This window comes from Schistocerca cancellata, chromosome 10 (assembly GCF_023864275.1).
Source record: "Schistocerca cancellata isolate TAMUIC-IGC-003103 chromosome 10, iqSchCanc2.1, whole genome shotgun sequence".
Lineage (NCBI taxonomy): Eukaryota > Metazoa > Arthropoda > Insecta > Orthoptera > Acrididae > Schistocerca > Schistocerca cancellata.
The window spans coordinates 197030699-197102787 of record NC_064635.1 but is presented as its reverse complement, the minus strand read 5'-3'; the positions used below and the strand labels follow the sequence as shown (position 1 = coordinate 197102787).

Sequence of the window (72089 nt, the reverse complement as noted above, 5' to 3'; positions counted from 1 at the left end):
CGTCATTCACCAACAGCGGTAACGTAAACCAGTATAGTATGAAAATCCATGATGGCTGCGACAAGTGGAACATCAGTGACCTTGGCGGGTTAATGTATGGTGCGGCATTATGGGAAGGAGGATAATTGGCCCCCATTTTATCGATGGCAGTGTAAATGGTGCAGTGTATGCTGATTTCCTACGTAATGTTCTACCGATGTTACTACAAGATGTTTCACTGCATGACAGAATGGCGAGGTACTTCCAACATGATGGATGTCCGGCACATAGCTCGCGTGCGGTTGAACAGCATATTTCATGACAGGTGGATTGGTCGTCCAAGCACCATACCATGGCCCGCACGTTCACCGGCTCTGACGTCCCCGGATTTCTTTCTGTGGGGAAAGTTGAAAGATATTTGCTATCGTGATTCACCGACAACGCCTGACACCACGCGCCAGCGCACTGTCAGTGCATGTGCGAACATTACGGAAGGCGAACTACTCGCTGTTGAGAGGAATGTCGTTACACGTATTGCCAAGTGCATTGAGGTTGACGGACATCATTTGAGCATTTATTGCATTAATATGGCATTTACAGGTAATCAAGCTGTAACAGCATGCGTTCTCAGAAATGATAAGTTCACAAAGGTACATGTATCACACTAGAACAACCGAAATAAAATGTTCAAACGTACCTACGTTCTATGTTTTAATTTAAAAAACCTACCTGTTACCAACTGTTCGTCTAAAATTATGAGCCATGTGTTGGTGACTATTACAGCGCCATCTCTCACAAAACAAAAAAAGTTGTCAAATTAAAACATTCATATTTCTTTACGTACTACACGAATATGTAATAAGGGAGGGGGTTCCTATGTAAAAAAACGCAGTTGATATCCATTTCACCTATGGAAACGCCATCTAGTGGGCCAACCATTGCGCCATCTGGATTCCCCCTTCAAGGTAGACAAGTTTCGTTCTTTGTAGTTTTTTCGTTTCATGCTTATTTTGTGAGTTATTTGGCCCGGTCACTATCAATGGACCACCGTGTATATCATGAGTCTACTGAACTAAAAGACGAACATAATGTTATGTATAATTAAAATTATTTAACGTACAAAAAAGTACACAAAATTTTAACCACGTACTTAAAAAATTGTATATCCGAAAGCAGTGGCTGAAATGCAATTATTGTATTTCAGAAGACTCAGAACATACAGTTTAATGTCCTGTATAAGTTTCATGTCAATGGCTACAGTGGTTCCTGAAATACAGGGAAGCCAAGTCACTAAATTTAACATTGTCGGGATAGTGCATTCCAACTCGCCAAAACGCAGCTTCCAAGTAAGGAAGAAATACAGGTTTCGAGTCCGGCATTTATTTTCACTGTTCGCCGCTTATTCCGCACAAAGCTCCAATGCAGCTGATTTTCCTTTCTCTCCCCACCATCTTTAGTCACATAATATTCCATCATAATTTGAGATGCCCGTGCAAACACCACTATAACGAAAATATGTTCTCTATAACCAGTTATTAAAGCTGCCAGTGGCTCACAAAAGAAGCTTAGTAACCAGCAATAAACTTGATAAAAATACTAAATACCGATTAACCTCGCGGCTGCCTTGACGCCTGATGTTTAGGCAACCTACAAGTTTCCGACAAGGGCTCAACAAAGGTGTGTGGCTACCACTAGAGATGGGCAAAACTGTTCTTTTCAGAGATTGGATCAGAACTGTTCACTCCCTGAAATGAATTAGCTCTTTTTCATGACTCACCATTCATTTACAGTAGAAAATAAATGGAAGGCACATTGCCCTTTAAACTTGGTTTATTCCAGTACTATACCTGTATTTTGATCTTGAACACAGATAATGAGTAAGAATTTTGTATTGTTTATTGAAATTTCCACGATATGACAAAGTTTTTGATTATTGATTTATTTTGCACTATCGTGGTTTTTTGGGTGATCGGAGAATTTCGTAACTTGAGATTTACATTAACAATATATTTGGCTATAATGTATTAAAATTTCATTAACCTCATACAAATACATCGCAAGCCATATATTTTTAAAGTGAACGTTTCCTTCCGAAGACGCCTAAAATCGCAAAATATAAATTTGACTGTAAAACGAAAGTGCTGCATATAGCCTTACGCAGAATAAAACAAGGAAAATATTTGTGTATCACATTTTGCGATACGTTTATCGGTTCGCTCATAATTAAAGTGTAAATTCGAGTGTCCATAATAAAAATCCTATAGTAAGAGGAGTCATCAGGAACCTAATCTAATCAGTTTAAACAAATAAAAATAAAATAAAAAATAAAAATAAAATAAAAACAATTGATGTATACATAACATAATAATGTAATATACATAGCGGTATTACTACGAAGAACAATATCCAGTGGGGACGAACTCCGATGTAGAGGCGCTGAGTCGAGCAGGTCGAGCCGCGAGCTGTATTACTGCATGAGCTGAGACCGCAGAGACCAGAGTGACACCTTAGTCGCTTTGCTCAACGCTCTGGCTAGAGTTGAGATGGTGGGGTGAGCATTGAGCGGGCGAGTTCCGAGGGTGGGGGGGGAGCGGTGAACTCACCTGCTCCGAGACAAATCGTCCGTTCCGTTGCGAGCAGGTTGTTGCAAGTAGTTCCTATGTTATCCGCTAGGTGGCTCTCTGTCCTGTTGCTCGCATCAACTGCCCAGAGGGCAGGACGTGCGACTGAAACGATCGCCGACAGAGTGCGACACTGCACGCGGCAGACGACGCACAGATACGGCAAGGCATATGTGAAACACAAAATCCAATGGAGCACTGCAAAATGCAGGCAGCCAAGGTAGAAGCAGGGCAGAGGCTGGCGCTGGCTGTGTTGTGTGGCGTGCACTGTGCTCTGACCAGCAGGGGCGCTGCTGATATGCTCCGTCTCTCTCTCTGTCTCTCTCTCTCTCTCTCTCTCTCTCTCTCTCTCTCTCTCTGCCGTGGGAAACGTTTGGAGCTACCGTTCTTTTTTTCTGAATCACTGATTGTTCACTCCTTTGAAAGATTCAACTCTATGAATTAGTTCAAGAGCGGATCCCCCATCTCTAGCTACCACAGCGGGTGTTGTCGAATTGGGGGGAGGGGGAGTATCAGATGGAAACTTAGCCGTTTTATTCCCATGTCGGATAATGTACCACACACCACACCAGATCACACCTCAAGAGTGTGTGAAAGAGAAGCGATGAAAAAACCTAAATCTTCTTTGCAGCTTTTGGATCACGTTAAAATTTCATCAAACCTTTTTGAACGGTCGCTAGTGGTTCCACTCTGCATAGCAATGCAAAATTGCGGTCACACTACTCTTTGAAACGGTCAGATCATGCTCAATGAAGTTGCAGCCACGTAATATCCTTAAGTAAGGTTGAAACGCCCAGGGGGTGGCGTACCGAAGAACATCGTCCTGGTGCTGACCGCACTGTAAATTGTCGTTTTCGACTGCAAAATGTGTGTGGAAGGATCGTTTCATCGAAGCACATCATACCACCTCCTGATCGATTTCGCCCGCATCTCGTGGTCGTGCGGTAGCGTTCTCGCTTCCCACGCCCGGGTTCCCGGGTTCGATTCCCGGCGGGGTCAGGGATTTTCTCTGCCTCGTGATGGCTGGGCGTTGTGTGCTGTCCTTAGGTTAGTTAGGTTTAAGTAGTTTTAAGTTCTAGGGGACTTATGACCACAGCAGTTGAGTCCCATAGTGCTCAGAGCCATTGGAACCAACCTGATCGATTTTCGTGTCGACTGTGAGCAGCCGCTTCTCTGAAACGTTCCCTCGGCCAACCATACGACGAAAACTACGTGTCTTCAACATTGCGTTTCGCTGTCCTGACAATTGCAGGGGCGGAAAAAGAAGGGGTCACAGGGAGCCATGCTTTTACACCATTACAGAGGAAGTTGGTAGATAGCCCTCAGAGCTTTTGAGCCAAACTCATGTGTCGCGATGGAAGATAATTACGGGGATTCGAAAAAGGGATCCTTTAATTTTGTTGTGCGGTGTAAAATATCTGACAGATAACAAAATAAGATTTTAATCTAATTTAAAATCATCTTTCCCTGGCAACTTCTATTCCATTGACGAATTCCTGCTTAAACATTGATGACCAGTAAAAAATTTAAAAAAGTTAAAAAAAAGGAAATTGGTTTTAAGTGTGACTGTATTAGCAGAACTAAAGTAACAATGTATTCATTAATGTCAACACTAATCATGTCTACATATTCTGTAAACTGACTCGCTGCACATCATTTCGGTAAAACAATTGTTGAAATGACAGCCATTTATCATTCCGCAGATTGCGTTGGGTGGGTGGGATCTCATTTCTGTCGTGATAATGTGGAACCTAAGGTTCCAGGAGGGCCATACTTAATGCCATGCAGCATCTCAACGTGCCCACGTGACTAGCAAACAGGACATACAACGAAGAGAGGACAGACGTATCGTTGGCTCGGCTGTGTAGGACTGTACGATCACGTCACCTACTTTAAGTGAAATGAGCTTGTTTCTGGCAGTACGAGTATCCATTAGGGACAGCGTGGCGATGTCTGGATCACCACGGGCTGTCTGCATGGCAACCGTGATCACGGCTTCCCTTAAGCGGGGGTAGGACGTCAAACGGGCCGACTTCGAGAAGGAGACGCACCACAGGACATTTTAATTTGCACTGTCTATACTTCTACAAATAAATTCATAAAACTTTATCAGCATGACCAGAAAGGATTCAGGATTTACACTCACAGCAATGGAAGTTCAAAAACACGAAAAAATAATACTTTTTAAATGTGGAATTTCATGATTTTTTTCACTTACTGTTGGCTGCATTTGTTGTTATTGGTACACTTTTCTTCATAAGTAAGAGAGATTTTACGATGAATTTTGCACACTTTACAGACCAGTGCAGGGCAGGGCAATTGACTCTCAATGTAGACAAGTGTAATGTGCTGCGAATACACAGAAAGATAGATCCATTATCATTTAGCTACAAAATAGCAGGTCAGCAACTGGAAGCAGTTAATACCATAAATTATCTGGGAGTACGCATTAGGAGTGATTTAAAATGGAATGATCATATAATGTTGATCGTCGGTAAAGCAGATGCCAGACTGAGATTCATTGGAAGAATCCTAAGGAAATGCAATCCGAAAACAAAGGAAGTAGGTTACAGTACGCTTGTTCGCCCACTGCTTGAATACTGCTCAGCAGTGTGGGATCCGTACCAGATAGGGTTGATAGAAGATATAGAGAAGATCCAACGGAGAGCAGCGCGCTTCGTTACAGGATCATTTAGTAATCGCGAAAGCGTTACGGAGATGATAGATCAACTCCAGTGGAAGACTCTGCAGGAGAGACGCTCAGTAGCTCGGTACGGGCTTTTGTCAAAGTTTCGAGAATATACCTTCACCGAGGAGTCAAGCAGTATATTGCTCCCTCCTACGTATATCTCGCCAAGAGACCACGGGGATAAAATCAGAGAGATTAGAGCCCACACAGAGGCATACCGACAATCTTTCTTTCCACAAACAATACGAGACTGGAATAGAAGGGAGAACCGATAGAGGTACTCAAGGTACCCTCCGCCAAACACCGTCAGGTGGCTTGCGGAGTATGGATGTAGATGTAGATGTAGATGTAGTTACTTACAGGTGTATGAAACTCTAGAATTTATTCAATCTATGGAAAAATGAGTGGGTTGTTACGTTTTTACTTCGTGTTTAGAGAAAACTCGAATTTTATAGTTAATTATCTCAATTTTTACCACAGTTTTTAACAGGTTTGGGAAATTCTAAAGTTTAATACACCTGTAAGTATGGTCTGTATGCTGTGCAAAATTCATCGAAGAATCTCTCTTACTTATGAAGAAAAGTCTACCTACAGCAACAAATGCAGCCAATATCAAGTGAAAAAATGATGAAATTTCACATGTAAAAAAAATTTGTTTTGTTATGTTTTTGAACTTCCTCTGCTATGAGTGTGAATCCTGAATCCTTCTTGGTCATGCTAACAATGTTTTATGAATCTATTTGTAAAAGTATAGACAGTGTAAATTAAAATGTCCTGTGGTGCCTCTCCTGCTACAAAGTCGGCCCGTTTCACGTCCTACCCCCGTTAAAGTGACAGCAGAGAGAGTGGACCACACGACAGTACTGGACAGAGGGTTGTCAGGCCTCACTTCTATTCGGACGAGCATCCTACAGCATCACAATCCAGGTGCCCACATTTTAAAGGTCCGATTAGAATGAATGTTACCAGACTCAATTTGTCATCATCATACCAGTCATACCAGCCCAGCACCGTGTGATGCTATGGGGTACTACTGGCTACACTACACGATCACCTCTGGTTAATTCTGACTTGCTAAGTTCGGTGGCTGTGCCCTATTTTTGATACCTTCATGACATCATACTTCAATAATTTAACCATAGACTACAAGTTGCCGTGCTGTCCTGAACCTATCTAGACACAGAGGATGTTCGATTACTGTGCGGTTCTAGGCGCTTCAGTCTGGAACCGCGTGACCGCTACGGTCGCAGGTTCGAATCCTGCCTCGGGCATGGATGTGTGTGATGTTCTTAGGTTAGTTAGGTTTAAGTAGTTATAAGTTCTAGGGGACTGATGACCTCAGAAGTTAAGTCCCATAGTGCTCAGAGCCATTTGAACCAAGTCATTACTGTCCAGGTCAACACTTTCCCCGAGACTCAGATGGCCACAGACACGGGATCCCAGTTAGATGCCGTGTTTCGATACCGTTCCCCACAGCCGTTTAATGAACAAAGGAAGAGCATATGGACTATCAAACCACTTGTGTGACTGGATTGAAGAGTTCCTAGGTAACAGAACGCAGCATGTCATTCTCAATGGAGAGAAGTCTTCCGAAGTAAGAGTGATTTCAGGCGTGCCGCAGGGGAGTGTCGTAGGACTGTTGCTATTCACAATATACATAAATGACCTTGTGGATGACATCGGAAGTTCACTGAGGCTTTTTGCGGATGATGTTGTGGTGTATCGAGAGGTTGTAACAATGGAAAATTGTACTGAAATGCAGGAGGATCAGCAACGAATTGACGCATGGTGCAAGGAATGGCAATTAAATCTCAATGTAGACAAGTGTAATGTGCTGCCAATACATAGAAATAAAGATCCCTTATCATTTACCTACAATATAGCAGGACAGCAACTGGAAGCAGTTAATTCCATAAATTATCTGAGAGTACTCATTAGGAGTGATTTAAAATGGAATGATCATATAAAGTTGATCGTCGGTAAAGCAGATGCCAGACTGAGGTTCATTGAAAGAATCCTAAGGAAATGCAATCTCAAAACAAAGGAAGTAGGTTACAGTACACTTGTTCGCCCACTGCTTGAATACTGCTCACCGGTGTGGGATCCGTGCCGGATAGGGTTGATAGAAGAGACAGAGAAGATCCAACGGAGAGCAGCGCGCTTCGTTACAGGATCATTTAGTAATCACGAAAGCGTTACGGAGATGATAGATAGACTCCAGTGGAAGACTCTACAGGAGAGATGCTCAGTAGATCGGTACGGGCTTTCGTTGAAGTTTCGAGAACATACCTTCACCGAGGAGTCAAGGACTATATTGCTCCCTCCTACGTATATCTCGCGAAGAGACCATGAGGATAAAATCAGAGAGATTAGAGCCCACACAGAGGCCTACCGACAATCCTTCTTTCCACGAACAATACGAGACTGGAATAGAAGGGAGAACCCATAGAGGTACTCAAGGTACGCTCCGCCACACGCCGTCAGGTGGCTTGCGGAGTATGGATGCAGATGTAGATGTAGATCTCTCAGTTAGTTACAACTTGTTGTCATAGGCTGACAAGAGACTTCCAGGCAACCACAAGCCAGCACTTTGAATGACCAAGTTTGGCGTAGAACTGAAGCAACACGGAATGGCAAATTGATCTGTCATCCAAACTCAGTTCGACTCTATGTTCAGCCTGGTTAGTGGTATGGTTACTACCAGAGATAGCGGCTCTGTGTACTAAAATTAAAATACCGTGTGTCTTCAAACAAAGTACAACTTTAATAGTGTATGAGAGTTTTTTTTTCTTTTTTTTTTTTTTGTCACGAAATTAAAATCTCAGAGAAAAAACATGAAGCTTCATGCAAGTGTGTTGTGCAGAGTATCTAGTATGTCCATTGATTGTATCGTGTCATGCTGCACAGTTCTGAGTTCAATAGTGAGCTCGTAAAGATGCCTAGAACCAAGTCTAGAACAACAGTTTCTTCTACCAAGTGTGATGTGCGGTTCTATCATCCGATTTTTTTTTCATGCCGACTGGTTCCACCTCATTTCATGCAACCCACATAACGCAGCTGGTATGCGTGACGGCAAAGTGCGGCTGTGGTTCAAGAACTTTAAACCGGAATGTTCACAGTAAAAACACATCGACTGCCAAAGTTTACTCAGTAATCTGCCGAAGCTACTCCCTTACAGGAAAGTTATCGTTCTCAAAAGTGTTCTCGGGACCAAGGTCTGGCTGAGACCTGAAGGAGAAAGCCCTGAGATATTTACTGAGTTATGGAACGTGTATCACAAAGACAGGTTAGGCGTAGAAAGGGAGAGCGTTCATTGCAGGCAGCAGATACATTGTCTCTAATGAGGTCGATTTTCAGTTACTGTGTAGTTATCTGGCTGTATACGACAGGCTTAGGTGAAATCAAGGTAATTGTTGGATGTTTTCACCGGCCAACCGATTCCACCATGACAGTTTTAAAGTCATTGAAAGAAAGTCTACGCTCAGTAGCGCGTAAGTACGCTGATCACGCAATGTTAGATGGAGGCGACCGTAGCCTACAGACTACAGACTGGGATGTTTATGGGATCACCGCAGGACGTGCAGACAGACACACTTGCGAAGTACTTTTTAACATAAAATTGAAACAAATGAGTCGTCGGTCACAATTTTTTAATCTTATTAAACAGGTTTCAACACTTCTAAGAGCGCCTTCATCAAAAATTAATTTAAAGTGGTTTATAACGTAATTACAAATTTGCAGGAAGAAAAAAATTTTTTATATCAAAAAGTGTAGGTACTGACTAACAATACAAGACAGAGACATTACTTACATGTCACGTATAAAATAAATAACAGCCCAGAAGGGCTTTAGTCGCAAAATACTTAAAAGGAATGTGTGGAGGCTGTACAGGTATGATGAGCCCTTTGAGGCTCACATGACATCCTGTGAACTATGAATGAAAACAGACAGCATTTGAGACGGTGCCCCACTTCAGACTGTTAACGAAGACATGACCACGCGGAACAGTTTCCCACGTATGTGAGTGGTTCGAAAACTTGTTAAGTAATAGGACCCCATACCTTATTCCGGACGGCGAGTGGTCATAGAGACAAGGGTATCGTCAGCAGTTCCCCAGGGAAGAGTCTTAGGACCGCTATTATTTCCTGTATGCATAAATGATGTGGGAGATAGGGTGAGCAGCAATCTGTGTCTATTTGCTGCCGAAGTTGTGATATACGGGAAGATGTTGTAGAAGGACATAAGATGAATGAGGCAAAATTTCTAGTTGGTGTGATGAACGGGAGCTAGATGAGTAGGGAAAAGTATCCTCTAATGTTCGAATACAGAATAAGTATTGTTCTACTTCACACAGTCAGATTGATTAAATATTTGGGCTTAATGTTGCAAAGCGATATTAACTGGAACGAGCACTTAAGGATAGTGGTGGGGAAGGCGAATTGTCGACTTCGGCTTGTTGTGTGATTTTTAGGAGAGTGTGGTTTGTCTGTAAAGGAGAGCTCATACAGTACATCAGTGCGACCCATTCTTGAGCACCGCTCGAGTGTCTGGGATCCACACCAGGTCGGATTAAAAGAAGACATGGAAGCTATTCAGAGGCCGGCTGCTAGATTTGTTACCGGCAGGTTCGATCAACAAGGAAGTGTTACGGAGATGCTTCGTGAACTCAAATGGGAATCCTTGGAATGAAGGCGACGTTCAGGCCGAGGAACACAGTTGAGAAAGTTTAGAGAGACCGCATTTGAGGCTGACTGCAGAACGATTCTACTGCGGCCAATGTATATTTCGCGTAAGGACATAAAGATACCGGAAATGTGGGCTCGTATAAAGGCATACAGACATTCGTTTTTCTCTCACTGTATTTGCGAGTGAAACATGAAAGGAAAGGACCAGTAGTGATACAACGTATGCTCCGCCATCCACAGCACAGTGGTATGCGGAGTATGCATGTAGATGCATGTATAGATGTAGATGTAGACGTACAGAAGTTGATGATGCAGGCAGTCAGGGATGGAAGCGAGTGCTAACCGATGACATTCTTCAGCTAGTGGGTCAAGCGATACGAGAAAATGGTCTATGACGGATAATTCAGGACAAAGAAAGAGCTTTGTCATTAGGAACTGGTTACCTTCTTTACATTGCTCAGCCACACACTGCAGCAGCAACAAAGTCGCTCCTGCAAGTACGTTTCGGCAACAAGGACTACTTCCGGCATAATAGCACACTACAAGAACTTTTAATCATTAGTTCGTGTAACTTTGCCAAAAAAATTAGTCAAAGAATCTGAAATCCTTAAATTTTACAGCGCTCGGTGCAGAAGACAGTTTCAAGCTACAATTTAGTACCCAAAATCACGACAAGCTACTCATTTGTAATTGGCGAGTTAACGACTCAATTGTTATTTAATCGGTGGAAGGCTCCAATAAAAGATATGAAATGGCCACGCCACAAGGTGCCAAGTCTCGACAGTAATTCATACTGCGCCCAGAAGGCAACGAAACAGTTTGCTGATTCAGAGATTAAAATAGTGGATCAACAAATATATCTCTTGGCACACAGGCTAGAACGCAATGCAACTGTACGCTCTCTCAGATTCACGCAACTTAGGTAATCAAACATCAAACCCAAGGCAGTGGTCTATCTTAGTACATTTAAAATAGCTTGGCCATAACTCAAACATACAACACAGCAGTTATCGAACTCTCCAAAATACAAAGGTACACATTCGTAAGTTCATAAGGAATAATTTAGCACCAAATCGTCTAATACCTATTGCTGTGTTTCAAGTACAGGAACTTAACAAGTCTTTAACCTACTACCTTGTCTAATCATGATACGTACCTAAGCCTTTTAGTAACAGACACACTGCAGATAGTCACATTCAGTGGCGTGACCCACACGCCATTACAAAGTATAACATAAACTGAAGAGCCAAAGAAACTGGTTTACCTGCATAATATCATGTAGGGCCGTCGCGAGCACGCAGGAGTGCCGCAACACGACGTGGCATGGACTCGACTAATGTCTGGAGTAGTGCTAGAGGGAACTGACACCATAAATCCTGCACGGCTGTCCATAAATCCGTAAGAGTTCGAGGGGGTGGCAAGGCATCCCAGATCTGCTCAATAACGTTCATGTCTGGGGCGTTTGGTGGCCAGCGGAAGCGTTTAAACTCAGAAGAGTTTTCCTGGAGCCAGTCTGTGGCAATTCAGGACGGAGGGGGTGTCGCATTGTCCTGCTGAAATTGCCCACGTCTGTTGAAATGGACAAATGGACGTGAATGGGTGCAGGTGATCAGACACGATGCTTACGTACGTGTTACCCGTCAGAGTCGCATCTAGACGGATCAGGGATCCCATATCACTGCCCCATACCATTACAGAACCTCCATGTTCGAACAGGCCCCTGCTGACTTGCAGGGTCCATCGATTCATGAGGCTGTCTCCATATCCATACGAGTCCATCCAATCGATACAATTTGAAACGAGACTCGTCCGACCAGACAAAATGTATCCAGTCACTAGTAGTCCAATATCGGTGTCGACGGGCCCAGACGAGGAGCAAAGATTAGTGTCGTGCAGTAATCAAGGGTACACGAGTGGGTCTTGGGCTCCGAAAGGCCATATCGATGATGTTTCTTTGACTGGTTGGCACGTTGTACTTGTTGATGGCTCAGCATTGAAGTCTGGAGAAATTTGCGGAAGAGTTGAACTTTTGTCACGTTGAACGATTCTCTTCCGTCGTCGTTGGTGCCATACTTGCATGATATTTTTCAGACCGCAGTTATGTCAGAGACTTGACGTTTTACCAGATTCTTAATAGTCACGGAACACTCGTGAAAAGGTCGTGCGGGAAAATCCCCACTTCATGGCTACCTCGAAGATGTTGTGTCATATACATCGTACGCCGACTATAGCACCACGTTGAAACTCATTTAAGTCTTGATAACGTACCATGAACTGATGAACGTAACTGATGAAAGGAGAAAATATAAAAATGCAGTAAATGAAGCAGGCAAAAAGGTATACAAACATCTCAAAAATGAGATCGACAGGAAGTGCAAAATGGCTAAGCAGGGATGGCTAGAGGACAAATGTAAGGATGTAGCGGTTTATCTCACTAGGGGTAAGACAGATACAGCCTACAGGAAAATTAAAGAGACCTTTGGAGAAAAGAGAACAACTTGTATGAATTTCAAGAGCTCAGATGGAAACCCAGTTCTAAGCAAAGAAGGGAAAGCAGAAAGGTGGATGGAACATATAGAGGGTCTATACCAGGGCGATGTACTTGAGGACAAAATCATGAAAATAGGAGAGCATGTAGATGAAGATGAAATGGGAGATATGACACTGCGTGAAGAGTTTGACAGGGCACTGAGAGACCTGAGTCGAAAGAAGGCCCCGGGAGTAGACAACATTCCATTAGAACTACTGACAGCCTTGGGAGAGCCAGTCCTGACAAAACTCTACCATCTGATGAGGAAGATGTATGAGACAGGCGAAATATCCTCAGACTTCAAGAAGAATATAATAATTCCAATCCCAAAGAAAGCAGGTGTTGACAGATGCGAAAATTACCGAACAATCAGTTTAATAAGCCACAGTTACAAAATACCAACGCGAATTCTTTACAGGCGAATGGAAAAACTAGTAGAAGCCGACCTCGGGGAAGATCAGTTTGGTCTCCGTAGAAATATTGGAACACGTGAGGCTATACTGACCCTATGACTTATCTTAGAAGCTAGATTAAGGAAAGGCAAACCTACGTTTCTAGCATTTCTAGACTTGGAGAAAGCTTTTGACAATGTTGCCTGGAATACTCTCTCTCAAATTCTGAAGGTGGCAGGGGTAAAATACAGGGAGCGAAAGGATATTTACAATTTGTACAGAAACCAGATGGCAGTTATAAGAGTCGAGGGACATGGATGGGAAGCAGTGGTTCAAAATGGTTCAAATGGCTCTGAGCACTATGGGACTTAACATCTGTGGTCATCAGTCCCCTAGAACTTAGAACTACTTAAACCTAACTAACCGAAGAACATCACACACATCCATGCCCGAGGCAGGATTCGAACCTGCGACCGGAGAGGTCTCGCGGTTCCAGACTGAAGCGCCTAGACCGCACGGCCACACCGGCCGGCGGGAAGCAGTGGTTGGGAAGGGAGTAAGACAGGGTTGTAGCCTCTCCCCGATGTTATTCAATCTGTATATTGAGCAAGCAGTGAAGGAAACAAAAGAAAAATTCGTAGTAGGTATTAAAATCCATGGAGAAGAAATAAAAACTTTGAGGTTTGCCGATGAAATTGTAATTCTGTCAGAGACAGCAAAGGACTTGGGAGAGCAGTTGAACGGAATGGATAGTGTCTTGAAGGGAGGTTATAAGATGAACATCAACAAAAGCAAAACGAGGATAATGGAATGTAGTCGAATTAAGTCGGGTGATGCTGAGGGGACTAGATTAGGAAATGAGACACTTAAAGTAGTAAAGGAGTTTTGCTATTTGGGGAGCAAAATAACTGACGATGGTCGTAGTAGAGAGGATATAAAATGTAGACTGGCAATGGAAAGGAAAGCGTTTCTGAACAAGAGAAATTTGTTAACATCAAGTATAGATTTAAGAGTCAGGAAGTCGTTTCTGAAAGTATCTGTATGGAGTGTAGTCGTGTATGGATGTGAAACATGGACGATAAATAGTTTGGACAAGAAGAGAATAGAAGCTTTAGAAATGTGGTGATACAGAAGAATGCTGAAGTTTAGATGGGTAGATCACACAACTAATGAGGAGATACTGAACAGAATTGGGGATAAGAGAAGTTTGTGGCACAACTTGACTAGAAGAAGGGATCGGTTGGTAGGACATGTTCTGAGGCATCAAGGGATCACCCATTTAGTATTGGAGGGCATCGTGGAGGGTAAAAATCGTAGAGGGAGACCAAGAGATGAATACACTAAGCAGATTCAGAAGGATGTAGGCTGCGGTAGGTACTGGGAGATGAAGAAGCTTGCACAGGATAGAGTAGCATGGAGAGCTGCATCAAACCAGTCTCAGGACTGAAGACCACAACTACAACAACGTACCATAGTAGCGGCAGTAACTGATGTAACCACTACGTCGGACACTTGCTGTTTGCCGGCCGCAGCGCCATAATATGCCTGTTTACTTGTCTCTGTATTTGAATACACAAGTCTAGCCCAATTTTTTTGGCTCATCAGTGCATCTGAAGAAAAAAAAATATTTGTTTGGTTATTTGCTATCCGACATCAGACTTGAAATTAAAACATTCTCGCAAGTCTTGGAATACCTGGGACCAATATCTTGCCAATATCGGTGTCGATAACAGGAAGAAATCATCGAGATCCTGGATTTACAGAGTGGATGGACGCTCTACATACATAATTACGTTTGAACGGAACCCTCGGTGTGCGAGCCGTACTGGCACCTGCCTACTTTTTAATTTTTGAATCAACCGCAAACATCATCGTCATAACAGCGCGGACAAAATGCACACACCATTCATGGCTAACACGGCGCGAAAATTTCAATTGCGTCTGCTCAACGGTACTCCCTACTCGCCTATTTCTTGGCGCCAAACGTGTCACGCCTTAACAGGGTCAGTGCTCTTTTCATAATTTAGCTTGGTTCTCAACATAAATGATAGTCGCCTAAACGACACAAAAATATGCAATAACTTTAACAGCTCACCATATTTTTCCCAATTATCTCATGATAAAATTTTTTATTTACACTAATTTGGTATGAGTATTCCTTAAGTCATTTAAGTGGATATTATGATTTAATTTTGTTTCTACACTACTGGCCATTAAAATTGCAACATCACGAAGATCACGTGCTACAGATGCGAAATTTAACCGTCAGGAAGAAGATACTGTGATACGCAAATGATTAGCTTTTCACAACATTCACACAAGGTTGGCGACGGTGGCGACACCTACAACGTGCTGACATGAGGAAAGTTTCCAACCGATTTCTCATACACAAACAGCAGTTGACCGGCGTTGCCTGCTGAAACTTTGTTGTGATGCCTCGTGTAAGGAGGAGAAATGTGTACCATCACGTTTCCGACTTTCATAAGGGTCGAATTGTAGCCTATCGCGATTGCGGTTTATCGTAGCGCGACACTGCAGCTTGCGTTGGTCGAGATCCAATAACTGTTAGCAGCATATGGAATCGGAGGGTTCAGGAGGGTAATACGGAACGCCGTCCTGGATCTGAACGGCCTCGTATCACTAGCAGTCGAGATGACAGGCATCGTATCCGCATGGCTGTAACGGATCGTGCAGCCACGTCTCGATCCCTGAGTCAACAGATGGGGACGTTTGCAAGACAACAACCATCTGCACGAACAGTTCGACGACGTTTGCAGCAGCATGGACTATCAGCTCGGAGACCATGGCTGCGGTTACCCTTGACGCTGCGACACAGACAGGAGCGCCTGCGATGGTGTTCTCAACGACGAACCTGGGTGCACGAATAGCAAAACGTCATTTTTTCGGATGAATCCAGGTTCTGTTTACAGCATCATGATGGTCGCATCCGTGTCTGGCGACATCGCGGTGAACGCACGTTGGAAGCGTGTAATCATCATCGCCATACTGGCGTATCACCCGGCGTGATGCTATGGGGTGCCATCGGTTACACGTCTCGGTCACCTCTTGTTCGCTTTGACGGCACTTTGAACAGTGGACGTTACATTTCAGATGTGTTACGACCCGTCGCTCTACCCTTCATTCGATTCCCGCTAAACCCTATATTCAGCAGGATAATGCACGACCGCATGTTACAGCTCCTGTACGGGCCTTTCTGGATACAGAAAATGTTCGACTGCTGCCCTGGCCAGCACATTCTCCAGATGTCTCAACAACTGAAAATATCTGGTCAATGGTGGCCGAGCAACTGGCTCGTCACAATACGCGAATCACTACTCTTGATGAACTGTATTACCGTGTTGGAGTTGCATGGGCAGCTGTACCTGTACACGCCATCCGAGCTCTGTTTGACTCAATGCCCAGGCGTATCAAGGCCGTTTTTACGGCCAGAGGTGTTTGTTCTGGGTACTGATTTCTCAGGATCAATGCACCCAAATTGCGTGAAAATGTAATCACATGTCAATTATAGTATAATATATTGGTCCAATGAATACCCGTTTTTCATCTGCATTTCTTGTTGTGTAGCAATTTTAATGGCCAGTAGTGTATTTTAATAACGTGATATTTTGTTCAACATTTGTTTTGGTGTTACAAAAATTCAACGGTGAGGCCATACTGTCACCTGTGTGAAACGAGAGTGTTTCAGTGAAAAAGAAGATACGCAATTTGGTATTATGTCTTTCGCAAAATGTTGCTTGTATTTACAGGGTGATTCAAAAAGAATACCACAACTTTAAAAATGTGTATTTAATGAAAGAAACATAATATAACCTTCTGTCATACATCATTACAAAGAGTATTTAAAAAGGTTTTATTTCACTCAAAAACAAGTTCAGAGATGTTCAATATGGCCCCCTCCAGGCACTCGAGCAATATCAACCCGATACTCCAACTCGTTCCACACTCTCTGTAGCATATCAGGCGTAACAGTTTGGATAGCTGTAGTTATTTCTCGTTCCAAATCATCAATGGTGGCTGGGAGAGGTGGCCGAAACACCATATCCTCAACATACCCCCATAAGAAAAAATCGCAGGGGGTAAGATCAGGGCTTCTTGGAGGCCAGTGATGAAGTGCTCTGTCACGGGCTGCCTGGCGGCCGATCCATCGCCTCGGGTAGTTGACGTTCAGGTAGTTACGGACAGACAAGTGCCAATGTGGTGGCGCTCCATCCTGCTGAAATATGAATTGTTGTGCTTCTTGTTCGAGCTGAGGGAACAGCCAATTCTCTAACATCTCCAGATACTGTAGTCCAGTTACAGTAGCACCTTCGAAGAAAAAGGGACCAAAAACTTTATTGGCTGAAATGGCACAGAAAACGTTCACCTTAGGAGAGTCACGTTCATACTGAGTTGTTTCCCGCGGATTCTCAGTGCCCCATATACAGACATCGTGGCGGTTGACGTTCCCGTTAGTGTGGAAAGTTGCTTCATCACTAAACACAATCTTTGAAACGAAAGATTCATCTGTTTCCATTTGAGCAAGGATAAAATCACAGAAATCGATTCTTTTAATCTTATCAGCTGCAGACAGTGCTTGAACCAATTTCAGACGATAAGGTTTCATAACTAACCTTTTTCGTAGGACTCTCCATAGAGTTGATTGTAGAATTTGCAGCTTTCTGCTAGCTCTGCGAGTCGATTTTCCTGGGCTGCGAACAAATGCTTGCTGGATGCGTGCTACATTTTCATCACTCGTTCTCGGCCGTCCAGAACTTTTCCCTTTGCACAAACACCCATTCTCTGTAAACTGTTTATACCAACGTTTAATACACCACCTATCAGGAGGTTTAACACCATACTTCGTTCGAAATGCACGCTGAACAACTGTCGTCGATTCACTTCTGCCGCACTCAATAACACAAAAAGCTTTCTGTTGAGCGGTCGCCATCTTAGCATCAACTGACGCTGACGCCTAGTCAACAGCGCCTCAAGCGAACAAATGTACAACTAAATGATACTTTATAGCTCCCTTAATTCGGCGACAGATAGTGCTTAGCTCTGCCTTTTGTCGTTGCAGAGTTTTAAATTCCGTAAAGTTGTGGTATTCTTTTTGAATCACCCTGTACATTCCTTATGACCTTTTATTGGTGTTTCAACGTACGAGATATGGTAATCGTCTGAGTTTATAAGCCTTAGTCACAAATAAACACATTTTGAAGATCTGATATTTAATTAAATATGTGGTCGAAAACACGACTGTAATTCCCATGAGTATCATAGGTTTATTTCTTTGAAAAATGTGTTCAGGAGGTGAAAGGGAAATAAGGATGGAGACAGTGAGACATACAGGGGTTTAGCGCGGTACGGAGAACTTGGCCGAATAGTCGAAGTGGTTAACGCGTAAGCTCGCGACGACTTGGGAACCGGGTTTGCGTCCCAGTCTGGCTACGACTTCGATATGTCACTAATGGATAGTACATCTACACTAATACAGCTGATATATTCGCAATAAGCGAATAAATTTCGGAAAAAGCATAATGTACCGACAGGTATTTTTTCTTTGTCCACCTTCGTTTGGTGACATTTAAGCATAAAAGAACGTACTGGACCATACGATATGCGGCCTATTCCGCCACGAAAGTGCATCAAATTCGCAATGAGAAACTTGAAACTCTGAAATGTGAAGACACTTTTGTCACAAATGTAGTAAACACTGACGAGAATAATGTACAACGAAATAACAATAACTTTGAGACATACTTAGCTGAATGCCAGTTTGGACGTAGACAAAACAGTTGCAAAAGTGAAACTATCATCATGTTACGACAGGTTATGGTTAATGTATTGGACGTAAGAAAACAGTTATCTACTGGATCCGTAGATAACGAAGAAGCTTAGATAATGTGAACTGGAACGTATGGTAATGAAAATTATGTGTAGTACTGGTTTGGATTTCAGCGACAGACGAACACTATATGATTCATATAAAAATCATAAAGACAATATACACACAAATAGTGAAGTATTACTTATACACCAACCTTGGTGTATAAGTTCGCAGCGCTTTCCTGTAAGTTTAGTTAACCTAGAAGATACACATAACTCAGCGTTTAGCCATCAATAGTACATTGTACTTATTCACGGTAAATGATGACAGCCAAAACAGTTGCACGATAAAGATTAATTAAAATTCTTGACCAAGCTATCGGTATATCAAAATATACCTTCATGAGAAGTAAAATACACTAAAATCACATCCTGCAATGGAGATTCATAAAACAATTGTGCCAAAGGCGTCGTCAGTAGTTAAAAATTATGTTGTATAAATGGAGATGATGTTTTAACTACTGACAACGCCTTTGGCACAATTGTTTTATGAATCACCATTGTAGAATGTGATTTTAGCATACTTTACTTCTGATGAGGTTATATTTAGGTATACCGAAACCGTGGTCAAGAATTTTAATAAATCTTTATCCTGCAACTGTTTTGGCTGTCATCATTTACCATGAAGAATTTCAACATTTGCTGTTTCAGCCATGTTTAAAAATCTTGAAATATTTTACTTACTGTTTACAACAGCCTGCCACCGCTAGGATACCTTCGTCACTCCGTTACTGTAGAAATGACGTGGTTCTGAGACGAAGAACTCTTCGAGCCATGATCGGAGCACATTTCTATCTGAAAGGGAAATTCCTTGAATGTCGTTTGATAGAGAACGGAATAGGTGAAAATCTGAAGGCGCAAGATCAGGTGGGTACGGAATGACTTTCCAACGTAACTCTTGTGTAATGTTTTTTGTCAGCCTAGGAGAATGCGGGCCGGCGCTATCATGGAGTAGCATCACTTCTACATCTACATCCATACTCCGCAAGCCACCTGACGGTGTGTGGCGGAGGGTACCCTGAGTACCTATAGCGGTTCTCCCTTCTATTCCAGTCTCGTATTGTTCGTGGAAAGAAAGATTGTCGGTATGCCTCTGTGTGGGCTCTAGTCTCTCTGATCTTATCCTCATGGTCTCTTCGCGAGATATACGTAGGAAGGAGCAATATACTGCTTGACTCCTCGGTGAAGGTATGTTCTCGAAACTTCAACAAAAGCCCGTACCGAGCTACTGAGCGTCTCTCCTGCATAGTCTTCCGCTGGAGTGAATCTATCGTCTCCGTAACGCTTTCGCGATTACTAAATGATCCTGTAACGAAGCGCGCTGCCCTCCGTTGGATCTTCTCTATCTCTTCTGTCAGCCCCATCTCGTACGGATCCCACACTGCTGAGCAGTATTCAAGCAGTGTACACTCGGTCTTCGTAGTCGTTGCTCTTGGATTGTATCTGTTGTGTTGGCAGAAGAGCCAACACCGTGTTACTAGTGGAGGAGGAAATGCACCCATTTAGCTCCTGCAGGCTGGCGTGATAAGCGAAGAACTATACTAACGTGAAGTCTGGAACATGACAAGGAATTAGAATTCAGAGCGCATACTTAACTTTAATCCATTAATTATGAACGTCGCTCTTGACGGTACATGATTCACAATATTATCTGCTCAGAATAGCAACTGAATATGGCGCCGTCCGCAGCTCGTGGTCGTGCGGTAGCGTTCTCGCTTCCCACGCCCGGGTTCCCGGGTTCGATTCCCAGCGGGGTCAGGGATTTTCTCTGCCTCGTGATGACTGGGTGTTGTGTGATGTCCTTAGGTTAGTTAAGTTTAAGTAGTTCTACGTTCTAGGGGACTGATGACCATAGATGTTAAGTTCCATAGTGCTCAGAGCCATTTGAACCATTTTTTTGAATATGCCGCCTTGCTAGTTCGTAGCAAATGACGTAGCTGGAGGCTATGCTAAACTGTCGCCTCTGCAAATGAGAGCTTATGTAGTCAGTGAACCATCGCTAGCAAAGTCGGTTGTACAACTGGGGCGAGTGCTAGGGAGTCTCTCTAGACTAGACCTGCCGTGTGGCGGCGCTCGGTCTGGAATCACTGATAGTGGCGACACGCGGGTCCGACGTATACTAACGGACCGCGGCCGATTTAAAGGCTACCACCTAGCAAGTGTGGTGTTGTGGCTGTGACACCACAGTATCTGCTTGTCGTCTCAGTTGTTGACAATAAATGTCAGCACTGATGGTTACAACTCGGGGAAGCAATTCGTAGTATACCACACACCGTCACTGTTGCAATAGATGCTTAATATTACCTTTTGTGAACGCGCGCAGGTCTTTAACGTAAGACTCCATTTCTCGTTATCAGTAGCGATACAGTATAGGATTGATCGTTGTTCTTCACGAGCCATGGTTCAAATGGCTCTAAGCACTATGGGACTTAACATCTGAGGTCATCAGTCCACTAGACGTAGAACTACTTAAACCTAACTAACGTAAGGACATCACACACATCCATGCCCGATGCAGGATTCGAACCTGCGACCGTAGCTGCGGCGCGGTTCCGGACTGAAGCGCCTAGAACCGCTCGGTCACAGCGGCCGGCTGTACGAATGTTCCCCAGAGCACATTGGGGCGGCCGCTAGCTTCTCTCCGTCCAGCAGTAAGCGTGTCAAGGAGCTCTCGAAGACGGTGGATTCGCTCCCTCACGTCGCCAAGATGAAGAAGATATCTGGTAGCAGTGATTCTTAGCCACATGACGCTGTTATCACCTGGACGGGTTTATGTCAGTTGGTCGATGGTCATAATTTTCTGACTGACCACTACAGATGAAAGTGAAAAGAATCACCTGTGCTATATAGACAAATAATTGCTTCAGAACTTTATTTAGAAGTTAGTGAAATTAACAGATCTGTTATGGAATCATAATTATTTTCCTGTTACTGATAATTGATGCCTTTCAGAGTTTAAACCGCACGTCCACTCCGGCCGGCAATCGGACCTCCCCTTTCAATCCAACGACCAGGGAATACTGTACCGTTACTGTTCCACCGTGTTTTACTGTGCGTCTCTGAAGAGCACTGAGTAACGAAAGAGTGTGTCGTTGATACACAGCACGTTCTGTCATAGGACAATGTAAATACGATACAACAGAGTCACCTTATGAACAAGTCAAGTAAACAAAACCTGCCTCATGACTTCCTGGAAATCAAGCTCCTCATCCTTGTTTCGTTGCAGGAAATAAAGAATGTACATCTAAATACATGTAAACTTGTAACAGCCGCCCGCTGTGGCCCCGGGCGGTTCTGGGCGCTTCAGTCCGGAACCGTGCTGCTGCTACGGTCGCAGGTTCGAATCCTGCATCGGGCATGGATGTGTGTGCTGTCCTTAGGTTAGTTAGGTTTAAGTGGTTCTAAGTCTCGGGGACTGATGACCTCACATGTTAGGTCCCATAGTGCTTAGAGCCATTTGAACCATTTGTAACAACGTTAGTTGTAACTATGCTCGAAAATAGTAATGCTAGATAAAGCGGTAGACAAGTTTACTTCCATATCTCTTTAAACTGACTTCTACGACACGAGGTTCCCTATCTCAAATCGCTCAGTGAAACATTCTCTATGTCCCGTCACGTTTTTGCACTTTTTGCGGAAACTGATTTTGTGTAGTTTAAATATGTTTCTTTCTTCAAATGTTATGTTTATCTGCATCTTCACCATCATATTTCATATTTACCGATTTTTTCGTAGCAACTTCCAAGGGCTATCGTATTTTATTAAAATTTTGTTTAGAGAAATACAAATACTTATTGCAAACAGTTGCAGTTGATGATAAAGTAGCCGGTTGGAGTGGCAATGCGGTTCTAGGCGCTGCAGTTTGGAGCCGAGTGACCGCTACGGTCGCAGGTTCGAATCCTGCCTCGGGCATCGATGTGTGTGACGTCGTTAGGTTAGTTAGGTTTAAGTAGTTCTAAGTCTAGGGGACTGATGTCTATAGATGTTAAGTCGCATACTGCTCAGAGCCACTTGAACCATTTTATGATATAGTACATTTCAGAGCCAGCAATGTATTCAGTTTGGAAATTAAACTGCAAAACTGAATAGTTTTCGATAATCCCTCGTGTAAATTGATGTTAATTGTCGACAGCGTTGTTCAGAGTGAGTATCACAGAGGCACTGTGGAATGTAAAGAGCATACGTAAGGGATAAAACTAAGTGCAGTGGAAATTACAATGATAAGTTTTGCTGAATACGTAGATGTCATGAAGAAAACGAAGAGAAACTGCAAATAAACTTTAGCAATAATAAACAAGATCTTGAAAGCGAAACATAACATGGCTCTGAGCACTATGGGACTTAACATCTATGGTCATCAGTCCCCTAGAACTTATAACTACCTAAACCTAACGAACCTAAGGACAGCACACAACACCCAGCCATCACGAGGCAGAGAAAATCCCTGACCCCGCCGGGAATCGAACGCGGGAACCCGGGCGTGGGAAGCGAGAACGCTACCGCACGACCACGAGATGCGGGCGCGAAACATAACATGAAAATTAATACGAATAACAGTACTAGTCGAAAAAAGTACTGCTTGCATCAAAGGTCATAAATGTAGAAACGATAAATAACGGTTTTTATTCAAGTGTTGCCTTGTATGGCTCAGAGACGTGGCCTGCGAAGTCTGGAGAGATTTTGAGTGTTATACTGGAGGACGCTGGAAATGATCTAGTGGACAGCGAAGCTCAAAAATGAAGAAATTTTGAATAAAGATTTATATTATCGTATGAGCAGAAATGGGCCCCATCTACTGGCGCAAATGTTCTCCCGCTAACGTAATGGGAGAAACGATTTAAGACAAGAGGAGAAGTGGAATACCTGGACTGTCTAATGCTCCTTAGTTCTTACTTTTTTTGTTATCTTGTCATTCTTTAAACATTTTTCTTTAATACTTTATGGGATTGAGCATTATATAATTTCAGTGCCGACATAGGGGTGGTAAGTTTATTTGTGCCCACAAACTTTAAAACATAAATGAAATAATTTTAAGTTACGACGAACATTATTTGTATCTATTTACCTTTTATTGCTTGATCGTCTTTATGTTGTGTATTTCATGTGCGTCCTTTCACAGTTATACAAAGGCATGCAAAACTTAAGAACAGGAGTAATTTTCGCATGATGTGCCACTGTAAAGTAATAAAGCTCGATGAAAGAACTACTACAGCTTAGTACAGAGGGTAAATGAAGGAAATACGCTATGAAACGAACAGAAATGGCACTTGTGTTCAAAGATAAGACCCTTCTCAGACAGCGCACCAGATATAAATAGATGTAGCTACATATTACTTGATTTTCATTTGACAATGCTTGCGAAGGTATCTCGTTATTTGTGTCTGTGTACGTCGTGTAATCTGTTTTGAGTCGAAAAGCTAACATCTGACATCCCAACAAGAGCAGCACCACAGAATAAAAGTTATTCCATAAATTTGCGACAGTTGGATATTTCCTTTCTGCAATTCGTCGACCAGCCACAGTCCCAGTCTTCCATTCAAAAAAGATGGAATTACAGAAACATATAATAAAAAGGAATCTAAAAAAAAAACAATTTATACATTGATAAGTAGTGTTCCATAGATTTCGTGTTTGTTTTGAATACAGTCAGAGAGAGTCCCTTTAGTCAGCCATAGTGCCAGTAGCGCTAGTGTTTGTTTTCAATACAGTCCAGAGACAGGTAGTGCTATTTTCATTGTTTTCTACAAGAAGTGTCCAGCAACCACAGTTTAGTCAACAATCAGCCGCCTTTAGTGAATTAGCAGTCTAGTTAAAAGTTGATTAACTCTCTACAGTAAATTGATTTCTTAGGATGGATAGGATGTGTGACTGCTGTGTACGGACGCAGGAGGAGCTGGCCACTGTTCGCGAACAGCTCAGCGTGTTGATGGCCGCGGTCAGCCGTCTTCAGGCTGCTGCCTCGGAGTGTAGCGGCAGTGGGGAGTCTGGTGCGTCGCAAGGTACACCCCAGGTGTTACATGCTTCACCCACAGTCCCTGCTGTAGACACATCTTCGCGGGTACCGAGCGCGGTTCGGCCACCTTCTCCCCAAGGTGAGTGGCGGGTTCAGCGGCGTTCGCGGCGCACGAGGCGGCGGGTCAATGTGGAGGCTGGCCGTGTGGCATCGCCTGCTCTGCCTGTGAGTAGACATGTGGCTGCTCCTTCAGCAAGGTCCAAGCAGGCACACGGGGGGAGGGGTTTATTAGTTATTGGGAGCTCCAACGTTAGGCGGGTGATGGAGCCCCTTAGGGAAATAGCGGGAAGGTCGGGGAAGAAGGCCAGTGTTCACTCTGTCTGCTTGCCGGGGGGTCTCGTCCGAGATGTGGATGAGGCCCTGCCGGCGGCGATAGAGAGCACTGGGTGCACCCGACTGCAAATTGTTGCTCATGTCGGCACCAATGACTCCTGCCGTCTGGGTTCAGAGGTCATCCTCAGTTCGTACAGACGGTTGGCGGAGTTGGTGAAGGCGGAAAGCCTCGCTCGCTGGGTGGAATCTGAGCTAACTATTTGTAGTATCGTTCCCAGAACCGATCGCGGTCCTCTGGTTTGGAACCGAGTGGAAGGCTTAAACCAGAGGCTCAGACGATTCTGCGGAGATCTGCGGTGCAAATTTCTCGACCTCCGCTATCGGGTGCAGAAATGTAGGGTCCCCCAGAATAGGTCAGGTGTGCAATACACGCAGCAAGCGGCTACAAGGGTAGCGGAGTACATGTGGAGTGCACATGTGGGTTTTTTAGGTTAGAGAATCCCCTCCCTAGGCCCGACAAGACGCCTCCTGAGACGCGACAAGGTAGGAGTAGGCAAAACGCAACAGGGAAAACGATATTAATGTGGTAATAGTAGACTGCAGGAGCGTCTATAGAAAGGTCCCACAACTGCTCTCATTAATAAACGGTCACAATGCCCACATAGTACTAGGGACAGAAAGTTGGCTCAAACCAGATGTAAACAGTAATGAAATCCTAAACCCAGATTGGAATGTATACAGCAGAGACAGGCTGGACAGTGAAGGGGGAGGCGTGTTTATAGCGATAAGAAGCGCAACAGTATCGAAGGAAATTGACGGAGATCCGAAATGTGAAATAATTTGGGTGAAGGTCACGGTTAAAGCAGGCTCAGACATGGTAATTGGATGTCTCTATAGGCCCCCTGGCTCAGCACCTGTTGTGGCAGAGCACCTGAAGGAAAATTTGGAAAATATTTCTAGTACGTTTTCCGACCATGTTATAGTTCTGGGTGGAGATTTTTATTTGCCGGATATAGCCTGGGAGACTCAAATGTTTATAACGGGTGGCAGGGACAAAGAATCCAGGGAAATTTTTTAAAGTGCATTATCTGAAAACTACGTTGACCAGTTAAACAGAGAACCGACTCGTGGCGATAACGTATTAGACCTTCTAGTGACAAACAGACCCGAACTATTTAAAAAAGTTAACCCAGAACAGGGAATCAGCGATCATAAAGCGGTTACTGCACCGATGATTTCAGCCGTAAATAGAAATATTAAAAAAGGTGGGAAGATTTTTCTGTTTAGCATAAGTAAGTACTTGATGGCTCAACACAAAGGTTTTGTCTCAAGTACAGATAGTGTTGAGAATCAGTGGACAAAGTTCAAAACCATCGTATAATAAGTTTTAGATGAGTATGTGCCAAGCAAGATCGTAAGAGATGGAAAAGAGCCACCGTGGTACAACAACCGAGTTAGAAAACTGCTGCGGAAGCAAAGGGAACTTCACAACAAACATAAACATAGCCAAAGCCTTGCAGACAAACAAAATTTACGGGAAGCGAAATGTAGAGTGAGGAGGGCTATGCGAGAGGCGTTCAATGAATTCGAAAGTAAAGTTCTATGTACTGACCTGGCAGAAAATCCTAAGAAATTTTGGTCTTATGTCAAAGCGGCAGGTGGATCAAAACAAAATGTCCAGACACTCTGTGACCAAAATGGTACTGAAACAGAGGATGACAGACTAAAGGCCGAAATACTAAATGTCTTTTTCCGAAGCTGTTTCACAGAGGAAGACTGCACTGTAGTTCCTTCTGTAGATTGTCGCACAGATGACAAAATGGTAGATATCGAAATAGACGACAGAGGGATAGAGAAACAATTAAAATCGCTCAAAAGAGGAAAGGCCGCTGGACCTGATGGGATTAGAGTTCGATTTTACACAGAGTACCCGAAGGAACTTTCCCCCCTTCTTGCAGCGGTGTACCGTAGGTCTCTAGAAGAGCGTAGCGTTCCAAAGATTGGAAAAGGGCACAGGTCATCCCCGTTTTCAAGAAGGGACGTCGAACAGATGTGCAGAACAATAGACCTATATCTCTAACGTCGATCAGTTGTAGAATTTTGGAACACGTATTATGTTCGAGTATAATGACTTTTCTGGAGACTAGAAATCTACTCTGTAGGAATCAGCATGGGTTTCGAAAAAGACGGTCATGTGAAACCCAGCTCGCGCTATTCGTCCACGAGACTCAGAGGGCCATAGACACGGGTTCCCGTTCCATACGGTTCCCCACACTCGTTTAGTGTACAAAGTAAGAGAATATGGAGAGAAGTCTTCCGAAGTGATAGTAATTTCGGATGTGCCGCAGGGGAGTGTCGTAGGACCGTTGCTATTCACAATACACATAAATGACCTTGTGTATAACATCGGAAGTTCACTGAGGCTTTTTGCGGATGATGCTGTAGTATATCGAGAGGTTGTAACAATGGAATATTGTACCGAAATGCAGGAGGATTTGCAACGAATTGACGCATGGTACAGGAAATGGCAATTGAATCTCAATGTAGACAAGTGTAATGTGCTGCGAATACACAGAAAGAAAGATCCTTTATCATTTAGCTACAATATAGCAGGTCAGCAACTGGAAGCAGTTAATTCCATAAATTATCTGGAAGTAGCCATTAGGAGTGATTTAAAATGGAATGATCATATAAAGTTGATCGTCGGTAAAGCAGATGCCAGACAGATTCATTGGAAGAATCCTAAGGGAATGCAATCCGAAAACACAGGAAATAGGTTACAGTACACTTGTTCGTTCACTGCTTGAATATTGCTCACCAGTGTGGGATCCGTGCCAGATAGGGTTTATAGAAGAGATAGAGAAGATCCAACGGAGAGCAGCGCGCTTCGTTACAGGATCATTTAGTAATCGCGAAAGCGTTACGGAGATGATAGATAAACTCCAGTGGAAGTCTCTGCAGGAGAGATGCTCAGTAGCTCGGTACGGGCTTTTGTTGAAGTTCCGAGAACATACCTTTACCGAAGAGTCAAGCAGTATATTCCTCCCTCATACGTATATCTCGCGAAGAGACCATGAGGATAAAATCAGAGAGATTAGAGCCCACACAGAGGCATACCGACAATCTTTCTTTCCACGAACAATACGAGACTCGAATAGAACGGAGACCCGATAGAGGTACTCAAAGTACCCTCCGCCACACACCGTCAGGTGGCTTGCGGAGTACGGACGTTGATGTAGATGTAGAACATCATACCCATTGCCCACCGTGACGCTGCATGCAGCAGGGTGGCGTTGCTGGCACGTGTAGTGCTAACGAAGGTATGTAAACCGAGCAGACACGGATGGGGGCTCAACACAGCGAAGACATTGGCAGAAAATGTGGAAATCCGTTGAGATAAACGAGCAGATTATTATTACGCGGAGCCCGTTAGCGAGTATCTCGAAAACGGCGAAGCTGGTCGAATGTTCCCGTGCCACTGTCGTGACCATCTGCGGAAAGAGGTAGGACAGTGGAACTACCACTAGGAGCTAAGCGGTTGGACGTCCACGACTTTTCGTAGAACGTGGGTTTCGGAGGTTGTCTGCTCTTTAAAGTAGAATAGACTGTGATCTGCCGAAAGAGCACGCTATTGGGGCACATCATACGTTGTTGAACATGGAGCTCCGCAGCAGACCACACCCACATGTTTACGTCTTGACCCAACGGCATCATCAATTACGACTGCAGTTGGGACGGCTCCATCGGGATTCGACCGTCGATGAATAGAAACGTGTCGGCTCTTCGGCTCTTCTAGGTCGATGGTCTACATCTACATTTATACTCCGCAAGCCACCCAACAGTGTGTGGTGGAGAGCACTTTACGTGCCACTGTCATTACCTCCCTTTCCTGTTCCAGTGGCGTATGGTTCGCGGGAACAACGACTTCCGGAAAGCCTCCGTGCGCGCTCGAATTTCTCTAATTTTAGATTCGTGATCTCCTCGGGAGGTATAAATAGGGGGAAGCAATATATTCGATACCTCATCCAGAATCTCACCCTCTCGAAACCTGGACAGAAAGCTACACCGCGATGCAGAGCGCCTCTTATGCAGAGTCTGCCACTTGAGTTTTTTAAACATCTCCGTAACGCTATCACGCTTACCAAATAACCCTGTGAGGAAACGCGTCGCTCTTCTTCACTATCTCCTCCGTCAACCCGATCTGGTACGGATCCCACACTGATGAACAATACTCAAGTATAGGTCGAACGAGCGTTTTGTAAGCCACCTCCTTTGTTGATGGACTACATTTTCTAAGGACTCTCCCAATGAATCTCAACCTCGTACCCGCCTTACCAACAATTAATTTTATATGATCATTCCACTTGAGATCGTTCCGTACGCATACTCCCAGATATTTTACAGAAGTAACTGCTACTAGTGTTTGTTCCGCTATCATATAATCATAAAATAAAGGATCCTCCTTTCTATGTATTCGCAATACATTACATTTGTCTATGTTAAGGGTCAGTTGCCACTCCCTATCCGCTGAAAATCTTCCTGCATTTCGCTACAATTTTCTAATGCTGCAACTTCTCTGTATACTACAGCATCATCCGCGAAAAATCGCATGCAACTTCCGACACTATCTACTAAGTCATTTATATATATTGTGAAAAGCAATGGTCCCATACCACTCCCTTAGGCACGCCAGAGGTTACTTTAATGTCTCTAGACGTCTCTCCATTGAGAACAACATGCTGTGTTCTGTTTGCTAAAAACTCTTCAGTCCAGCCACACAGCTCTTACTTTTTTTATCAGGCGACAGTGCGGAACTGTATCGAACGCCTTCCGGAAGGCAACGAAAATAGCATCTACCTGGGAGCCTGTATCTAATATTTTCTGGGTCTCATGAACAAATAAAGCGAGTTGGATCTCACACTATCGCTGTTTCCGGAATCCATGTTAATTCCCACAGAGTAGATTCTGGGTTTCCAGAAACGACATGATACGCGAGCAAAAAACATGTTCTAAAATTCTACAACAGATCGACGTCAGAGATATAGGTCTATAGTTTTGCGCATCTGCTCGACGACCCATCTTGAAGACTGGGACTACCTGTGCTCTTTTCCAATCATTTGGAACCTTCCGTTCCTCTAGAGACTTGCGGTACACGGCTGTTAGAAGGGTGGCAAGTTCTTTCGCGTACGCTGTGTAGAATCGAATTGGTATCCCGTCAGGTCCAGTGGACTGTCCTCTGTTGAGTGATTTCAGTTGCTTTTCTATTCCTTGGACACTTATTTCGATGCCAGCCTTTTTTTCGTTCGTACGAGTATTTAGAGAAGGAACTGCAGTGCGGTCTTCCTCTGTGAAACAGCTTTGGAAAAAGGTGTTTAGTATTTCAGCTTTACGCGTGTCTTTGTTTCAGTGCCATCATCATCCCAGAGTGTCTGGATATGCTGTTCCGAGCCACTTACTGATTTAACGTAAGACCAGACCATCATAGAGGTGAACGGTGGCCAGAAATGTGCAGCGCACCATGGACGCAGGCTGGTGGAAGCATCTTATGGGAGACGGCCCCCTACGCTTGCATGGGACCTGTCTCGTAATCGAAAGGACGCTGACGGCCGCGAACCACATGCACCCTTTCATGCTTGATACCTTCCCCGACAGTGATGTCATCTTTCAGGAGTACAATTCTCCATGACTCGGAGCCAGCGGTTTGAGGAGCATTGTACTGAACTGACGTCCACGTCTGGCGACAGCAGCTGCCTCACATAAATCCTCTGGAACGCATTTGGGTTGCTACCGGGAGCCATCACTGCGTGTGCATATTAGCGGCCCGTTATGTACGCCATTTACATGGCTTGTACGTAGACATCTAATGCCACATACCTCCACGAACCTCTCAACAGACTGTCGGACCTTTGACACGCACAATCAGTAGTGTATTTCGTTCTAAAGACTGCCAAACAAAAACTTAAGCCGGTGGTCGTAATCGTTTTGGCTCATGAATGTATATCTGATGTATGACGTACGTTGATAAAGATTTGGTTTGTCATTCGAGAGCTAGAGATACAGGTCGGGAAGTGGGAGAAATGCTGGTAAAAATTTTGTGAAAAATAATATATATTTATTTGTATAAACTAGCAGCCTTGTACATTGCACAGTGACTTGAACCCATATGACGTATATGAAAGTATAAAAAACAATCGGAGTGCTCGCTGGTTCTCGCACACACTTGAGTCAATCCTGAGTTGGGACAGGTGGCTCCTGCCTCCCCCACAGCCGTCTGTCGCCGCTAAGAACAGCCAGCAGAGGGGTGCGCCACGGACCCTGGAACACGGAACGCCGGCATCAGATAAAGCTCAAGCCAAACACACACTTAAAACGAACATTAACAACAAAGAATGACGGCCAAACTTGAAGGACGCATGCGCGTAGAAAAAGCCAATACACTATGTGATCGAAAGTATCCTCGCACAAATTAGTGGACAGTAGCGCGCTGAGTCTTCGCCTTTATGGTGGCTTGAACCCTGCTGGGGGCACTTTCAGTGACGTGTCTCGGAGTGGGGGAGTGCCGCGCCATTTTTCCTCAAGAGCTCAAACGAGAGAAGATGGTGTCTGGAGCGAAGTCAACATTCTAACTCATCCCACAGTTGTTTAATTGGGCTCAGGTTGGAACTCTGTGCAGGCCTATCCGTTTCAGGAATAATAGTGTCCACAAACCATTGCATTACACTTGTCATGGTGACTCAATCATCGTCTTCCAACTGCTCGTCTATTGTACGCACAGTGGTCCACATTTAACGTTTTCTGGAGCACAATATGGAGACCACGAAAACCGCCCCCATACCATAACACCACCCCCTCCGGACTTCACTGTTGGCACTAATCGTGTTGGCAGGCAACGTTCTACAACCATACTCCAAACTCAGACCATTCCTTCGGATTAGCGCAGAATATAGCATGATTCATTACTTCCAATTACTTTTTTTCGAGTCATACACAGTCCATTGGCGCTTTGCGTCCACCTCAAGCATCGCTTAGCTGTACAGAAATTTTTGGCCTATTACGAGCTGCTCGACAGTCGTATCTCATTTCAGCTTCCTACGCAGTCATTGTGCTAAATTCTCCGCTGGTAATTCTTTGGATCCCTCGAGTGATTCAGTTCTCTGATCTCAAGCGATATTTTTGCAACCAACCTTTGCAAATGCTCGACAGTCCCCCTCTGTCACTATATGAGATCTGGTCTTGGTTCGTGTTTCCAAATCAGTATCACATCGTCAGCAGTCAACCTGGGCAGCTTTGGAAGGGTTGAAATGTCCCTGATGGATCTGTACCCAGGTGATATCGAATTACTAGCCCTCTTCGAAGTTACTTAGCTCTCCTGACCAACCCGTCCTTCTGTTACTGTAACTGTTGACATCCCAATACCCACCGTTTCCTTTTACACTGGTGTGTCAGCCACTAGTGACACCTAGCGGTCAATATCACATTTCAATTGGGTGTCCGGATATTTTTGACCAGATATTACGTAAAAGGTGGACATGTATTGAGATACCGTGAGTGCCGTATTAGATCTTATTTTCTCACGAAATGGCGAGATGACAGTGGTTCTTCACAACACAAAACCATCAATATATTTAGTGTTAGTAATAGTGCTTTCCTTGAAGTCCAACGCGTACATGTTTCCCCACCAAGAAGAATGACGTAAACAATACGAAACTTGACGACCTTTTTGGAAAAAAGCGAGAAGTGTTTGGTCTTAATAAGACTTCCATTACAGTTGCAAAAGGCTGAATTTGACGTATAAAACTAAGTTTGTTTTTACACTACATATAGCTTACATTCATGCTGCACGTTGGATGAAAAGTGTGTTACGCTGTGCAGGATCTTAGGTCAATATTACTTATCACAGCTTCCAGTATTTTCACCCCCAAATCGGACATAGCTGGAAAAAAATCCCTGATCACTTAAGGAGACCGATGCAACCAACAGGTAGTTCCATCTGGATGGTGATGACGGAGTTCACGTAGGTGACCAGGAGATTAGTCTGAAGATGGAAGACTGCACTTCCGAAACGAGTCAGTTTTAATGTGGTCAGATTATGAACATGATTAACATAAGTGTGGTAGAGCTGAAATATTATGTCTACTTCTCTTTCTAGTAATACAGGGTGTTACAAAAAGGTACGGCCAAACTTTCAGGAAACATTCCTGACACACAAATAAAGAAAAGATGTTATGTGGACATGTGTCCGGAAACGCTTAATTTCCATGTTAGAGCTCATTTTAGTTTCGTCAGTATGTGCTGTACTTCCTCGATTCACCGCCAGTTGGCTCAATTGAAGGAAGGTAATGTTGACTTCGGTGCTTGTGTTGACATGCGACTCATTGCTCTACAGTACTAGCATCAAGCACATCAGTTCGAAGCATCAACAGGTCAGTGTTCATCACGAACGTGGTTTTGCAGTCAGTGCAATGTTTACAAATACGGAGTTGGCAGATGCCCATTTGATGTATGGATTAGCACGGGGCAACAGCCGTGGCGCGGTACGTTTGTATCGAGACAGATTTCCAGAACGAAGGAGTCCCGACAGGAAGACATTCGAAGCAATTGATCGGCGTCTTAGGGAGCACGGAACATTCCAGCCTATGACTCGCGACTGGGGAAGACCTAGAACGACGAGGCCACCTGCAATGGACGAGGAAATTCTTCGTGCAGTTGACGATAACCCTAATGTCAGCGTCAGAGAAGTTGCTGCTGTACAAGGTAACGTTGACCACGTATGGAGAGTGCTACGGGAGAACCAGTTGTTTCCGTACCGTGTACAACGTGTGCAGGCACTATCAGCAGCTATTGGCCTCCACGGGTACACTTCTGCGAATGGTTCATCCGACAATGTGTCAATCCTCATTTCAGTGCAAATGTTCTCTTTGCGGATAAGGCTTCATTCGAACGTGATCAAATTGTAAATTTTCACAATCAACATGTGTGGGCTGACGAGAATCCGCACGCAATTGTGCAATCACGTCATCAATACAGATTTTCTGTGAACGTTTGGGCAGGCATTGTTGGTGATGTCTCGATTGGGCCCCATGTTCTTGCACCTACGCTCAATGGAGCACGTTATCATGATTTCATACGGGATACTCTACCTGTGCTGCTAGAACATGTGCCTTTGCAAGTACGACACAACATGTGGTTCATGCACGATGGAGCTCCTGCACATTTCAGTCGAAGTGTTCGTGCGCTTCTCAACAACAGATTCGGTGACCGATGGATTGGTAGAGGCGGACCAGTTCCATGGCCTCCACGCTCTCCTGACCTCAACCCTCTGGACTTTCATTTATGGGGGCATTTGGAAGCTCTTGTCTACGCAACGCCGGTACCAAATGTTGAGACTCTTCGTGCTCGTACTGCGGACGGCTGTGATACAATACACCATTCTCCAGGGCTGCATCAGCGCATCAGGGATTCCATGCGACGGAGGGTGGATGCATGTACTCTCGCTAACGGAGGACATTTTGAACATTTCCTGTAACAAAGTGTTTGAAGTCACGCTGGTACGTTCTGTTGCTGTGTGTTTCCATTCCATGATTAATGTGATTTGAAGAGAAGTAATAAAATGAGCTCTAACATGGAAAGTAAGCGTTTCCGGACACATGTGCACATAACGTATGTGGTGTCACCGCCAGACACCACACTTGCTAGGTGGTAGCTTTAAATCGGCCGCGGTCCATTAGTGCATGTCGGACCCGCGTGTCGCCACTGTCAGTAATCGCAGACCGAGCGCCACCACACGGCAGGTCTAGAGAGGCGGACTAGCACTCGCCCCAGTTGTACGACGACTTTGCTAGCGACTACACTGACGAAGCCTTTCTCTCATTTGCCGAGAGACAGAATAGCCTTCAGCTAAGTCCATGACTACGACCTGGCAAGGCGCCATTAACCATATCTGGAGAGAGTCTCATTTGTAGTCAAGAACGATGTACCACAAGGATGAATTAAAGTTAAGTAAACAGACGCTACGTACTTTTCTTTAGTGCATTAATAACGTATCCTGTTCCAGACTTCACGCCCGTCTGCATTAGATAGCGTATATTTCGGCCTCCTCTATCTACAAGGTGTTGGCACATTTGCCAACACATCAACATATTTTCTTTCTTTGGGTGTGAGGAATGTTTCCTGAAAGTTTGGCCGTACCTTTTTGTAACACCCTGTACAACACCGAGTCAAGCAACTGAGCAGCGTCTAGTTCCTGGATGATGAAGGGCAGTCTTCCCTCCTCTGGTGAGGTGAAGAGCAGCAGCAGCAGGTGAGGACTCACCTGAGAGGGTCTCGCGGAGGAGCAGCGCGGCTCGCCGCCTAGTGCCAGCCTCCCAGCTCGAACGTCTTCTCGAAGACGATGGGCTTCGGGACTGCGACGGGGACGGGGTGGGCCACGGGCACCGCCACTGGCTTGTGGATGAAGTAGGGGACCGGCTTCGCCACTGGCACCTGTGGGGAAAAAGTCACCACGTCCGTCACGTACGGAAAACCCTCCACCACGCACTTACTTGGACAGCTGGTTCCTTCACAGAGCTTGCGAGTCCCTGTAATTGTCACAGATGTTCACCGAGACAACAATCAGCACAAAAAGGTGGACTTTAATTCAGAGGTTGCAGGGAGTGGAAGAAGAAGATCTATCACAAACAATGGAAGCTGACGCATCGGTAAAATATCTAGGAGAATGTATACCCAGCGATATAGAATAGAACGACCACATAAAACTAATCGCAGGTTATACAGATGCCAGACCGAGATTCATTCCAGGAAACGCCAGGAAATGTAGTACTCCTGGAAAGGAAGCTTATAACTCTCGTTCGACCAATACTTGAATAGTACTCGACAGTCTTGGATCTATACCAGATACGACTGATAGAAAAAAACAGAGAAAATTGAAAGAAGAGCAGCGCGTTTAGTAAGTGTGAAAGCAGCACGGAAATTCTCAGCCAGCCGCAGTTGCAGACGCTGCAAGAGAGGCGTTCTGCATCAAGGTGATACAAGGTCCCCAGTTCGAGTCTAGGTCCAGCACATAGGTTTAATCTGCCAGGAAGCTTCATATCAGTGCACACTCCGGCGCAGAGTGAAAATCTCATTCTGGCACAAATATATCATTTCCTCCTAACTGCACCTCTAAAACACCATGAAGGGAAAAACTGAGAGCCATTCTGGCTCAAATATATCATTTCCTCCTAACTGCACCTCTAAAACACCATGAAGGGAAAAACTGAGAGCTTCTATTTCACACGCAAGGCTAACGCAATGGCTCTTCCTGCGAGAGATGATGAGAGAGGAGAATTGTTACATTCTGGTAAAAGGCGAATAAGGGGAAGAATGCTGTTGTTCGATGTATATGAGCCTGTACCAGGAAAGGCATCCGAATTGACGCACAAGTCTTTCGGAAACAGATATTTAATTACAGAAGCCATTTATGACTGGATCATTGTATTATGGGAAAGCGAGTACTACAGGATACAACAGAGACAAAACTGGAGACCTTTAAAATGTTAAAAAATTTCTGCTATTAAGAATAGTTACAGGAATATATGACGCAAAAACTTTTCCCAAAAGGAGGAACTGACTAGTGACATACATCTCAAAACATCCAAGGAATAGTACCAGTGGTAGGGGAAGAAGCAGTTGAAGTGATGAACGATATGATACAATAGCAAGAGAAGACGAGGAACGAAGTTCACAGAAGACCTATGTGGTATCAGAAGGTGGGGCATTTTAGTGAGCTGTCAAGTCATACACGTAATAGGTGTATAGGTGCTGGCAGGAAGAGTAGAGGGTAGAGGATGAAAAGGAGTTATCAAAGAAGCAAGGTCTAGTAGTCATGCAGTTGTGAAATGATAAGGCAGAATTTAAGGCGAGTGGTAGGTACGATTTTCCAACAATCTTCAATTATGTCCTATTCACAACTGTATGTCTACTACATCTATTATACTTGAAAACTCCTTTTCATCTTCCACAACTACAGTTTTTTTCCCTGTACTCCACCTGCCAGCAGCCATACAACTCGTACGTGGGTGAAATGACAGCTCATTAATTTTCCCATCTTCTGCATATCTACTACATCTATCACACCTGATAACTCCTTTGCATCTTCCACAGCTACAGCTTTTCCCCTCTACTCCACCTGCCAGCGGCCATACACCTCGTACGTGGGTGAAATGACAGCTCATTAATTGTTCCATATTCTGCGTGTCTACTACATCTATTATACATGATAACTGCTTTTCATCTTCCACAGCTACAGCTTTTCCCCTCTACTCCACCTGCCAGCGGCCATACACCTCGTACATGGGTGAAATGACAGCTCATTAATTACCCCATCTTCTGCATGTCAACTACATCTATCATACCTGATAACTCCTTTTCATCTCCCACAGCTACAGCTTTCGCCCTCTACACCTGCCAGCGGCCATACACCTTGTACATGGGTGAAATGACAGCTCATTAATTGTCCCATCTTCTGTAGACTTCATTCCTCATCTACCCAGTCGGAGGACTGATGAGTACATGTGAGGGAGGGTACTTACCGCTACAGGCTGGGGTACTGGCACTGGGTACGGCCTGTCCACGTGTACAGGGACTGGCCGGTCCACAGCGACTGGGTACGGCTTGGGTACGGCGACGGCGTACGGCTTGGGGACTGGTACAGCATATGGTGCTGGTACAGCCACGGGCACGTGCTTCTCCACAGTTACGGGGTACGGTGCTGGTACGGGAACTGGGACCTGTGCCACAAAAAGAAACACACATCGTCAACCCCTCTTCAGCATCACCGTGTCAGTTCATCTGCTTACGTGGACTTACAGGATTGGTGGTAGCTGCTTGAGGTGCTAAATGAACGCACCAGATACATATCTACAATCTTGTGTCTCTATAACCTTTCATTTTTCACAGTCCATGCATTAAGAAAATTGCTCTACGTGCTATAGGAGTGAAAAGTCAGAAACTTAGAGTATGATGCATCACAGGTGTCTCAAAAGTGAAGCGTACTAGTGCGATGAATTAACCTACTGGCATGAAGTAACACTGCACGCCCTGACTCCTAGGCATTGCCTACCAGGAACTCCCTCTTAAGGTTTTTGCTAAATGAGGTCTCCTCTGGATGCATTGCTAGTCTGATACCCCAGTAGGACAGGATATGGTGGAGAGTGCTTCATCCACACAACAGCAGCTATACTCAGTATACTTACTAATTAATGTGTAGGGGATATATACTTGAACAAATTAAATTCACTACCTAATTCCCGAAGATGATGCACTATTGCCCGCCTTCTGTATCATCTACTGACAACAGCACCTTGGATGCTGTATGGAGGGGCATCTGATCGTCACATTGCTGTCCCAGGTATTGTTTGCTTTATGAACCTTGGAGCTATCGCTTGTAAGTAAAATAGCTCATCCGTTGGCATGTCAGAACCAACAAGAGCAGTGCAGTAGTAGAACTACACCAAGGCTTAACATGCTGCAGCCAGATTAATTTACAATTCCATTACGAAAGGCATACATTGTACTCATACAAATAAAAACAACATATTTCTGAAAGACCCTTAAATGTTATTAAAGCTCTGAAATAAACACGTTTGTTGAATTATGATAGATGCATAGAAAATCGTAAGCAGTTAACAGTATGTGGATGAAGTTATGGGAGCAGCCTTACTTTTTCACTACAGTATTGGTGTTAATTGGCGCCATAACCACTCAAAAAGGAGGAACAGTCTTACTTTTTAAGTACAGGTTTGGTGTTAACAGATACTGTAACCACTCAGAAAGCAAATGCACAACTGTATCCATGAAAGCAATTGGATACCAACTAGAAATAGACAGAAAATTGTTCAACAGCTCGTGACATTTAAATGTGTTTATAGATATTATCGAACAGTAGAAATGTCGAAAAAGAGGTTAGAGAACAAACAGCAAAACCAAACAAAGTGGCATGGTGTTTAAATACTGCAACTTGAAAGAAAACATCTAGAAAAATAATTAGACCAGTTATGATATACACAGTTGAGGCCATTTCTGAAACATCAGTAACTAGAAGTTTGTTGGAAAGCTGGGAATTGAAAGTTCTGTGGAAGATTGCGAGGAAGACACTTAGAGATACAGAAGTGAAAGCATTAGAAAAGAAACTGGACTCGGTTAATGAGTGTGTGTGCATAAAAGAATGCGTGAATAAGACAGACACTTAGACGTGATTGATGAACAGGAGATTGCGAAAATCGTATGACATAAATCACTAGCTGCTACAAGGAATATAGGTTACCCAAGGAAAAGATGAACTCAAGGTAAAACATGATGACGAAAATGCGCTGTAGCCCAGGAAGACAGGAGGAAGAAGAAACTGGAGCGGTGTGCTGCCAGAGTACATCATGACACGTTGTGAGGTACCTGCTTGGTGATGGTGGTGTGCACAGAGACGCCAGGCTCGAGCACAGCTGCTGGGAGAGGAGCTGGAAGGGCTGGACCAGCGGCAGCGACAGCGCCAGCTGGTGCCCCAACACCGGCCAGTGCTGAACCCACACCATAGCCGCCCAGTGTTCCGTACTCCAGGGCGCCGAAGTCTCCCAGCCCGAAGAGGCCGCGCTTGTCGTGCCTCTTGCTCGCCACCTGTTGCTGCTGCTGCTGCTGCTCCTCACACAGCACTGCGCCTGCCAGCGCCAGCACCACCACCTGTGAGGAAGGTCACTGCGTTACGAAAGCTCGGTGCTCATTCACAACCATCAGAGATTGATGAAGCTGGCTTCACCACTGTAAGCCCCTTACCTTTATAGTGGCTGTATCGTCTAATGTTTCTGTTCCAGAAGCAAACTATGTTGCTTGACAACTGCTAAGGAACAACTGACACTTGCTGAGGAAAAACTACTAATTGCTACATAACAACTAACAATTGCTACAGAACTTCCGATCAATAGCAAAAGGAAATGAAGTGAAGCTTGTGCACAAACGCAGGGTACATATTCGACAGTTAATGCAGTACAGTGTTTGATGAAGCTTGTTGTCTATTGCAGATGAGCAGCTGGACGACTCAGAGGCAGTCAGTGTCACTTCTGTGGCCACAGTAATGGCTGTGTCGGAAAGTGTCGTCTCGCATTTAAAAAATGCCACTGAATGTGGAAAATGGAAATGATGATATGGTGTCAGTGGCCGGGAATTCCCGGGAGGGAAGTTGGGCCGCCAAGTGCAGGTCTTATTGAGTGCAACGCCACATTGGGAGAATTGTGCGTCGACAATGGGGATGAAATGATGATGAGGACAGCACAACACCCAGCCCCTAAGGGGAGAAAATCTCCCACCCCAGTGGGAATCAAACCCGGGCGCCCATGCATGGCAATACAATAGACCGTTCAGTCAGTGGGGTGGACACTGAAGGTGGAAATGCTATGCAAATGCAGACCACCACACCGCAAGAGGATCGATACGCAGCCCTGGTGGCGAAAAGGAACAGACATCTCATTCCTATGCAGATGGCTGTAAATCTTTCAACTGCTACAAGTGTTACATGCATCCCGGTTTAACCACACCATCACTGACGAAATGTTCGTTGGTGTAGGTAGCCTGTTGGTTTGGGTCAGCATCAGTGGCCTAGAGTGATATTTTCAGACGAACCCACAACACTGTGGTATGTGATTTTGGCCACACTTTACACACTACAGAATGTTCACGAACATCATCGGTATGGGCTAGGCGTTATGGAGTTTGCATACATTATGCATGCTATAACACTACCTTGGTGAACGCCGCATATTACTTCTGTTTTACTAAATGAATTTCCGTCTATTACTCCGAACTGTGACCTTTGTGACAGGAAATCACGAATCCAGTCGCACAACTGGATTCCCTGATTCAGGATCTGATTCAGGACAACTGATTCAGGATACCCTCCGCCACACACCGTCAGGTGGCTTGCGGAGTATGGATGTAGATGTAGATGTAGAACTGAGGCGATATTCCATGGGCACGCAGTTTGGTTAGACGACGCTTGTGAGGAACCGTGTCGAAAGCCTTCCAGAAATCTAAAAATATGGAATTAATTTGACATGCTGGTGGTGGAAAAACGTTTCACTGCCAGCAATTGGTTGGCAAGGGGAGAAGAGGTCGTGGCATAAAGTTCATGACCAGCAGACTTGGCACCAGTGTCTTGATTTAAATTCCAAACCTCTCTGCAATGTCTCATGAAGTGAGAGAATGTGACAGTTGATGGTGATCCGTCTGTTGGTTACGAACGTTAACCTTGACGGCGCCCTTGGTGCTATTCGACAGAAGTAGGCCATGTGTCAGCACCGGGTTTCACCCTCTCCCTTCTTTTGTCATCATCATCATCATCATCATACAATACTAGACTCCATACACAAACAATACATACAGGTAGTATTACAAAAAAAGTTGTAAAAGACAGCTGCTTATGGAGGCGGTCGCAAATATTTACTATGAAAAACAGTCTTGATCGCAATTTATTTATTACAGTGAAGGGTTTCGACCACTACTGTGGTCATCTTCAGACCAATGAGTAGGAAACTCCTTCTGGTAGTAAATTTACGACCAGAAGGAGGTTCTTACTCATTGGTTTGAAGATGACCACAATAGTGGACGAAACAGGTCACTGTAATAAATAAATTGTGATCAAGACTGTTTTTGATAGTAAATATTTGTAACACTTTGATCGCTGTTCACTCCCACAATGTAATCAAAAGTCGCAAATCTGATTCGTCACTCAGTAAGCTCCTGTACTGTTTTCACTCGCCAGGAGTGCGGGACGGTGTGAAATGCGTTCTCAACACGGCAACAACCAGAGAGCCGATGCCTACAGCGCTGTGGATCTCACAGTGGAACATAGCGAGTTGGGTTTCGGTCTCTTTGAGCAACCCATGTTTCTTTCTTTCCTTTTTCTTTTTGAGTAGGTTTCTCGTTCTCCAAAATCGTCACAATAGATGAGGAGCATAAGCCTGTCGATCCTTCGCTAACATTTGCGGAGGGCAAGAGGGAATACAAGGGACAATGGTGGAGGGAAACGTCGAAGGCTGAAGAACTAAAGGAAGCGCACCTTTTCTGTGGATAGACCTTTTTTCACATGATGTCTTGCGAACCACGGATGGAGGGTATCAGACCGATGCCACATTCCTTGACTTCCGGAAAGCGTTTGACTCGGGGCCCCACTGCAGACTCCTAACTAAGGTACGAGCATATGGGATTGTTTCCCAAGTATGTGAGTGGGTCGAAGACTTCTTCAGTAATAGAACCCAGTTATCGAAGCATTTGAGATGTGGTGCTATAGACGAATGTTGAAAATTAGGTGGACTGATAAGGTAAGGAATGAGGAGGTTCTACGCAGAATCGGAGAGGAAAGGAATATGTGGAAAACACTGATAAGGAGAAGGGACAGGATGAAAGGACATCTGCTAAGACATGAGGGAATGACTTCCATGGTACCAGAGGGAGCTGTAGAGGGCAAAAACTGTAGAGGAAGACAGAGATTGGAATACGTCAAGCAAATAATTGAGGACGTAGGTTGCAAGTGCTACTCTGAGATGAAGAGATTAGCACAGGAAAGGAATTCGTGGGGGGTCGCATCAAACCAGTCAGTAGACTGATGAAAAAAAATAAATAAATAAAAATAAAAAAAAAGCCAGTACGTTGTCCTCGATGGTGAGTGTTCATCGGAGGTGAGGGTATCATCTGGGGTGCCCCAGGGAAGTGTGGTAGGTCCGCTGTTGTTTCCTATCTACATAAATGATCTTTTGGATAGGGTGTTGATGCCGTGGTGTACGGGAAGGTGACTGTAGGAGGACACAAGATGACTTGGACAGGATTTGTGATTGGTGTAAAGAATGGCAGCTAACTCTAAATATAGATAAATGTAAATTAATGCAGATGAATAGGAAAAAGAATCCCGTAATGTTTGAATACTCCATTAGTAGTGTAGCGGTTGACACAGTCACGTCGATTAAATATTTGGGCGTAACATTGCAGGGCGATATGAAGTGGGACAAGCATGTTATGGCACTTGTGGGGAAGGCGGATAGTCGTCTTCAGTTCATTGGAAGAATTTTGGGAAGATGTGGTTCATCTGTAAGGGAGACCGCTTATAAAACACTAATACGACCTATTCTTGAGTACTGCTCGAGCGTTTGGGATCCCTATCAGGTCGGATTGTGGGAGGACATAGAAGCAATTCAGAGGCGGGCTGCTAGATTTGTTACTGGTAGGTTTGATCATCACGCGAGTGTTACGGAAATGCTTCAGGAACTCGGGTGGGAGTCTCTAGAGGAAAGGAGGCGTTCTTTTCGTGAATCGCTACTGAGAAAGTTTAGAGAACCAGCATTTGAGGCTGACTGCTGTACAATTTTGCTGCCGCCAACTTATATTTCGCGGAAATACCACAAAGATAAGATAAGAGAGATTAGGGCTCGTACAGAGGCATATAGGCAGTCATTTTTCCCTCGTTCTGTTTGGGAGTGGAACAGGGAGAGAAGATGCTAGTTGTGGTACGAGGTACCCTCCGCCACGCACCGTATGGTGGATTGCGGAGTATGTATGTAGATGTAGATGTAGATGTAGATCCGTACTAGGGTGGGCTTGCTGCGTTAAATCGCCATGGCCAAGAACGAGCAAGTCATCAAGAGGCTGACCACATGATGTCACCGCGTAGGGTTGGACCAGAGACTGACCAGATGTTCACCGATAGCCTACCAATGGTCGGATACGGTCAGTGAGCTTGCAATTTGCCGTAGACACTACACACGATCGTGCCGTCATAAGCCGGCCGATGTGGCCGAGCGATTCTAGTTGGCCGTCCGGAGTGGTCGAGCGGTTCTGGGCGCTCCAGTCTGGAACCGCGCGACCGCTACGGTCGCAGGTTCGAATCCTGCCTCGGGCATGGCTATGTGTGATATCTTTAGGTTATTTAGGTTTAAGTAGTTCTAAGTTCTAGGGGACTTATGACCACAGCAGTTGAGTCCCATACTGCTCAGAGGCATTTTTTCGTTGCTTCATATCGAATGCAGTGCAGCGCCGAGGTGGTGTGGACGCTGTCCAGCAGGTGGGAAAGCGCGCCGGGCCGCCTCTCCTCGTTTTCTTCCGCTGGCGAGGCATCAAGGCCCCGGCGCGTCCTTGCTTTCTCCACCGAGCGTCCGGCCTCGAACCTGACTCACATCGGCGAGCGGCCGCCGGGAAAGGTGTTGCGTCACCGCCGCCTTTCTTCCAGCACCAGTAGCAAGCGGCCGCGCTGTTACGGAACAGGACGGATGAACCTGGCCGCCCACGTGTGCGATGACGCAACGGCAGCTGTGAGGTCGCTTTCCTCCTCAGGGCGTCCTCCAGGTCCACGTGTCGTCAGAGGAAGGTCACCGTGTAAATGCTTTCTGTACTTCTACTGAACAGTAACTGGAACAGGTGGACTGCCGAGCAAGTAGGCGCTTCATCTGTTGTTGTTGTTGTTGTTGTTGTTGTGGTCTTCAGTCTTGAGACTGGTTTGATGCAGCTCTACATGCTACTCTATCCTGTGCAAGCTTCTTCATCTCCCAGTAGCTACTGCAACCTACATCCTTCTGAATCTGCTTAGTGTATTCATCTCTTGGTCTCCCCCTCCGATTTTTACCCTCCACGCTGCCCTCCAGTGCTAAATTCGTGATCCCTTGACGAGTCAGAACATGTCCTACCAACCGGTCCCTTCTTCCTGTCAAGTTGTGCCACAAACTCCTCTTCTCCCCAATTCTATTCAATACCTCCTCATTACTTATGCGATCAACCCATCTAATCTTCAGCATTCTTCTGTAGCACCACATTTCGAAAGCTTCTATTCTCTTCTTGTCCAAACTATTTATAGTACATGTTTCACTTTCATACATGGCTACACTCCATACAAATACTTTCAGAAACGACTTCCTGACACATCTATATATGCTGATAACAAATTTCTCTTCTTCAGAAACGCTTTCCTTGCCATTGACAGTCTACATTTTATATCCTCTCTACTTCGACCATCATTTTGTTCCCCAAATAGCAAAATTCCTTTACTACTGTAAGTGCCTCATTTCCTAATCTAATTCCCTCCGCATCACCCGACTTCATTCTACTACATTCCATTATCCTCGTTTAGCTTTTGTTGATGTTTATCTTATATCCTCCTTTCAAGACACTGTCCATTCCGTTCAACTGCTCTTTGCTGTCTCTGACAGAATTACAATGTCGTCGGCGAACCTCAAAGGTTTTATTTCTTCTCCATGGATTTTAATACCTACTCCGAATTTTTCTTTTGTTTCCTTTACTGCTTGCTCAATATACAGATTGAATAACATCGGGGAGAGGCTACAACCCTGTCTCACTCCCTTCCCAACCACTGCTTCCCTTACATGCCCCTCGATTCTTAAAAGTGCCATCTGGTTTCTGTACAAATTGTAAATAGCCTTTCGCTCCCTATATTTTACCCCTGCAACCTTTAGAATTTGAAAGAGAGTACTCCACTCAACGCTGTCAAAAGCTTTCTCTAAGTCTACAAATGCTAGAAACGTATGTTTGCCTTTCCTTAATCTTTCCTCTAAGATAAGTCGTAAGGTCAGTATTGCCTCGCGTGTTCCAATATTTATACGGAATCCAAACTTATCTTGCCCGAGGTAGGCTTCTACTAGTTTTTCCATTCGTCTGTAAAGAATTCGCGTTAGTGTTTTGCAGCTGTGACTTATTAAATGATAGTTCGGCAATTTTCACATCTGTCAACACCTGCTTTCTTTGGGATTGGAATTATTATATTATTCTTGAAGTCTCAGGGTATTTCGCCTGTCTCATACATCGTGCCCACCAGATGGTAGAGTTTTGTCAGGACTGGCTCTCACAAGGCTGTCAGTAGTTCTAATGGAATGTTGTCTACTCACGGGGCCTTGTTTCGACTCAGGTCTTTCAGTGCTCTGTCAAACACTTCACGCAGTATCATATCTCCCATTTCATCTACATCCTCTTCCATTTCCATAATATTGTCCATCGCCCTGGTATAGACCGTCTATACACTTCATCTACATCAACGTTATCTGGCGGCAGTATCGAATAACTGAAAAATGAAGAACACTTTTCAGTTGTTCATTGGAGACAAACTATAAAAGATAGAAACACGTTGCGTCTGTCAGTGGATATACGAAGGCTCACCGTGTAAATGCTTTCCGTACTTCTACTGACCAGTAACTGGAACATGTGAAATGCCGAGCAAGTAGGCGCTTCATCTGTTGTTGTTGTTGTTGTGGTCTTCAGTCCTGAGACTGGTTTGATGCAGCTCTCCATGCTACTCTATCCTGTGCAAGCTTCTTCATCTCCCAGTACCTACTGCAACCTACATCCTTCTGAATCTGCTTAGTGTATTCATCTCTTGGTCTCCCCCTACGATTTTTACCCTCCACGCTGCCCTCCAATACTAAATTGGTGATCCCTTGATGCCCCAGAACATGTCCCACCAACCGATCCCTTCTTCTAGTCAAGTTGTGCCACAAACTCCTCTTCTCCCCAATTCCATTCAGTACCTCCTCATTAGTTATGTGATCTACCCATCTGATCTTCAGCATTCTTCTGTAGCACCACGTTTCGAAAGTTTCTACTCTCTTCTTGTCCCAACTATTTATGGTCCACGTTTCACTTCCATACATGGCCACACTCCAGAAACGACTTCCTTAAATCGATACTCGATGTAGAAAATTTATCTTCTGCAGAAACGCTTTCCTTGCCACATTCAATGTCCGTTAATTTACATCTTGCGGTCATAAACTTTTTCACGTGAACACCTGAGTACAAATGACAGCTCCAACAGTAATATGCTCTTTTATACTTTGTGTACACATTGCCACCGGCTTCTGTAGGTCTGCATTCGCTATCGCATGACATTTGTCACTTCGTTGTACACCTCAAGACAAGTCACTTTGTATGGTGGAACGTACACGAAGTCGATCCAGTGTTCAAGTGCAACGTGCATTTCCCGTCGCTTCTGCAAGTAGCCACCACTGCGCACGCAGATTTACGATTGGCATACAAAATTCTTGCATATGCAAACGGAAGAGTACTGGTCAGCCACGCACATCTCATGAAAATGTCTAGCGCATCAGTGATCCGTTCACACGAAGCCTCTGAAAGTCCACGAGGTGGGCAGGCCAGGAACATCAGTTTTCTGAAACAAGTGTGTGGCGTGTTCTGAAACGATACCTTCTTGTGAAGCCTTACAGGTCACAGTCTGTGCAGCAGTTGCGTCCGGGAGACCGTAACAAAAGGTACTACTTTTGCATTTCAGTTCTCTGGGACACATTTTCCGAACGACTCTTCTTCTCGAACGAGTCGACGTTTCACCTATCGAGTAAACTAAACCGCTAATAATGTACGAATTTTGGGAGTCATAAAATCCTGGCATCGTAGCCGAACATGAAACGCCATCCGACGACGATGGCTTGGAAGAGGTGGACAACAACATCTTGCTCATTCCTTTGGGCCTCCCAGATCGCCACACCTACCGTCGACATTCGCACTGTTTTGCTGGTACGTTCAGTGCAGTGCAAGTACAAAGACGGAGGGTAAGAAATCAAACGAAATGTAATTGGCCTCTAAAGAACCTGCGCTGATCACAAGTCCTTGATACCAAAAAATGCGGAACGACTTCCGAAATTTTGTTGATGGATTTCTGGTTCACCCAGCGTACATCATGAGAAGTAACGGCCGTGTAACGCTGCCTTTGGTTAATCACCAAGCTGCGAGAGACGTTCAATAAGTAATGTAACATTTTTTTCTCTGCCAATTTCGGTTGGCAAAACGCTGAGTCTGGCATCTGTCACCATCCCAACAAGGTGCCGCATATCTGCCCGATCTCCCGAATGCCTGTCGGCCGCACAGAGCTTAGACGCCTGGAACGTGTGCACACTCTCATTCGAGGTGACCTCGCTGCTCAACTGGGCGTCTCTGTTACTGACACACGCGTCCATTAGTTGGGGGTGCTCAGAAGTGTGTGTCTCGCCGCCTAATAGAGAATTGTAAAAAGCGACGAAGGAATTGTTTGCGCGTTACGAAGCTGATGGTGACAATTTTTCGCTGGACATCATGAGAGGCGATGGAACTTGGGTTCATTAGCTCGAACAGGAAATAAGACAGAAATCCACGGAGCAGAGCCACGCCACCTCTCCTCCGATTAAAAATTTCAGGTCTCATCTTCAGCAGGTGAAGTACTGGTGACGGTCATTCGGGATTCTGAAAGGGTTATTCTGCTTGATGTGCTCGCTCATAGTGCATCGAGCAGCTCTGAAGCATGCCGGCCGCGGTGGTCTCGCGGTTCTAGGCGCTCAGTCCGGAACCGTGCGACTGCTACGGTCGCAGGTTCGAATACTGCCTCGGGCATGGATGTGTGTGATGTCCTTAGGTTAGTTAGGTTTGTTCTAAGTTCTAGGGGACTGATGACCTAAGATGTTAAGTCCCATAGTGCTCAGAACCATTTTCTTTTTTTTTTTTAGCTCTGAAGCATACTGTGCTACCCTCAGGAAATTGAAGAAACGACTTCAGTATGTTCCAAAAATACCAACCTCCTCCCGTACAGGCCATGAAGGCCCCCACGGTACCGACCGGCCGCCGTGTCATCCTTAGCCCATAGGCATGACTGACTGCGGACATGGAGGTGTATGTGGTGAGCACACCGCACTCCCGGCCGTATGTCAGATTTCGAGACCGGACTCTCTACTTCTCAGTCAAGTAGCTCCTCAGTTTGCCTCACAAGGGCTGAGTGCACCCCGCTTGCCAACACCGATCGGCAACCGGAGGGTCACCCATCCAAGTGCTAGCCCAGACCGACAGCGCTTAACTTCGGTGATCTGACGGCAACCGGTGTCACCACTGCGCCTATGACGGCGTCAGTGTGTTAGTCGCCACAAAAATGAAAGCAAACTTTTTCTCCGCGACAATCCGTGGCGTCAGACAAGTGTGTGCACCCAAAAAAGAGCTCACAAAACTTCCATGGACTGTTCCTCTTCATCCAGCCTACAGCCCAGATCTCGGACCTTCCAACTTCCATCTACAGGGTGTTTCAAAAATGACCGGTATATTTGAAACGGCAATAAAAACTAAACGATCAGCGATAGATATACACCGTTTGTTGCAATATGCTTGGAACAACAGTACATTTTCAGGCGGACAAACTTTCGAAATTACAGTAGTTACAATTTTCAACAACAGATGGCGCTGCAAGTGATGCGAACGATATAGAAGACAACGCAGTCTGTGGGTGCGCCATTCTGTACGTCGTCTTTCTGCTGTAAGCGTGTGCTGTTCACAACGTGCAAGTGTGCTGTAGACAACATGGTTTATTCCTTAGAACAGAGGATTTTTCTGGTGTTGGAATTCCACCGCCTAGAACACAGTGTTGTTGCAACGAGACGAAGTTTTCAACGGAGGTTTAATGTAACCAAAGGACCGAAAAGCGATACAATAAAGGATCTGTTTGAAAAATTTCAACGGACTGGGAACGTGACGGATGAACGTGCTGGAAAGGTAGGGCGACCGCGTACGGCAACCACAGAGGGCAACGCGCGGCTAGTGCAGCAGGTGATCCGACAGCGGCCTCGGGTTTCCGTTCGCCGTGTTGCAGCTGCGGTCCAAATGACGCCAACGTCCACGTATCGTCTCATGCGCCAGAGTTTACACCTCTATCCATACAAAATTCAAACGCGGCAACCCCTCAGCGCCGCTACCATTGCTGCACGAGAGACATTCGCTAACGATATAGTGCACAGGATTGATGACGGCGATATGCATGTGGGCAGCATTTGGTTTACTGACGAAGCTTATTTTTACCTGGACGGCTTCGTCAATAAACAGAACTGGCGCATATGGGGAACCGAAAAGCCCCATGTTGCAGTCCCATCGTCCCTGCATCCTCAAAAACTACTGGTCTGGGCCGCCATTTCTTCCAAAGGAATCATTGGCCCATTTTTCAGATCCGAAACGATTACTGCACCACGCTATCTGGACATACATTGTGAATTTGTGGCGGTACAAACTGCCTTAGACGACACTGCGAACACCTCGTGGTTTATGCAAGATGGTGCCCGGCCACATCGCACGGCCGACGTCTTTAATTTCCTGAATGAATATTTCGATGATCGTGTGATTGCTTTGGGCTATCCGAAACATACAGGAGGCGGCGTGGATTGGCCTCCCTATTCGCCAGACATGAACCCCTGTGACTTCTTTCTGTGGGGACACTTGATAGACCAGGTGTACCGCCAGAATCCAGAAACAATTGAACAGCTGAAGCAGTACATCTCATCTGCATGTGAAGCCATTCCGCCAGACACGTTGTCAAAGGTTTCGGGTAATTTCATTCAGAGACTACGCCATATTATTGCTACGCATGGCGGATATGTGGAAAATATCGTACTATAGAGTTTCCCAGACCGCAGCGCCATCTGTTGTTGAAAATTGTAACTACTGTAATTTCGAAAGTTTGGCTGCCTGAAAATGTACTGTTGTCCCAAGCATATTGCAACAAACGGTGTATTTCTATCGCTGCTCGTTTAGTTTTTATTGCCGTTTCAAATATACCGGTCATTTTTGAAACACCCTGTATTTATTACAATGAACGATGCACTCTGTGGGAACCAATTCGTGAGTGATGTGGAGATTATTGAGCAAGTCGTTGGTGGCGACGTCGACCAGTAGAGTGGTAGCATGCGGGGATACAGACCCTATGGACATGTAAACGGTAGCTTTATGAATGCTTGCGCTTTTAATTAAGCCGAGAAGCTACGCAATTAAGACGTTATTCGACTAGAGGATCTGTCCGAACCGGTTGAGCTACTTAGGTTGAATGGATTCCGTGATGAGCTCATTAGCAGAACAGAACCCGTCCCGCGTTCCCTCGCTGGATGCCTTCGTCGCATTAATGCCCCTTCCTCAACCTGTCGGACGAGAATGAAGACAGATCACAGCGCACTCGTTTCTGGAAACTTTACCTCTGGTTTCTTTCATAGTCTGCGCTATTGTTCCTCTTTCTGTTTTTGTCATTCCTCTTCAAAACGACAGTTTCGTCAGCTCCCACACGTAACGCTCTTAAAAATTATAATCGATACTATTAGCTACACGAGCACAAAACGCCAAATTATGTGTATACCGCAGGTGGCACCAGTCAGTGAAACAGGCTTACGTTAGTTTTTTTCCCCACCAGTTTAGTCGCTGTTTAAAATTCAGAGTAATGCAATTTAGGATCATACGCTTACCAACCCACAGTTCTGTCACTGTCGATATATGCTATCTGTCTCTCTCTTTGTCTCTCTCTCTCTTTTACACACACACATATTCACACACAATCACTCTTCCTCTTTCTCTCTCTCTCTCTCTCTCCCTCTCTCTCTCTCTCTCTCCAGATATCTCCAAAACACTCCTTAATTAAGATAAGCATACAACAAACGTATCCAGATCAGGTATTAGGGGACTTAACGTAAGTTACACATTACTATCGCAGGTGAAGGAACTTTTGTTGAATACTGTACCACACTTCAAAGTGACGTAGGTGCATGACACTGTTTTTCAACATAGCCACCATGTCTCTGCAGCTGCAATCTTTCTATTTCAGGACAACAGATATCGGCTGCTCGGTCACAGAAACATTTGCGAACCACTGTCTGAACGTCCTCATCTTTGGAAAATCTCTTTCCCCTCCCCTCCCCCCTCTCTCCCCCCACCCTCCCCCAGACGTTCTTTCCGCTTGCCGAAAAGATGGAAATCGTGTGGCAGAAAATATAGTGGATGCTTCCAAGCTTCCTATCGAACACATTGAAACAAAGCTTGTGTTGTGCTCGCCGTATGAGATGTTGCGTTGTCGTGCTGGATATGAATGGCTTTGTTTAATTTCCGACGCCTCTTGTTCCTTACGTTTTGTCCAAAATAATCGCTTCGTCTCGCGTAATTCAGCTTTGCAGGCATTTCACTCTGTGACGCTGTGACGCACCTCTTATCCGTACCACAGTACAATTGTCTCCGCAGGAAACACGGAACATGTACTGTCTTCTGACAATGCGACACTGCCGTTGCGCATTGGCGAGGTATAATTTCTGGCGTCCCTACGTACGTACCAACCGATGATTATAGGGCAGTGAAATATAATACGAATGCGTACCACCAGTATATCAAGGCCACAATGATCGCAGTACCTGCTCATATATTTCTATGTGCAGATACTGTGATAATTGTGGTCTTGATATGTCCCTCTTTATTCCGATGGTTGTTTTTTTTCTCAGCGTTTAACAGTCTTCCTCACTTTTACTCATTTTTTTAAAATAATCCAAGTCACAGTCACAAGCCAAAAAAGTGTTTTTGAAAAAAGAGACAGCATTGGTCGTATATTTTTTACTATCGCAAAATAGATTTTCTGTCACTGAGTGACCATCTTCAGTGCTGTATTGTATAACTTAAATTAGGATGCACTGTTGTCACTAAGCTTACGGCAATCACATAGTCTATGAGGATGACCCATCCAAGTGCCGGCCACGACCAACAGCGCTTAACATCGGTGATCTGACGGGAACCGCTGTATCCACTACGGCAAGGCCGTTGCCTCATGCGACACAGACACTGAGATATTTTCTGTAAATAGTACTGTACAGCTTCGTGGTTTTTAGAGAACGGGGTCGTGCGGCCACCAGAATTTGATATAATTTTGCAGTTTGTATTTTTTTAACGGGCGACAAGTTTTGGTCAAGTGGCCATCTTCTTGTCAAAAAAAGATTCAGACTGTATCAAGGTAAAGGAAGGAATCCTGCGTCAGATACATAACTTTTTCTTTGACTACAGAGTCTGTGAGATACATACGAATGTTGCAATTAGTAACAGTTACGAATTTGACGCCAAAGATCCTTCCTTCAATTCTTCATACAGTCTCATCTTGTGACTTGATAGGTAAATATGCATTATAATAGCGTTCGTTCGTTCAATTATGTCGTTCTCCAAAGGTCACTGCAGTCCTTGGGAGATGTCCAAAGTAGATCGCTGTTTTTCTAAATCCCTGTTTTTAGTGTTTTGAAACGAGACAGCGTTTCCTCAAAATAATTTTATTCAAAATTATACTGCCCGTTGTAGCCAATGATTCATCTGTTTTTGTCCACGATGTTAAATTTGCTTTCATTTTCTGGGCAGTTACACTACTCGGAGTATAATACTCCCTGAGTATTCGGGACTTTTTCATCCTTCTGAACCTCGTTATTGTTTTCATCTTTTGGTCTTCCTCTACGATGTTTACCCCCTCCCCCGCCCCCCCCTCACATTCACTATCCTCCAGTACTAATCTGCTGATTTCCTGATGTCCCAGAATGTGCGCTATCAACAGCTCCCTGCTTCTAGTCAGGTTAAACCACAAATTTTTCTTCTCCCTCCCCCTTCCCCATTCTATTCAGTACCTCCCCATTAGTTATTTGGTCTACCAATCTAATCTTCAGCATTTTGCTGTAGCACCACATTTCAAAAGCCTTCACTCTTCTTGTCTAAATTGTTTAAAATCTACGTTTCACCTCCATACATGGCTACAATCGATTCAAATACTTTCACTTTGTATCCTATCTTAGAATTTTCTCTGCCTTAGAAACGCTCTCCTTGCCCTTGCCTTCTGCATTTTATATCCTCTCTACTTCGCCTACCATCAGTTACTTTTGATGTCCTAATAACAAAATTCATCTACTAGTTTGTCACGTTTCCTAATCTAATTCTTTCGGTACCTCCTGACTTAATTCGGTTACATCCATTATCCTTGTTTTGCTTCTGCTGATGTTCATCTTATATCCTCGTTTCAACACATTGTCCATTTCGTTCAACTGCCCCTCCAAGTCCTGCTGATACTGATACAAAAATCAAAAAAGAGGGAGAAAACGAAGAGAAGTGAAATCGATAGCTAACCGGCCGACACGCTGTAGTAGGAAAGGATGAGTTAAATGAGAATGTATACCCTAAAATATATCGTAATCTGTTAAAACCACGAGCTGGAACCGGCAGCACATGTTCCGCACAAGAGCTACCGTACTGAATGCAAGCGTTCGGGTTCTGCTCCGTGTAGATTTACACGACGTCTCCAGCGAAACAAGCGCCTCTCTCGTAGCACCGGCGTATTACAAAAACACAAAGGCGCTCCAGATAGCAGCGTACGGCGAAAGCAAAAATGTTTCACCACACTGCCGGCCGAGGTGGCCGAGCGCTTCCAGGCGCTACAGTCTGGAACCGCGCGACTGCTACGGTCGCAGGTTCGACTCCTGCCTCGTGCATGGATGTGTGTGATGTCCTTAGGTTAGTTAGGTTTAAGTAGTTCTAAGTTCTAGGGGACTGATGACCTCAGACGTTAAGTCCCATAGCACTCAGAGCCATTTGAACCATTTTTTTTTTCACCACACTGTGTGAGTAGGAATCTTTAGGCGCGCTATGTGCAGGGCTTGTCGACAACATTAGAGAGCATCCCCAGGGCGTTTTAGTGATGTGCTGGATATATTGACATTCCCCGAGATCTTGCCCATTATTTTGAAGGACGGGCACCTATCTGTTTTGTAACTAGACACTGCCTTTACTTTTTATTTGTTTCATCTTTCGTTCTCTGCATCTAGAGCACCATTATCAAGGAATCAGTCCTACCACCAACCAAGCGGTGGTAATTGCCGGATTCCAGCTTCACTGTTTCGCTGACGGGAGAAATGATTGCTCCTCATTGGTGCTCCTATCAAGATTGTAGTTGAAACTGTGTGCCGGACCGAGACTCGACCTCGGGACCTTTGCCTTTCGCGGGCAAGTGCTCTACCGACTGAGCTACCGAAGCACGACTCACGCCCCCTCCTCACAGCTTTACTTCTGCCAGTACCTCGTCTCATTCCTTCCAAGAGAGCAGGAGAGCTTCTGTAAAGTTTGGAAGGTAGGAGACGAGGTACTGGCAGAAGTAAAGCTGTGAGGACGGGGCGTGAGTCGTGCTTCGGTAGCTCAGTCGGTAGAGCACTTGCCCGCGAAAGGCAAAGGTCCCGAGTTCGAGTCTCGGTCCGGCACACAGTTTTAATCTGCCAGGAAGTTACATATCAGCGCACACTCCGCTGCATTGTAAAAATCTCATTCTGGAAAGATTGTAGTTGAAAGAACGAAAGATTACACTGCCCTGTCCGGAGATGAGACGATACGAACTTTTTGTTATTATTATTATTTATTTTTTAAGGCACCGCGATGTTTGCTACGCTTCTTCAGTACTTACCAAGAGCTTCATGTCGAGATGTGTGAGAGGGTAGGTTGCGTGGAAGCAGGAGAAGCGGCGGCGAAGAGCGCACTATGCCCATAGCGGTCTCGCCCGCCTTATATATACCGCACTAGCAGCGCAAAACTGCTGACGGCCCCACCACGGCTCCAAAACACTTTCTCCGGCCGGACAGCACGGCGCCTCGCCTGCGTCCAGGCCGCCGTGGACAGTCCACGGTCCCCCCCTAACCCCCCTCACTCACCCATCCCACCGTCCCACCAGCGTCACCTCCTGAGGCCGCTGGAACCTCACACAAAGCACCCTCCGCCACTCACCGCTTACGACAGAGGCCATAATGAGAGCGCGTTCCACTGGCACGCTGCCCGAACGCAAGGACGGACGCGACCTGCTGCGTCACCCACTCGGAGGAATTCGTTTCGCCCTTGTTTTCATTCTCAAAGTCTTCCTGCCCCTTCACCGAGCTTTTTTTGGACAAAGCCCAGAAGCGTTGGTCTCCTCTCCGAAACAATATTACGTTCAAGGAACAGACGTGTGGTGTCACCGCCAGACACCACACTTGCTAGGTGGTAGCCTTTGAATCGGCCGCGGTCCGTTAGTATACGTCGGACTCGCGTGTCGCCACTATCAGTGATTGCAGACCGAGCGCCGCCACACGGCAGGTCTAGTCTAGAGAGAGTCCCTAGCACTCGCCCCAGTTGTACAGCCGACGTTGCTAGCGATGGTTCACTGACAAAATACGCTCTCATTTGCCGAGACGATAGTTTAGTATAGCCTTCAGCTACGTCATTTGCTACGACCTAGCGAGGCGCCATATTCAGTTACTATAATTACTTCAAGAATGTATTCTGAACAGATAGTATTGTGAATCATGTACCGCCACGAGCGACTTTCATCATTAATGGATTAAAGTTAAGTATCAAACTAATTACGTCCGCCTTCTGAATTCTAATCCCTTGTCATTTTCCAGACCTGACGTCAGTATAGTTCTTCCCTCCTCACGCCAGCCTGCGTGGGCTAAAACGCATGCATTTCGGCCTCCGCTCGTAACACGGTGTTGACTCTTCTGCCAACACAAAAAGATGAAAGCTCTGAAAGGCTTCTCCCATGGCGCCCCTCTTTCAACGTGCGTTTGCTCCTGTGCCCCTTGAGCCTACTCGCCATGCCTTCAAATGGTTCAAATGGCTCTGAGCACCACGGGACTTAACATCTGAGGTCATCAGTCCCCTCGAACTTAGAACTACTTAAACCTAACTAACCTAAGGACATCGCACACGTCCATGCCCGAGGCAGGATTCGAACCTGCGACCGTAGCAGTTCCGCACTGAAGCTCCTAGAAGCGCTCGACCACAGCGGCCGGCAGTTAACAGCAAAAATTCTTTCATCTGCACGTAAGGCTTCATCACATCAGTCAAAAAAAATTGTATGAGGACCTTGTAAGCTTCGCAGATTTTGATGAATTAAGTACGGGTCCACCTTTTTTCGCCACATCTTCCTTGCCTTTTATAGATAATTTATGTTTAGCATTATGTCGGTTTATCGGCAGCGTAAGTAACGTGCGACTGCAGCCGTGAAATCCGGAGACGCCTGTTGCTCGGTAGACAGGCGATGTCAAACCTTGACAAGGTTATAAGGTCCAGAGATATACCACTAGCAACAAAGATCCGTATTGTGAGGGCTATGGTCTTTCCGGTTGTGATGTATGGATGTAAGACCTGGACCATTAGAGAGGCTGAATGGCGAAGAATTGACTCCTTCGAATTGCGGTGTTGGAGGAAACGTCTTAGAGTTCCATGGACTGCAATGAGTACCAACAGATCAATATTGGAGCAAATAAAACCAGATTTCTCCCTGGAAGGTCTAATGCTAAAACAAAAGCTGACCTGCTTTGGACACGCAATGCGAAGGCATGCCTCGCTGGAAAAAAACATTAATGCTGGGGAAGATTGAAGGAACTAGAAAAAGAGGACGTCAGAGGATGAGATGGATCGATGGCATCACAGAAGCAATGTGTTCCAACCTGGAAGGTCTACGGGAGAAAGTCCAAGACAGGAAAAAGTGGCATGATTTGGTTCATGGGGTCACGAAGAGTCGGAACCGACTAAACGAATAGAGAGAGAGAAGTAACATTGAAAGTAATAAAGGGAAAATAATACGTGAGAGATCGGCCCCAAGACCCTCGGATTACTCGTCTATATTATTTCCGCTGCACCAAATGCTGCCTGGAAACCAAGCTGACACGTAAGGTTCGTGCCTTGGTAGACCAGCGAAAAAGATGCTGTTCTTTCTAAACGCTTGTCCATCTGGAGCTCCCAGGCTTGCCACTTCAATTTACGGCCCATCCCCATATATAGAATAAATGTGGACGAAATCGGAGATGAAGAGCAGGCACGGTCCCTTGGTTGGACAGAAGCACTCCAGTGATAAAGATGTCCACTTCGACAGCCCCAGCTTTCTCTACAGCCGGCATTATTTTGAGGCAAAGACAAAAATCACAGACAGAAGCACAAGTAAAGCTCAAATAAAACAGGAATACTGGGATAATGGGTACCGTTTGCGTATGACCTACAGGTGAAAGTGAGGCTGTTGACTTTCATTTAGATTGATTTTAACACTATAAGCCTTTGAAAGAAGAGGCAAGGCGGCGCATACAACAGCGGAAAATTATGCATGCCTCTGATCTGTGCACAACTGCTTTTTATGTGTAGTCGTCAGACTTCTGACTGGTTTGATGCGGCCCACCACGAATTCCCCTCTTGCTCCCAGATCTCGGAGCAGCACTTGCAACCTACGTCCTCTATTATTTGCTGGTTGTATTCCAATCTCTATCTTCCTCTACAGTGTTTACCCTGTACAGCTCCCTCTAGTACCATGGAAGTTATTCCGTGATGTCCTGCCATCCTCTCCCTTCTGCTTCTCTGTGTTTTTCATATATTCGTTTACTCGCTGATCTTGCGGAGAAAATAGTTCAAATGGGTCTAAGCACAATGGGACTTAACATCTGAGGTCCTCAGTCCCCTAGAACTTAGAACTACTTAAACCTAACTAACCTAAAGACGACACACACTTTCATGCCCGAGGCAGGATTCGAACCTGCGACCGTACAATCAGCGCGGTTCCGGACTGGAGCGCCAAGCACCACTCGGCCACAGCGGCCGGCTCGCCGTGCGTCTCTGTTTGCCCGACAGACGAGAAGAAGCATGCGTGTAGGCGCACGCCTCTCACACAACACTGCGCATGGCGTGATTCCATTCTCACCTGCAGTTGTGGACATCAATAGAAAAACCATGGATTTTTGTGAGAACATTAATATTGCCGCCTGGATAAGTTCTACACCGTGCGTATTGTAACCCTTCATTTCATATTTGGTCTATATAACTAAACTTATTCTAACTAAACTTATTCTAACTGGCCATGAACAGTTCCAATATTTTACATGAAATTATGAATTCCTGTTTTAAAGCAGAGATACTTAAATAAATGAATAACAAGAGCCAATGGATTTACAATTTGTACAGAAACCAGATGGCAGTTGTAAGAGTCGAGGGGCATGAAAGGGAGTGAGACACGGTTGTAGGCTCTCCCCGATGTTATTCAATGTATATATTGAGCAAGCAGTAAAGAAAACAAAAGAAAAATTCGGAGTAGGTATTAAAATCTATGGAGAAGAAATAAAAACTTTGAGGTAACTGTAATTCTGTCAGACACAGCAAAGGACTTGGAAGAGCAGTTGAACGGAATGGATAGTGTCTTGAAAGGAGGATATAAGTTGAACATCAACAAAAGCAAAACGAGCATAATGGAATGTACTCGAATTAAATCGGGTGACGCTGCGCGAATTAGATTAGGAAATGAGACACTTAAAGTAGTAAATGAGTTTTGCTGTTTGGGGAGAAAAATAACTGATGATGGTCGAAGTAGAGAGGAAAGCGTTTCTGAAGAGAAATTTATTGACATCGAGTATACTTTTAAGTGTCAGGAATTCGTTTCTGAAAGTATTTTTATGGAGTGTAGGCATGTATGGAGGTGAAACATGGACGATAAATAGTTTGGACAAGAAGAGAATAGAAGCTTTCGAAATGTGGTGCTACAGAAGAATGCTGAAGATTAGATGGGTAGATCACGTAACTAATGAGGAGGTACTGAATAGAATTGGGGAGAAGAGGTGTTTGTGACACAACTTGACAAGAAGAATGGACCGGTTGGTAGGAGATGTTCTGAGGCATCAAGGGATCACAAATTTAGCATTGGAGGGCAGCGTGGAGGGTAAAAATCGTAGAGAGAGACCAAGAGATGAATACGCTAAGCAGATTCAGAAGGGTGTAGGCTGCAGTAAGTACTGGGAAGTGACGAAGCTTGCAGAGGTTAGGGTAGCATGGAGAGCTGCATCAAACCAGTGTCAGGACTGAAGACCACAACAACAACAACATGCAAAGTACCAAGGGGCTTTATTCAAAGAGTTTCTAACAAACGTACCTTTTGTTTCACAATTACCATATAAACCCAGCGAAAGTATTGTTAACGTATTTAGCGTCGGGGAGTCTTTGTGTTCGAGATTTTAGTGTCCGAGCTTCCAGCGTTTGAGTCCTGAGTATTCGCGTCTCTTAAGTTCATGTGCCACTGAATGAAATAGTTAACTTCATTGGAAGCCAGGATGGTTAAAAGTAAATTTCTTTCACTTAATTTATTGTGAAAAGTACGAAAACTGACAGACATGAGACAATGCTAACATCCAGCGAACATTTCAATCCATAAAAGATCGATATCATTAATTACAATTTGAATACTACAGTTGTTGCCGAAGCTACCATTCAAACATCGCGTCGCTACTTGACTTTCCATTATAGACCCAGTTTGGGACATTTATTATGGAGCTAAAGTGTGACCATTCATAGTAGTGAATCATATCAAAGAAACTATTTTCATAAAAGCCGCCTTAAGGAAAAGTATAGCCGGACAGAGTATCACGAGAAGTGAACCGTATATTAGATTACCCCTGCACAATAATAATAATAATAACAATAATAATAATCGTTTATTCCACATTAATGCTAAAGGAAATAATTTTCAGTGGACAAAGCATCGCGCCGTGTTAAATAAACCCTGCTCTTTTGAAGGAATTAGTTCGGTGTACAAGTGATACGCTATCAAAGATATAAATTCATTTTGAAACGCGAGTCGGCCGACTAGTATCTGCTAATGAGTATCTTTGGTGGCACCTGCTAAACAACGCAGCTAGACGATAGTAATAATTAGAATTTGATCTTATAAACAAATGATATAGTCTCAGATTAGTATGAAGAGCGGATATTATCAACAAATATTGACTCCAATAATAGTGTTGTGTCGCCTCACTTTCACGTATGTCAGCGAGGTGAAGAATACTGGCTGGTCGTAGGGAAAGGACGTTACACTTTCGGCGATAGTGGAAGTGCCAGAAGGTACCAATAGGAGGCGTCACAATATGCAGTGCTATGAGATCCTTTATACTGAAAAATGCAGTCAAATGGCATCGCATTTGATTTCAGTAGTACAGTTTATAATAAGACATCAACGATTCAGGTCGTAAAGGGTTGAACTCAGTATAAAGACAATCGTTTCTGGGTGGTGTTTGTGTGAGTGTAATGCCTCTGTTGCAGATAAGAAACAGACAACACTAGTGACAGTGCGGTTGTGTACGTAAATCACTACTATGACAATGCAACGCAGAGAAGAGTTATGATGAGATAAAGATGATTTCGACGACGATTTAAGAATTACAACCGTAAGGGAACCACGATGAATTCATCACATTCTTTGTTATTTGTTCTTCCTGAACATATATTCGTCGATTGTACGAACGAAGACTTTCCGTTTTGTTCATGTTTGCCTTCTTCGTTTGCAGATTCTTACTTGTGTGGAAGCCTAGACCAGTCATTTCGTTGACTTGCGTGTCCGTAACATACCGCAGTTATTCATCGGGAAAAAAGAGAACGTACAGTTTAACGTGGAAACCGAACAACGTGTCATTTCTGGCGAGTCATATCTGAAGAGGTGAAGTTTAGATTGACATGTATGCTGAAAAATCTTTTCCTAATCTTGTCTGTACGGTAGTTTTTCGACATCGTCGCCGAAAATCGGTTGTATTGCAAAATGACACCATCCTTGATGTCCCAGAATTCTGTGGAGTTCGGTAGCAGTGAAGTACAATGCTGTGTTTGCTTTAAAAGACTGAACAGGAATTATTGCCCAGCAGATTAATTCATTATCGAAATTTTAACTATTCTTATCTATTTGTTCTTGGTACATGTAACGCTTTGCCTACCACGAAATTATTTTGAATTTTTTAAAGAAGCATTTTTAGTATTGACGGTATAAAATCAGTTTTATTCAAATTCCGGTTAAAATGAGATTTCACATTCGAAATAGTTTGAAAAAAATGAATGCTGCAAATTTTACTCAAAAGCTTACTATTTTTTCTGCCATTTGTATGAAATAGTAAAAGCGAAACTAAATTATGGCAACAGTAAAAAATAAAAAGTTAACAATTCATTCTTAGCTGTAATAAACGTAGATGTAGCTCATTTACTGTCTATGACTACATAACATGCTTTTATCTGCTTCTGTCTCTTGCAAACGAATAAACTTCAGAAACAGAGTTCTCCAACCTCGAGAAAGAAGGAGGATTAGTGTTTAACGTCCCGTCGATATGGAGGTCGTTAGAGACGGAGCACAAGCTCGGACGGATTTCAGGGTGGGGAAGGAAATAGCCCGTGCCTTTTCAAAAATGTCACCTCGCCTCAAACCTCAGTTTTCACCTTTCAGTACTGATTATTCGTTAAACGGAAATTATGCTAAGATCCTCGATTGCAACATGACTGTTGCCAAGAACGTTTCTCTATTGTGTATATTCACTGCAGCAGCGTGCAGAAATTTGAAGTGAATCGAAAAGGTTCATTTGAGATTTTTGGTAACTATATTTTTCCTTTATATATTACATATACACGTTTATATATTACACTTATTATATATATATATATATATATATATATATATATATATATATATATATATATATACACTCCTGGAAATGGAAAAAAGAACACATTGACACCGGTGTGTCAGACCCACCATACTTGCTCCGGACACTGCGAGAGGGCTGTACAAGCAATGATCACACGCACGGCACAGCGGACACACCAGGAACCGCGGTGTTGGCCGTCGAATGGCGCTAGCTGCGCAGCATTTGTGCACCGCCGCCGTCAGTGTCAGCCAGTTTGCCGTGGCATACGCAGCTCCATCGCAGTCTTTAACACTGGTAGCATGCCGCGACAGCGTGGACGTGAACCGTATGTGCAGTTGACGGACTTTGAGCGAGGGCGTATAGTGGGCATGCGGGAGGCCGGGTGGACGTACCGCCGAATTGCTCAACACGTGGGGCGTGAGGTCTCCACAGTACATCGATGTTGTCGCCAGTGGTCGGCGGAAGGTGCACGTGCCCGTCGACCTGGGACCGGACCGCAGCGACGCACGGATGCACGCCAAGACCGTAGGATCCTACGCAGTGCCATAGGGGACCGCACCGCCACTTCCCAGCAAATTAGGGACACTGTTGCTCCTGGGGTATCGGCGAGGACCATTCGCAACCGTCTCCATGAAGCTGGGCTACGGTCCCGCACACCGTTAGGCCGTCTTCCGCTCACGCCCCAACATCGTGCAGCCCGCCTCCAGTGGTGTCGCGACAGGCGTGAATGGAGGGACGAATGGAGACGTGTCGTCTTCAGCGATGAGAGTCGCTTCTGCCTTGGTGCCAATGATGGTCGTAAGCGTGTTTGGCGCCGTGCAGGTGAGCGCCACAATCAGAACTGCATACGACCGAGGCACACAGGGCCAAAATCCGGCATCATGGTGTGGGGAGCGATCTCCTACACTGGCCGTACACCATTAATGATCGTCGAGGGGACACTGAATAGTGCACGGTACATCCAAACCGTCATCGAACCCATCGTTCTACCATTCCTAGACCGGCAAGGGAACTTGCTGTTCCAACAGGACAATGCACGTCCGCATGTATCCCGTGCCACCCAACGTGCTCTAGAAGGTGTAAGTCAACTACCCTGGCCAGCAAGATCTCCGGATCTGTCCCCCATTGAGCATGTTTGGGACTGGATGAAGCGTCGTCTCACGCGGTCTGCACGTCCAGCACGAACGCTGGTCCAACTGAGGCGCCAGGTGGAAATGGCATGGCAAGCCGTTCCACAGGACTACATCCAGCATCTCTACGATCGTCTCCATGGGAGAATAGCAGCCTGCATTGCTGCGAAAGGTGGATATACACTGTACTAGTGCCGACATTGTGCATGCTCTGTTGCCTGTGTCTATGTGCCTGTGGTTCTGTCAGTGTGATCATGTGATGTATCTGACCCCAGGAATGTGTCAGTAAAGTTTCCCCTTCCTGGGACAATGAATTCACGGTGTTCTTATTTCAATTTCCAGGAGTGTATGTGTGTGTGTTATCGAATTAGGTACCTAAAAGCGCACCCTTATTAGTATTCAACATCCTGTCAAAATATCCAGACAATCGGACAAGAACTTTCGGAGATAAACGATTTTGAACAAACCGTCATTTACATTTTTACACCATTTCCCCTTTTATTACATGTATTTTACAATATACCAGGTGGAGTTTCAGTATGTACATAAAAACACTTGAGTATTCGAATGCAACGTTGCGTCAAAATGTGAAACCAATCCACGAAGGACTTGCGCAGATCTGAAATTTTGTAGAAACGAACATCTACGTTTGTACTTGGAAAATTTAGATGTTCCTAATCGCAAATATCGGAAAGTTTTTGAGCGGTTGCTTTGAAATTTGGACAACGTTCCAATGGTACTTTTAAATAAATGTAATACACAAATATGGTAACAGGGAGAAGTTGTTAAAAATCCCAAAAAGTTACACGTTTAAACAAGTTCCTAAAACACGCCTGTATTAGAATGCAACGCTGTTTTCAAATTTCAGAGAAATCGGTCAAGAACTTTCGGAGGCACACGATTTTGAACAAGCGGATATTTCCCATTTTTATTTATATAGTTTTCGGTTCTACTTATCTTGAAACGTATACAGTAAAGGTGTAACGGTCTCTTAGCATTTTCCATCAGTTGTGGCCGAACTTTTCTAGGCGCTTCAGCCTGGAACCGCGCGACCGCTACGGTCGCAGGTTCGAATCCTGACTCGGGCATGGATGTGTGTGATGTCCTTAGTGATACGTGTTACAAACCGGACGCAATAGGAAGGACCAGGCCCCTTTGCTTTTTGTTTTATCACTCGTTTATTACATCAGAGAAATACACATTTTAAGACAACATTTAACTACATGAAATGTTGCTCCCAGTAAGGGTTAACATAAGCAGTGACAAAACTTAGTTCTCTTAAGGGTTTCCGTTGGCAACAGATTTTAAGGAGGCAATGTAAGGTTTATATCAATTTAGCTCAAACACGTAGCTAGTGACTGAATCACGACACAGACACTTTAACAATTTCGGCAACAAATAAATAGCGTGAATTTGTATTCACAGTAACCAACTAATCAATAGCCTTGCCATTGAATAAGTAGTAGGCTATTTGGAACGAATTATCAACACCCAGCAACTTGGGGAGCTAATACCAACAGTCTTTAAAAGTGAAACTTCCTGACAGATAAAAACTGTGTCCGTTCCGAGACTCGAACTCGGGACCTTTGGCTTTCGCATAGGTCCCGAGTTCGAGTCTCGGTCCGGCACGCAGTTTTAATCTGTCAGGAAGTTTCAAATCAGCGCACACTCCGCTGCAGAGTGAAAATCTCATTCTGGAGTCTTTAAAAGTCTTGCTCCCCATTAAATAAACAAACTTAACAGTAATTAAATGAATAACTATTCAAACACACTACGCTCCACTCAAACTCTTCAGTGGAAGCCAAGCCAAAATGAAGATTCCATTAACTGACTAGCACTGAAGTCACACTAAAGCTCATCTCTGTGTTCCCAGATACACATGGGGAAAACTTAAACAAGACAAGATTTTGAAGGGAGCACATCAGTCAAATCGGTAGTGGAGCTAACTCGTGCCACTGAAAATTAAGGTACTAGACCGGGGCACAAAGTGGTATACAATGAGGTTGGCTTAGTGCTATACTGCGCTCCAAATGGCCAAATCAAAATTAAGTACACATAAACCAGCATTAATTAACGAGGAGTGATACCAGGTCGCTCGAAGGGATGACAACACTTAATTGAAAAGACGAATGCCGGAGGCGGCAGTAACATCAAACACCTCCGAGTTTTAACCAGGAGTCACTTCCCCCTACACAAGTAGGAACCCCAAAGAGAAAATTCAAATAAAACCCCCAAAAAATTATAAAGGATAGTGAACCCCAACTACACTCCTGGAAATTGAAATAAGAACACCGAGAATTCATTGTCCCAGGAAGGGGAAACTTTATTGACACATTCCTGGGGTCAGATACATCACATGATCACACTGACAGAACCAGAGGCACATAGACACAGGCAACAGAGCATGCACAATGTCGGCACTAGTACAGTGTATATCCACCTTTCGCAGCAATGCAGGCTGCTATTCTCCCATGGAGACGATCGTAGAGATGCTGGATGTAGTCCTGTGGAACGGCTTGCCATGCCATTTCCACCTGGCGCCTCAGTTGGACCAGCGTTCGTGCTGGACGTGCAGACCGCGTGAGACGACGCTTCATCCAGTCCCAAACATGCTCAATGGGGGACAGATCCGGAGATCTTGCTGGCCAGGGTAGTTGACTTACACCTTCTAGAGCACGTTGGGTGGCACGGGATACATGCGGACGTGCATTGTCCTGTTGGAACAGCAAGTTCCCTTGCCGGTCTAGGAATGGTAGAACGATGGGTTCGATGACGGTTTGGATGTACCGTGCCCTACTCAGTGTCCCCTCGACGATCACCAGTGGTGTACGGCCAGTGTAGGAGATCGCTCCCCACACCATGATGCCGGGTGTTGACCCTGTGTGCCTCGGTCGTATGCAGTCCTGATTGTGGCGCTCACCTGCACGGCGCCAAACACGCATACGACCATCATTGGCACCAAGGCAGAAGCGACTCTCATCGCTGAAGACGACACGTCTCCATTCGTCCCTCCATTCACGCCTGTCGCGACACCACTGGAGGCGGGCTGCACGATGTTGGGGCGTGAGCGGAAGACGGCCTAACGGTGTGCGGGACCGTAGCCCAGCTTCATGGAGACGGTTGCGAATGGTCCTCGCCGATACCCCAGGAGCAACAGTGTCCCTAATTTGCTGGGAAGTGGCGGTGCGGTCCCCTACGGCACTGCGTAGGATCCTACGGTCTTGGCGTGCATCCGTGCGTCGCTGCGGTCCGGTCCCAGGTCGACGGGCACGTGTACCTTCCGCCGACCACTGGCGACAACATCGATGTACTGTGGAGACCTCACGCGCCACGTGTTGAGCAATTCGGCGGTACGTCCACCCGGCCTCCCGCATGCCGACTATACGCCCTCGCTCAAAGTCCGTCAACTGCACATACGGTTCACGTCCACGCTGTCGCGGCATGCTACCAGTGTTAAAGACTGCGATGGAGCTGCGTATGCCACGGCAAACTGGCTGACACTGACGGCGGCGGTGCAGAAATGCTGCGCAGCTAGCGCCATTCGACGGCCAACACCGCGGTTCCTGGTGTGTCCGCTGTGCCGTGCGTGTGATCAATGCTTGTATAGCCCTCTCGCAGTGTCCGGAGCAAGTATGGTGGGTCTGACACACCGGTGTCAATGTGTTCTTTTTTCCATTTCCAGGAGTGTATTTAAATTTAAAAGAATTAGCTCTCCCCAAAGGCAGTGTAAACGCTAAGGCCACACTTAAGAGGCCACAAAAATTGGTTACAAAAAGTCTTATACATTCGCTCCTCTTTTTTTTAAAGAAACACAAGGCTGCTTAACTTCTGCTGGACGTCCGGTATGGCTTGTGTAGGACACACCAGGCAGCAACCCAAGCTAGACGGCCGCAAGGCACGGCGAGCAAAATCAGGAGAGCAGACAGGCAGGCAGCCAACACACATCCTCCATACTGAACCGGCAGACCGCGTACGACCAGCTCCACATATACGTGGTTGCTTCCCACCTCGTACCTCGCGGCGTCTCAGCAGGTAGCCCGAGCAAACGCCAAATGCCACTCGCCCCGCGAATGCGGAAAACAACAAGGCAAGCAAAGATAAGAAACATGGAGCGATCGATAATGGACATCCATGAGACTGGCGCGCCAGTAACGAGCGCCACGGCTCACGTAGATTAGTTAGGTTTAAGTAGTTCTAAGTTCTAGGGGAAGATCTCTAACGCTATAGATACAGCAATAAGGAATTGCTCACTAGGCAGTACAGTTGAAGAGGAATGGACATCTCTAAAAAGGGCCATCACAGAAGTTGGGAAGGAAAACATAGGTACAAAGTAGGTAGCTGCGAAGAAACCATGGGTAACAGAAGAAATACTTCAGTTGATTGATGAAAGGAGGAAGTACAAACATGTTCCCGGAAAATCAGGAATACAGAAATACAAGTCGCTGAGGAATGAAATAAATAGGAAGTGCAGGGAAGCTAAGACGAAATGGCTGCAGGAAAAATGTGAAGACATCGAAAAAGATATGATTGTCGGAAGGACAGACTCAGCATACAGGAAAGTCAAAACAACCTTTGGTGACATTAAAAGCAACGGTGGTGGTAACATTAAGAGTGCAACGGGAATTCCACTGTTAAATGCAGAGGAGAGAGCAGATAGGTGGAAAGAATACATTGAAAGCCTCTATGAGGGTGAAGGTTTGTCTGATGTGATAGAAGAAGAAACAGGAGTCGATTTAGAAGAGATAGGGGATCCAGTATTAGAATCGGAATTTAAAAGAGCTTTGGAGGACTTACGGTCAAATAAGGCAGAAGGGATAGATAACATTCCATCAGAATTTCTAAAATCATTGGGGGAAGTGGCAACAAAACGACTACTCACGTTGGTGTGTAGAATGTGTGAGTCTGGCGATATACCATCTGACTTTCGGAAAAGCATCATCCACACAATTCCGAAGACGGCAAGAGCTGACAAGTGTGAGAATTATCGCACAATCAGTTTAACAGCTCATGCATCGAAGCTGCTTACAAGAATAATATACAGAAGACTGGAAAAGAAAATTGAGAATGCGCTAGTTGACGATCAGATTGGCTTTAGGAAAAGTAAAGGGGCAAGAGAGGCAATTCTGACGTTACGGCTAATAATGGAAGCAAGGCTAAAGAAAAATCAAGACACTTTCATAGGATTTGTCGACCTGGAAAAAGCGTTCGACAATATAAAATAGTGCAAGCTGTTCGAGATTCTGAAAAACGTAGGGGTAAGCTATAGGGAGAGACGGGTCATATACAATATGTACAACAACCAAGAGGGAATAATAAGAGTGGACGATCAAGAACGCAGTGCTCGTATTAAGAAGGGTGTAAGACAAGGCTGTAGCCTTTCGCCCCTACTCTTTAATCTGTACATCGAGGAAGCAATGATGGAAATAAAAGAAAGGTCCAGGAGTGGAATTAAAATATAAGGTGAAAGGATATCAATGATACGATTCGCTGATGACATTGCTATCCTGAGTGAAAGTGAAGAAGAATTAAATGATCTGCTGAACGGAATGAGTACACAGTATGGTTTGAGAGTAAATCGGAGAAAGACGAAGGTAATGAGAAGTAGTAGAAATGAGAACAGCGAGAAACTTAACATCAGGATTGATGGTCACGAAGTCAATGAAGTTAAGGAATTCTGCTACCTGGGCAGTAAAATAACCAATGACGGACGGAGCAAGGAGGACATCAAAAGCAGACTCGCTATGGCAAAAAAGGCATTTCTGGCCAAGAGAAGTCTACTAATATCAAATACCGGCCTTAATTTGAGGAAGAAATTTCTGAGGATGTACGTCTGGAGTACAGCATTGTATGGTAGTGAAACATGGACTGTAGGGAAAACCGGAACAGAAGAGAATCGAACCATTTGAGATGTGGTGCTATAGACGAATGTTGAAAATTAGGTGGACTGGTAAGGTAAGGAATGAGGAGGTTCTACGCAGAATCGGAGAGGAAAGGAATATGTGGAAAACACTGATAAGGCGAAGGGACCGGATGATAGGACATCTGCTAAGACATGAGGGAATGACTTCCATGGTACTAGAGTGAGCTGTAGAGGGCAAAAACTGTAGAGGAAGACAGAGATTGGAATACGTCAAGCAAATAATTGAGGACGTAGGTTGCAAGTGCTACTCTGAGATGAAGAAGTTAGCACAGGAAAGGAATTCGTGGCGAGCCGCATCAAACCAGTCAGTAGGCTGATGACGGAAAAAAAAAAGTTCTAGGGGACTGATGACCTCAGATGTTAAGTCCCTCAGTGCTCAGAGCCAGTTGAACCAATCTTAGCATTTTTAAGTCTTCGTTCGATTCTACGCTTGAAAATACCACCAACCACATACCAAAAGTCGGTTATTTCATAAACTGGTTATTTTTATCTTTTTGAACTATCAGGTTAAACTGACATTGAACAAGCCATCCCTGCTACTTCCTCTCAAAACAGCGCCACTGTTAACTTTGCTTGGTGCAGCGGAAAGAGTACTGAACGCTATCGACGGCCAAGGTGGTGTATGTCTCGCTGTAGTCGCGGTTTTCACTGAATGTGATGGAAGAAAGACACATCTCGTCTGGCTGAATGGTGCCTGGCGGTCGGTCGGTGAATGCCTCAGGTGCCCAGTCGACGAGGTAGGTGACAATTAATGAGAAGCAGGTACACAAGTCGCGGGATACATCTCGCGGCATCGCCATTTTCTACCACGTGCGGCGTGGAAGACCACGATGGCGATACACTTGTCTGCGGCGTGGCGAGCGATGTTTGGCGGCTGCTGCGCCTGATGTTGGCGACCATCACACGCACGGCTGCCGACACCATCACCGTTCAAACGCTTCTCTTCCCACACACGGGCTACGTCCCGTGGGCGAAGACCCACTCAGTGACTTGGTTTAGTAGGCGTGCTGTCCGCTGCTTGTTTGGTGGGGGTCACGTATCAGCCCAAGATTAGTATCTTAACGAATTACAACAACAACAAAAATAGTTCAAATGGCTCTGAGCATTATGGGACTCAACTTCTAAGGTCATCAGTCCCCTAGAACTTAGAAGTACTTAAACCTAACTAACCTAAAAACATCACACACATCGATGCCCGAGGCAGGATTCGAACCTGCGACCGTAGCGGTCGCACGGTTCGATACTGTGGCGCCTAGAAACGCTCGGCCACCCGGCCGGCAACGAATTACCCTCATGTTCATAAACTAATGATAATTGCACATGTGGTGCCACACAACGTGGCACTACACAAAACTGGCGCTAAATAGCATAGGCACATAGGGAACACATGCGACACAGATGTGTAAGTCCACGGTATTGGTGATAAGTTGAGATAACGGTCCCGAAACACATGAGCTACAAAACGCCACTGTTTCCTGCGCATGTACCCCGACATCAATATGGGATATTATCACCATGCACAAGTACAAAGGCCGCACAACGGGTTGGCATACTCTTGATCAGGTGGTCGAGCAGCTGCTGGGGTATAGCCCCCCATTCTTGCACCACTGCTTGTCGGAGCTCCTGAAGTGTCCCAGGGGTTTGAAGACGTACAGCGATTCGTCGACCGAGAACATCCCAGATGTGCTGGATTGGGTTTAGGTCTGGAGAACAGGCAGGCCATTCCATTCGCCTGATACCTTCTGTTTCAAGGTACTCCTCCACGATGGCAGCTCGGTGTGGGGCCACGCGTTTTCATCCATCAGTAGGGAGGTGGGACCCACTGCACCCCTGAAAAGGTGGACATATTGGTGCAAAATGACGTCCCGGTACACCTGACCTGTTACAGTTCCTCTGTCAAAGACATGCAGGTGTGTACATGCACCAATCATAACCCCACCCCACACCATCATACCACGACCTCCATATACGTTCCTTTCAATGACATTAAGGGGTCGGTATCTGGTTCCTGGTTCACGCCAGATGAAAACCCGGCGAGAATCACTGTTCAGACTATACCTGGACTCGTCCGTGAAAATAACCTGGGACCACTGTTCCAATTACCATGTACTGTGTTCTTGACACCAGGCTTTACGGGCTCTCCTCTGACCAGGGGTCAGTGGAATGCACCTTGCAGGTCTTCGGGCGAATAAACCATGTCTGTTCAGGCACCTGTAGACTGTGTGTCTGGAGACAACTGTTCCAGTGATTGCAGTAAGGTCCTGAGCAAGGCTACCTGTATTACTCCATGGCCGTTTGTGGGCACTGATGGTGAGATATCGGTCTATGGTATAGTACACTGTGGACGTCCCGTACTGTAGCGCCTGGAGACGTTTCCCGTCTGCTGGTACCATTGGCATAAATTTGAGATCACACTTTGTGGCACACAGAGGGCCTGTGATATGACCTGCTGTGTTTGACCAGCCTCCAGTCGTCCTAGTATTCTACCCCTCATAACGTCATCAATATGTGTTCTTTGAGCCATTTTCAACACACAGTCACCATTAGCACGTCTGAAAAGGAGTGCACACTTACTCGCTGCACGGCACTCTGACATGCACCAACACACCTCTGCGTATGTGGACTGCTGCCAGCGCCACCGTGCGACGACCGCAGGTCAAATGCACCTCATGGTCATACCCCGAGGTGATTTAAACCCGCAAACCGCCCACCAGA

General features: G+C 45.1%; 1 protein-coding gene across 1 annotated transcript; it reads right to left on the bottom strand.

Annotated features, from left to right (window-relative positions):
- Positions 1-31200: 31200 nt before the first annotated feature.
- LOC126106630 (cyclin-dependent kinase inhibitor 1C-like) lies at positions 31201-55391 on the bottom strand. The gene is made up of 5 exons (XM_049912986.1): positions 55322-55391; positions 39496-39777; positions 37638-37835; positions 35381-35550; positions 31201-31383 (listed from the first exon to the last, which is right to left on the bottom strand). Exons 1-4 carry the CDS (start codon positions 55331-55333, stop codon positions 35419-35421), a joined length of 624 nt encoding a protein of 207 aa, XP_049768943.1. The 5' UTR covers positions 55334-55391; the 3' UTR covers positions 31201-31383; positions 35381-35418.
- Positions 55392-72089: the final 16698 nt, after the last annotated feature.

Excerpts from the sequence above, each read along its gene's own strand:
- LOC126106630 (XM_049912986.1), bottom strand. Across the intron at positions 37,836-39,495 it reads ACACCACCATCACCAAGCAG|GTCCCAGTTCCCGTACCAGC; the intron begins GTACCTCACAAC and ends TTTGTGGCACAG. Across the intron at positions 35,551-37,637 it reads CAGTACCCCAGCCTGTAGCG|GTGCCAGTGGCGAAGCCGGT; the intron begins GTAAGTACCCTC and ends TTTTCCCCACAG.